General features: G+C 27.9%; 4 protein-coding genes and 2 long non-coding RNA genes across 6 annotated transcripts in view; 2 read left to right on the top strand and 4 right to left on the bottom strand.

Moving 5' to 3' along the window:
• Nucleotides 1–6,189: 6,189 nt before the first annotated feature.
• On the bottom strand, nucleotides 6,190–9,120 carry LOC130976906 (uncharacterized). The gene is made up of 7 exons (XR_009084790.1): nucleotides 8,649–9,120; nucleotides 8,240–8,422; nucleotides 7,478–7,528; nucleotides 7,317–7,380; nucleotides 6,964–7,117; nucleotides 6,783–6,839; nucleotides 6,190–6,416 (listed from the first exon to the last, which is right to left on the bottom strand). It is a non-coding gene; the product is annotated as an uncharacterized LOC130976906 (long non-coding RNA).
• A 3,943-nt stretch (nucleotides 9,121–13,063) lies between these two features.
• LOC130973177 (receptor kinase-like protein Xa21) lies at nucleotides 13,064–18,790 on the bottom strand. The gene is made up of 5 exons (XM_057897616.1): nucleotides 18,058–18,790; nucleotides 16,760–17,122; nucleotides 15,863–16,081; nucleotides 13,680–15,662; nucleotides 13,064–13,537 (listed from the first exon to the last, which is right to left on the bottom strand). The coding sequence occupies exons 1-5, from the start codon at nucleotides 18,758–18,760 to the stop codon at nucleotides 13,194–13,196; spliced, it is 3,612 nt and encodes a 1,203-aa protein (XP_057753599.1). The 5' UTR covers nucleotides 18,761–18,790; the 3' UTR covers nucleotides 13,064–13,193.
• A 14,381-nt stretch (nucleotides 18,791–33,171) lies between these two features.
• Nucleotides 33,172–33,693, bottom strand: LOC130974573 (secreted RxLR effector protein 78-like). The gene has a single exon (XM_057899444.1). The coding sequence runs from the start codon at nucleotides 33,691–33,693 to the stop codon at nucleotides 33,172–33,174; it is 522 nt and encodes a 173-aa protein (XP_057755427.1).
• Nucleotides 33,694–50,509: 16,816 nt separating this feature from the next.
• On the bottom strand, nucleotides 50,510–53,206 carry LOC130976983 (uncharacterized). Its single transcript, XR_009084806.1, has 3 exons — nucleotides 52,750–53,206; nucleotides 51,305–51,422; nucleotides 50,510–50,712 (listed from the first exon to the last, which is right to left on the bottom strand). It is a non-coding gene; the product is annotated as an uncharacterized LOC130976983 (long non-coding RNA).
• Nucleotides 53,207–61,984: 8,778 nt separating this feature from the next.
• On the top strand, nucleotides 61,985–64,143 carry LOC130974572 (protein FAR1-RELATED SEQUENCE 5-like). Its single transcript, XM_057899443.1, has 4 exons — nucleotides 61,985–62,447; nucleotides 62,747–63,444; nucleotides 63,543–63,704; nucleotides 64,039–64,143. The coding sequence occupies exons 1-4, from the start codon at nucleotides 61,985–61,987 to the stop codon at nucleotides 64,141–64,143; spliced, it is 1,428 nt and encodes a 475-aa protein (XP_057755426.1).
• Nucleotides 64,144–71,511: 7,368 nt separating this feature from the next.
• LOC130974571 (uncharacterized) overlaps nucleotides 71,512–72,089 on the top strand; it is a 3,983-nt gene continuing 3,405 nt past the window's right edge. Inside the window, exons 1-2 of the mRNA XM_057899442.1 lie at nucleotides 71,512–71,811; nucleotides 71,914–72,089. The exon at nucleotides 71,914–72,089 is cut by the window's right edge and continues 60 nt beyond it. Coding sequence (XP_057755425.1) covers nucleotides 71,512–71,811; nucleotides 71,914–72,089 — 476 coding nt within the window. The remainder of the gene's footprint in view (nucleotides 71,812–71,913) is intronic.

Raw genomic sequence — 72,089 nt, 5'->3', positions numbered from 1 at the left:
TTGTAGCGGAACTCCAAAGCATTCAAGCCACACTCTGCGAGTTTCACTGTGTTCCGACTCCTCCCACCTCCATACCCTGTGAAACAAGTGGAGTAGGCTATTTATGTACATCGTGTAGGTTTCTTCAGCATGGATCGGGCTATCAAAAGTCAGTAGAGCTTTGTATGCTCCCATTTCCCTGACCTGGATGATATTAGGTATATTTTTCGCGATTGTTTCCTTCAGAGAATCAAGGTGAATAGGTTTTGTCGTACTCCCTATAAGGCTACGCTTCAGCCATGCCAAATTGTCTTTCACCACTGCGACCTCTAATTTCTTCGTTCCGCCATTACCACGCTTGTCCTTTTCGACTTCCGTCATCGGTTTATCTCGTCCAGATGATCCCGCACCATTCATCACTACATCGCTATATGGCTTCCTAACCAGTAGGTTTTGTATTTTCGCGCCTGTCTCTCCACTACCAGTGTTCGTTACTCCCGACGCTCTTCTATACTTTGCTTCACCTACAAAAACAACCTTTTCTCTCAGCCGCAATCGATTCATTTCTGTTATAGCTTTCAAAGCCCCTCCTTTCGTTGTGTATCGAATGAAAGCAAACATGTAGATAGTTTCGCCTTTTCGTTTTCGGGATAGATAGATGTCATTGATGCGCCCCGTCCAGTTGAACAAATGGAACAATTCTCGTTTTGATATGTTTTCAGGAAGATTACTCACAAAAACGGTGAAGGATTCATTCTCCAGTCGTCGATACTCTTCTCGGTTCCAAACCCTGGGATCTTTTCCCTGTTCCCTAGATCTAACCCTCCCAGTGTTTTCCGCCCAGCCTCTCTCTCTCTCTCTCTCACGCTCTTTCTCTCTCATCTTTTTTCCTACTCAGATACTTTGCTAATAATGATCTTATTTTTTTAGAATTTTAATCTTAATTTCATAATTGATTGATATGTAATTATAGAATTAAATTAATCCCTTAAAATATACACATGACTAATTTAATCTTTAAAAAATCAATTTAAAAAATGAGTTACTAGTTTGATTATTATATGATCCTTTTTTCTTTTAAATTTTGTTCAATGTGTTAGTGCATCCTTGTGAGGTGTTTTCATTTCTTTTCAACACATTGAAAGGGTTCGATTAGAATTTGGACCCATTGGTCCAAAATTTCAACACCGTAATCTTTGGTGTGACAAGAGCAATTCCCAGAGTGCATTCATGACATAAGGATTTTTGAAACTCAAGTGTGTCCATACATACATATTAGAAATTTGGATGATGGTGGTTTGATATGAAAATTTGAAGCACAAGCAAAAGGAACGGGACAAGTGTATTCTAATTGACCCCTAAGATACGTCTCAAATGTCTTTTTTAGATGTTTTTTAATAATTAAAATTTAGCACATATAATCGATTAAATCATATTATTTTTGTTAAAATTAGGTTAAACAAATTAATTTGATCGAAAAATAGTGAATCAAATTTTGAATTAATCTAAATTAATATTATTTTTTTATAAAAAATGACTATAATATCCCTATTATAGAAAATGACTAAACTACTCTTATTATATATATTAATTTTGACCATCCTAAATTTTAACCCTTTTCTTTTAGAACTTAGAGTTTTCAATATATATATATATATATATATATATATATATATATATATATATATATATATATATATAATAGGAGTATTTTAGTTATTTTTTATAATAGAAATATTGTAGTAATTTTTTATAAAAAATATTAATTTATACTGGTTTAAAATTTACATTTTAAAAATTTAAAATTTATTAATTTTTTAGTTAACTTTCGGTCTAATTTTAATAAAAATAACACAGTTTAATTAATTATATGTGTTAAATTTTAATTTTTAAAAAATATCTTTAAAAAAAGACGTTTTTTACATCTTTATCTAAGTGACTCCCTTCTAAAAAATATGCATACGACAAATCTTGAATTTCTATATAATTCCGTTCAATTTTAGTTTTGATTTTAAAACAAGTTCCTTTCAATGTTATTTATCATTTATGTATAATGTACACTAACAACCTAAAAGGTTAGTATGGATTAACTATATTTAGTGTTTGCCAATACATTCAATGAATCCAAAACCTTGTGCAATTGTATAATTCATTGCTTTGGTGCAGGTATGAAAATGATTGTTAGCACAAAAATATATAAAATGTAGATTAAAATAAAAGCCACGATTTTGTTTGAAAGTATTATTAGTAAAAAATAGTTTCCTATCAAACTTTCTAAGATCAACCGTCAATTCATTAATCTCTATTGTAGCTGCAGAACATCAAGGATGCTTACGTGTATTGCTGTGTTAGGATAACATAGACAGTTAGACACCATCGTCTCTAAAAGTTAAAATAGCATCGCACATTTTTTTAAAAAAATATGGTATGTATATAAATATATAATAGCCATTACAAAAGTTAAAGCACGTCCTAAAATTAAGGCTTGTTTAGTTTAATTTTGAGAGAGGAATTTTTCTGTACTCTTTTTCTGTTTAAAATAAAATAACTATAACTAGATTTTTTTTGGTGACTATAACTATAACTAGATTAATATCCGAGTTCAATGCCCAAGAAATAAAACGTAATTATAAAAAAATTTAGCCTAAAAAGAATAATTTGTTGCTTTGTTAGAAAAGTTTTTCAAAAATAAAAATAAAAGATAATTATATTTAGTAAATTAAAAAAAATATGTATTTTATATTTTGTATCCAGCTAAAAAAATTCAGCCCAATGTACTATATGGTCTGATTTTATTTTATTTTTTTATTTCCTCTAATTTTATTCAATAGAATTTTAAGTTCGTATGATTAATTAAATATTTGATTTAAAAAAAATTACAAATTAAATTTTTAAATTAAAAAAATTTAAAATTTAAAATACATTTAAAATATGTGCAAAACCTTTTAATATATCAATATAATATTTTAAATAATTTTTGTTGTGTTGATTTTATTTTTATTTTTCTATTTCATACTATTTTATTTAAATAATTTAAAATTTTTAATTTAAAATTTAGATGAATATAATTTAAATTAACAATCTAATTCAATATAATACAAAGTATCAAAATTATGGGAGTTGAACCCAGATGCAACATCTAAGAGGCATCCTCATGTGCATCCTTATCTGATATCTATCTCATCCATCAAGAGTCAATATTTTTTCCTTGTTATTTATTTGCTCCATTAATTAATTATTATTAAAGGATGCATTATTAATCTTTCTCGTCACCACCTCTCCGCCCGCACGCATATAATTAATTAATTTTCTTAATTTCAAGAAAAGAAAAAGAGGGAAAAAGCCGGCTGGTATAATAGTAGGGCTGCATTTACATTTACATAGATCGGATCTGTTGTGCTTTAGTTGTTGGTAGGGACTTGTTCCTTATTTTAATAAAAAGGCCAATTTTTTCTTTATTTTATTACGTGTGTGATTTGATTGGTGGGAGGGGGATCTTATAGTTTGGGTTTTTCTGATCTTAGTTTGGTGAAAACCATGAGGAGGCTATCCATTAGGAGAATACGTGCGACGTTCCTTCTTCGTCTGATGATCTGACGGACAAGCAACAAACCCACTCACTATTTCTATAACGTTCTTTCTATTTGCTTATATATACCCTAGAACATGAGCTTAAACCTCATACCAAATTCAAAATAGAGAACAAATCAAATGAATGGCAAAAGTAATTACAATCCATTCATCATGAACAATCCTTTGGATCCTGAAAAATTCAGGAGCCAAGGCCATATGATAATTGATTTTTTTGCCGACTATTATCACAACATTAGCACCCGCAAAGTCTTAATTTTTTTGCATTTTTTCGATCAAGTGGCAGCACTGTTGGTTTCATGGGCAAGATGCTCTGGACTTAATGTCCTTGGATTCTTATTGTGTGTGCTCATATTTCCTATTCATTGAGTAAAGGGCCGCTTTAGACCCGCAAGGCTTTCATCGGAGCACATCGCTTTCGCTCTCAGTGGACCTTAGTTTCTCAGTGGAAGAGGACCTTAATGTCTTTCTGGCATTGGTTCTGTCAAAATCAAGATGCACGACGTTCGCCAGGTATAGAACCGAAGCACCTCTTGAAGCGCCCCAACCCGCCCCAGCGGCGCCCCTACCTCAACCGGTTATTCTATTATCCCGGAATAAGAACCTCCCCTAATCTCGGACGCATTTCTAATAGATATTCTTCTTTTTAGAAGCAAGCTCCCCCGTTTCTTGAAGGCCTGGGCGGCTCTCAGTTCTTGAGCATGTTGGGAGAGGGGATTAGCTGACCCGAGTAGCATGGGGCACGTGAAATCCCGTGTGAATCAGCAAGGACCACCTTGTAAGGCTAAATACTCTTGGGTGATCGATAGTAAAATAGTACCGTGAGAGAAGGGTGAAAAGAACCGACCACAACCGAGTTCAAGAGCATGGCATAGTCTCCCCTCCTCACTTAGATGTATTCGAATCTCACTCCTTTGAAAAAAAAAATCTAGTATTATTCCATCTAACCACTACCCGCCAGTAGTTTTATTTAGAATTACATTTGCATGCTCTTGCACCACCTTGCAAGCCATAATCACGTGTTCTTCCTGCGTCAAAGTTGCGCCAACAGCACACCGAATCTCAAAGATTCCTTCCACCATAGCATGGTTTATGTACACTCTTCTAGAATCATTGATAGAATCCAACAATTTTCTGTTGATTTGATTTGCATCACCGTTAGCGATCTTCGCAACTGAGGATCTAACTCTAAAGCAAACCATAGCGATGTTTTTAGAAATTACGATCTCAAACTTCTTATCCAACTTCACCAGCTCTTCAAAGGTCTTTGCCATCTCAACATGGCTCCTTAAGAAGTTTTTGAGATTCGAAACGCCATAATTCTGTGTGCTCAAAGTGTGGCTTGTTCTTCGAAGTTAGGACGTTTCGAATCTCAGAAACTTCTTAAGGAGTTATGTTGAGATGGCAAAGACCTTGGAGGAGCTTGTGAAGTTGGATAAGAGGTTTGAGATTGTAGTTTCTAAAAATCTCGCTATAGTTTGCTTTAGAGTTAGACCCCTCAGTTGCGAAGATAGCTAATGGGAATACAAATCAAATCAACAGAAAATTGTTGGATTCGATAAATGATTCTAGAAGAGTGTACATGAGCCATGCTATGGTGGAAGGAATCTTTGAGATTCGGTGTACTGTTGGCGCAACTTTGACCCAGGAAGAACATGTAATTATGGCTTGCAAGGTGGTGCAAGAGCATGCAAATGCAACTCTAAATAAAACTACTAGCGGGTAGTGGCTAGATAGAATAATACTAGATTTTTTTTTTCCAAAGTATAGGAGTGAGGTGAGGAGAGGAGATTATATCATTTGAGTTATAATTCGTCGGCTGGAATAATACTAGATTATTAAGTCTAAATAAAAATTAAGTGAACTTAGATGGTTGTAAGCTAAAGTTTATTTAAAGTTATTTAATTAGTTCAATAAATTATATTTCAATTGTGTTATGTTCGACTTAATTTTGGCAATATATTATTATTATTATTATTATTATTATTATTATTATTATTATTCACAACTAATAATAATGTCATTAAGTTTGGTTGGTGACTCGGTGTGAGCTATTAATTCAAGTTTGATAAGCATTAATTTTGTTAAGTAGAAGTACCTAAAAACTAAATTCATTTATTTTTTAGCAATGCCACCAACAATGATGAAACCAATGGCAGTTTGGAAGAGGCACCAATGATTACGGAGCCTTCAAAGTCCTCCTCAGTGGGTCAACCAGATTATTATTCTCCAACAGTTTTCAAAGTCTAAAGTTTCAGGGCTGTAATTGAGATCAATCATGTTATGTTATGTTAGCCTTGTTTCTATCTTATTTACTTTGCACTTTGATGCTATTTGTGTTATGATAATTTATCTTATGAACTCTTCATAAGCCCAGAAAAATCTGTACTATTAGCTATAAATAAGGGCTGTACTATTAACATTGTGTTACCAGTAACTGCTTGAGTTACATACTCTATGGAATCATGGTGATCATTTCTAAATTTCATGCCATGGTTCCATGTTGTGCAAGATATTTACTTGGTATTGTTATGAATGTGTTTGGTGGTGTGATCATGTTTCAGCTTCAGAAATTAACTACAAATAACAGATGAAATATTTTTGGTAAAAATAGCTTTCCTTCATTAATAATGGATTCTCATGACTAATTTTAGTCCCCTTTGATGAATGAATTTTACTGTTACATAATAAACATTTCATTACTGCTCCTTGAAGAGTTCACGTCCAATAATCATTCTTCTGATCTCATTAGTTCCTGCACCAATCTCATATAGTTTGGCATCTATCAGAAGACGACCAGTTGGATACTCATTCACATATCCATTTCCTCCCAAACATTGTTTTGCCTGCAAATTTTGAAGGCTAATATAAGCACAGTAACACAAGAAGAAAACAACGAAAAAATGGTTGGCGTAAATTACGCCAACCTTCCCTGACTTTAGGCTACTATCCCAAAATTTCTTAATTTGTCATATTGATACTTGCGACGAATAGTATTGTCTGACTTCAAGAGAGGTCAAATGTAATTTACCCAAAATGTTAGGACTAAACCTATGCAGAGTTAATAATTTTCTAAAATCACTTGAGCTCTTACTATACCACTATATTTTATTTGATAATCATGATGATTTCTATACATTTTGGCTGAAAAGTATTACCCCAAAATCTCAAAGAATAGTAGCTGCAACAAATAACCTGTGCGAACAATTTACCTGCAAAGCAACTTGGGTTGCACTCTCAGCTGCAGTAAGTATAATTCCAGCACAATCCTGAAAGTAGTAGCCATTACATCATGTTTTGTAACAGAAGATCGATCAACAATGTAATGTCTAAAAATCACATGCAATAAATGCCAGGATGATTGTAGAAAAACCATTTCTCAACAATATGGACCTGTATAAACTGAAATTGCCGATAGGACGACCAAACTGCTCTCTTTGTCGAACATAAGGAAGGATCACATCAAGACATGCCTGCATGATACCCAGGGGACCAGCTGCCAAAACAAGTCTCTCCAGATCCAACCCAGACATCATGACATAGACTCCTAAAACAAGAAAGGACTGATATTATAAACTATGGTTGGCACGCGTACAACGAATAACACAAGCGGTTTTTTATTAGGATATTACAGAAGACCAATGATGGTCATACAACAAACTTTTGCAGGGTTGAATATACAAAATAACATAAAGATGACTTTATTCTAAAGTTGATAAATATGATCATAGAAACTATTGCAAGACCTTTTCCTACTTCCCCAAGAACATTTCTTCAGGAACGAAGCAATTCTCAAACAAGAGTTCACATCTGCCAACACAAGTCATATTTATTATCAGTAAAAGGAAGGCACATCGACTAAAAATGGATTAAGTATAGAAAAGTTGTCACAAGCATGCATACTTACGTATCACTTCCTCGCATCCCAAGTTTATCCAATTTCTGGGCTGTGCTGAATCTGAAATCAAACAGAAGCAAAATTCATAATTTTAATCTTCCACTCCTAATTTTCCCCATATCCACGTGACTTGTCATTTATGCACTGCCTCAACGTTTTAGCCATTTAATTTTCAGTTACATGACTCTACTTTTGCCCCCTCAATTTTCAGAGAAGGAATTTTGCAAGCTAAGGACTTGGTAATCAAATTTGAACTATAAGACGCGACAAGGAGCCAGTAACCAGCCTTTATATTTGATAAACATTACTGCTCTAATATTTGGTGGAGAGACAGAGACAGAAAGACTGAGACTGAGAGACAGAGACTAAGAGACAGGGATTGAAACAAATCTCAGTATTCTGTTTGGTGAAAAATGAGAGACAGGAATTGAAACAAGAATGAAACTCTAATTTAATTTGTACAAATGGTAAAATTAGAATTAATTAATTGAAATGAAAGTATTTTAGGTATAAAATGTTATTAAAGTTTCAGTCTCTATCTCTAAAAATTTCAGTCCCCTGCGTCCTTACTTTTTGGAGGTACTGAAATACTGAAATTTTAGAGACAGAGACAGAAATTTTAGTACCAGTCTCTGAACTAACAAACACAATACTGAGTCTCAGTCTCTCAGTCTTTGTCTCAGTACCTGAAAACAAACGCTAAGTGAACTGTAAGCTTGATATGCAGAGACTTTAGTACACTTTAAATTTGACTAGGTTCAGTACAAGTACCCCGGCATTCCCTTCTCGATGATGAATGCAGTGATTCCTTTTGACCCAGCTGTTATGTCTGTCTTTGCATAGACAACCTGATTTAAATTTGCTATCCATTCTCAGCATCTGTCTAGACTATTAGTCAAATGTGCTATAATTCTTGTTTCCATTAAGTACGTAGCCACCATCAACACGATCAGCCTGCACGAAAAGACCAATTCGCTCTATGAAATCCTTGGAATATCTTAAAAGATGCAATACACTCCCTATAAATTAATTAAGCATTCAAAGTTACAAGTATGAACCAACAGAGTTCTTAGTTTCCAATGCTTAAAATTCAGACAATCATATGATTAAAATCATGTCCCGTTCGAAGAAATTCCAATTAGTAATGGTATGAGCAAGGCTAAAGCATGCTAACATTTACCAAAATCACAGCCTCAATTTGCGTCCCTGCCACCAACAACCCAAATTTGGAATCACAGAGTCAAAGGAGATAGCGGGGTCGAGCAGTGGTACACGACGGGCTTCGTCTCTTGCAGCTGCAACAGATTTCAACCATGCACAACTAGGAGGAGATGGTGAGCAGCTCTGGCAAAAGAGAGGAAGCAGAAGAGTCCGGCGTCGCCGTCTTCGTCGGATCCAACAGAAACAGTGCTGATTGGAGCTCGGGGGAAAAGGGTTAGGGTTAGCATGTTTGGGGCCGTCACGCATGGGAGGGTTCACCGTGGAAACCTGGCTGAGCAGGGCTTGGGTGTCATCTTCGTCGAAGCAGAAGAGGCCGAGATTCTTGCCGGTAGAGGCTCCGGCAACCAGCAAGAGCTTGTTCTTTTCCAGAGATAAAGAAGAGGATTGAGGAGACGAACACTGGAATCTTAGAGAAAAAATAACAACTTTTTTTATTTTTTTCATTTTTTAGATGCGTTTTTGTTTTAATTTTAAATTATTTAAAATTTAAACATATAAAGTTAAAGTTAGTTAAATTTTAAATTTTGATTATTTGAAAAAAAATAATTTTTGTCTAATATAAAAAATATTTAAATATTTTTATAAAATTTAATAAAATATTTTTATTGTTATTAAATTATAAAAATATTTTAATAAAAATAATAATATAATATATATTTAAAAAATTTAATTATTGGCATGAAAAATATAATTCATATGTCATTTTATTATTTGTTTACATTTTTAACGTACTCATATGTATGAATTTATTATCTTATCAAAATAAACTCCTTAAATAAAACTTAGTTATCTAAAAAAATAGTTAAAATAGACCTTAAACATTTTTTGTTAAATATGAAGTGCAACCCTACTTATTATCAATTTATCAAAATTCAATTCTTTATTTATTATATTTTATATAAATGTCTAAATTTAAAAAATAACCGATTGATTAATTAAATTAATCATTTTTTTATAAGTTTTGAAGTTAAAAATTTATGCACTAAACAAAAGAATTACAGTCATGTAATCGTCAGAATTTCATCGCTTAGCACATCTACAACTAGCAACTTAAGATGAAAAGAAATTTTATCAAACTTATTTAAAGAATGTTAGCCACCATAATCGTCTGACCTTAAAGATGGGATGTCATCTTTGACGAAAGAGACTAAAATAGAGATGAACTAAAAAAACAAAAGAGCAGCATCGTTGTTTCAGACTGAAAAGGAGAAGACACGACCACTGCAAGATTTGATAAAGGAAGATGTCAAAAGACTTTGGGTTGGCATTAATAAAAAAGCACCATCACATTGAAGATGTGCAACTAGTTAGAAAAAGATAAAAGTGTTTAAAGATATCAAATTAGTAACAATAGAATAACGAAGAAGTTTCATCAAATTTTGTTAAATGCTTTGCTGGTATAATTATTAATGCAATTTATTACTTTAGATTTAAAGAAAAAAAACTGTAATTTATTGATAAAAAATATATTTTTTAGTTTAATATTATCTTTTTTCTACCTATTAAATTAATTATATATTGAAACACTTATATTATTTATCTTTTGTTTCCAAAAAATTACAAAAAATGAAACCATCTATAATTGAACATGCCACAAGAATTATAAATTATCATAAAAAATTCTAATTTTACAAAAGTTGTTAGAAGTTAGAACATTGGTTATACTTTAACTTTTTATTTATGTTAGATTAAGCATCAGTCAAAGAAAAGAATTGAGTATATATTTTTTACAATCATATAATTTATATGAATAATAAAAAATAAAGTAATTTTTAAAAAATGTATATTTTAATAAATTTTTTACTAAAAATAAATTATTTTATTATTTATGAAATTTAAAAAAAATAAAAATAAGAAAAGAAATAATTAATCTTTATTTACATAATTTAATATTCATTAAGTAGTACTGCACTTTAATTTATAATTTGATCTCAATTATAATAAAAATATAAATAGATAATTCATTACATATATATAAAAAAATTATTTAATTTATAATATTATTTAATTAGTATATATATATACCATTAATCAATGGATGCATGAAAAGAAATTGGATGAAATTTGTTATCATTTCATCGCTTTCATGTTAAGTTATAACTTTTCATAGAAAAGTTTAAATATGTTAATACTGTTGTTAAAATTTTTTTAAACAAAAATAATCCAAAAGATAGTTAAAATTTAAAATCATTAATAGCCGATATTCAGAATTTTATAAAGAGAAAATTTTAGAAATATATACGAAGAAGAATTGAAGTCATATATGCTAATGCTGTTGAACTATTTTAAAAAAAAAAAAGTTTAGTCTCATTTTTCTCCTTATATTATTATAACATCTTTTAAATATAATTAATAACGCATGACTGCTAATTCTTTCTATTTGTGTTTTAGTATGCATGCATATTAAAATCTGCATGCGGCAGTTAACTTTAACTTTTTATTTATTTAATAAAATAAGTTATTAATAACTAGCGACTCAAACATACAATACATAAACTTCAGCGACTTTTCTCTTTTCTCAATTTTTGTTAGGACTCAAACATGCACTCAAGCCCATCTCTGTTAATTTGCTCCTTTAATTTTAGTCCATTTATTCTTTTTCTTTGAAAAAAAAAATCAAAGCATCTTTGAGAATGAGAATAACGATGGAAACGGGAGTAAAGATATTGGTTCAGTCCTTTTAACCTGGGTATTGAGAATGAGGTGTATGTTGGATAAGAAGCTAGAGCAAGTGGTAGGGTATGACTCATGAATGATATCAAGAGGTTTGAGTCAAAATGGCATTGGTTAGGTTGTGATGTGTTCATCCAAACTAAGGTTGACAATAAAAACTTTTTTAAAATTTAATCCTATCTTATTTATACTTTGAGAATATTTTAATCTTAATTTTAGTCGCACTGTAAAATTTTCAACCGGACTTTATCCGTAATAAAGTCATTTTTTTCAACCAAATGTAAAATTTAATCATTTTATATTTTATAAACACGTTAATAAAACATAAAATACAAAATTAAATTTAAACTATATTAAAATTATTCATAAAAATAAAAAATATTTTAAATATAAATTTTATTTTTATTTTAAATTAAATATGGTTAAAAAAATAAATAAATTTAATAATATTTATAAATAATTAATTTGTAACTTATCTTGATTTTATTATACATAATTTTTTTAATATCTTATTTAATTTAAATTTATAAATTTTATATGTTCTTAAAACTTAAATAACTTATAAATTTTTTATATTTATTATTAAAATTTTTTCTATTCTTAATTTTTAAATTATTTTATTAATTTTATCATTTCAAAAAAAAATGAACCCCTTACAAATAATAAAAAATTGCGGCTGACAAACACGACCATATCGCTAGTTTTTAAATAGTTGAAATAATAAAGCAAAATAAAATTAAATGTATAAAAAAGATAAAATAAAAAGACAATAGATAACAAAATATTAGTTCAATAATAAAGATGTGTCTACAACCATTGCTGAATAATAGTTGAGATTTTCACCGTAAAACCGCATTACAAAATATTATTATCTTAAACCATGTCAAATTAAGTAAGGACTAGGATATATAACTAAAAGGTCTAAAATTTTAGATGTTATTCTTATGTCAAGCCCTTTTAGTAATGGATAAGGACACAAAAATACAATAATTTTATATATAAGATACACATGCCAAAGATTGAGAAATAATAAATTAAACAAACATTTAATTTCAATAGTGGGTAATGGTAATCTCAGAGATAATTATGGATTATTTTTTTTTTGTTTTTTGTTGTTTAGGTTTTTTATTTTTAGTATGTTATTGTTTTACTTTATTATGTTAAACTCTTTTACTTAAAAAATAAATAAATAAACACTATTTGACCCTAATGTATTGTCAATGAATTAATACGCTTTTTTTTTTAGTTTTTTTTTAATTAAAGATAGAAAGATTCGAACTCATGACTTTTTAGATGAATATGAAAAGACTATGTCATTTGAGATGTAATTAATTAACTTTTTCTTTAGTATGTTAATGCATAGAAATCATTTAAATACATAATTAATTAATAATAATTATTATTATATTTTCATAGCCAACAAAGTATAATTTAAATAGCATAATCTCTCACAATAGATTTTCAATTTAAAAGCAAAAACAAAAAAGCCAAAATTTTACGCTCATTCTCTTAGCCATTGATATGCATCAAGTAATATGTTTAACTTAAACGCATATAAAATATTTATTTTTTATTTTAAATATTTTTTTATTAAAAATAATCAAATTTTTCAATTAATTGTAACTTTATAATTTAAAATTTTTATGGTAATGATTTTTTGTATTTTTTAAAAAAAAATAAATACTTTATATATTTCACATATTAACTCGTGCAAGTACAGGTAGATATACTAGTATATATAAATAGAAGTTTAGACAAATAACATAGAGGTCAACAAAAACATAAAATTATAATGGATAGTCTTAACTTCAATTTCTTCCTTGTGTCATCATCATCTCTGCTGAAATGTGGTTTTGATTTTGTTTAGCAGAACAAAGACCTCCTTCATACTAATTCTCTCATTTGGAGAGTCATGAGAGCAATCCAGAGCCAAGTCCATGATTTTTGATAAGGCTACTTCCATGGCAGAAACAACTTGTTCCTCTCCCTCCAACAAATTAGGATCCACAACCTCAGTTATCCCACGTGGCAATGACTGTTGGATCCATGACCTTAAGCTTAGTCCCTCACAAAACATTTCATCAGTTGGTTTCTTTCTTGTGAACACTTCCATTAGCAAAATACCATAGCTGTACACATCTCCCTTTAGGGACACTACTCCTTCCAATCCATACTCTACAATCACAATTGCAAGTCATAAGAATTCTGATACTATAATACTAAATTACTTCTCCCAAAAGACATAAATAATTATGTTCGCGACATGATGAAAAATTTCAAGAACTAATGAAAAATAAGAGCATGCAAGTCATAATACCTGGAGCCATATAACCAAGGGTGGCTAAGGTGTTTGTATGGATTTCAGATTGACCTTCTTCCAATAGTTTAGCAATGTTGAAATCACAAACATGTGCAACCATATCTTTATCCAACAGAACATTACTTGGCTTCAGATCACAATGCACCACAGGTCTAGTGTTACCATGGTGCAGATACTCCAATGCACATGCAACATCTATTACTACATTCAACCTTTGCATGAATGGTAGGCAATAGTTATGAGAATACAACCACTGCTCCAAGTTCCCATTTGCTACAAATTCCATCACCAAGGCCTTGAAATCAATGGAATTTGAGCAACTGCTGATGACTTTAACAAGATTTCTATGGCGAAGATTTCGCATCGCTTCGCATTCTGCATCAAAGCTTCTTGGTGCTTGTTGTATCTCCAAGTTGAATACTTTAACAGCAACCACAGTTCCATTTGAAAGCTCACCTCTAAAAACAGAACCCAAACCCCCTCTTCCAATGAGATTGCTCTCATCAAATTTCTGTGTTGCCTCCATGAGTTCAAAGTAGGAAATTCGACTTGGAAATCGAAACGATGGTAAGTCTTCAGCAACTGAACCCTTTCTTAGTTTTCTTCTGTATATCAGAATAACTGCACATGCAAGAATCATGCATAATACAATTAAGGGTATTGCCAATTTCAGAGCTTTGGATCTCCTACTGTGTTTTGCACCATCATTGGGACATGGTGGGACTCCAAAATTTGGTCTTCCACAGAGTCCATCATTCATCATGAATGATTGAGGTTTGAAATTTATAAACTTGCCACCATAAGGAATCTCACCATATAGCCTATTATAAGACAAGTTTATAAACTTGAGATCAACAATGTTCACAAAGGACTTAGGAATGGTTCCTGATAAAAGATTATGGGAAAAATCAAGAAATTCCAAACTCAACATGTTCCCAATTGAATCAGGAATAGGCCCTTGTAACATGTTATAGGCTAATGAGAGATTCAATATTCTTTGCAAGCTACCAATTCCGGTGGGAATTTTTCCTGAAAGCTTGTTATATGAAATATCCAAATTGATCACAGCATTCATGCTACTTATCTCAGCTGGCAAAGACCCTTCAAGGCCATTGGTGGATAAATTTACCTCCAAGATATCACTGAGGCTCCCAAGTGTGGAAGGTATAGTGGAGTTTAGATTGTTGGAATCTAAGTAAAGTATTCTTAGAGAAGAAAGATGATCCACACATCTTGGAATTGGCCCAAAAATGTTGTTATTGCTAAGAATCAACTGGTTCAAACTCTGAATCCTGCAAATTTGTTCTGGGATAGAGCTATTTAGCCTATTGTTCGAAAGGTCCAATAATTGAAGAAGCTGTAAGTTCCCAATTGTGCTTGGAATCTCTCCAACAAATTGGTTGTTATACATCTTTAAATCATATAGGTTCTTCAAGTTTCCAATCTGTGGAGGAATTTCACCCTTGATGTTACAACTCCTCACATCAAACCTTTGAAGAGATTGTGAAAGATTTCCAATGGCGTTTGGAAGTGTTCCACCAAGGGGATTAAATGCTAAAAGAATCTTTGTCAATTGCCTGCATTGTGTGAGTGAATTGAGGAAACCAAGACCACCAGTGAAGTTGTTTCCCAAGAGATATAGGACCTGGAGATTTCTCAAGTTGCCAAATGAATCAGGTATAGGTCCTGAAAAGGAACTGTTGGCAAGTACTAGCTGAAGTAGCATTGAAGCATTGAAAAGAGGTGTTGGAATTTCTCCACTAAGGTTGGTCCCAGAAATGTAGAGGAATTGGAGATTGGAGAGGGTGTGATGAGCTTGAATTGGAAGATTTCCTGATAGATTGTTGTTTGAGAGTGAGAGGCTTTGTAGTCCTGAGATGTTGAAGATGTTTGGAGGGATTGATCCTGTTAGTTTGTTGCCTTGTAAGTGCAATATCTCAAGATTTCTTAATTTGTCACCTATCTCATAGGGTATTGTACCTGCAACATATCCCCTCAATCATTAAAATTCTTCAAAAACAGAACAATAGAGTAGCACCCTATGCACAATATTTTAATGAAAACAACAACTATCAATTTAAAGAAGGTAAAAAGAAAAAGTAAACTCTTAGAAATAAAATACATACAGAGTTTCAAGGATCAAATTAATTTTTAACTAGGAATGCAAACTAAATGGAAACCTGTGAAAAAGTTTGCTCCGAGATATAAGTTTACTAATGAAGTGCAGTTGCCAATAGACTTTGGAATGGTGCCACCAACATCGTTATTTAATATAGAAATGTGTTGTAAGGAATGAGCTTGATCACACATCTCTTCAGGAAGTTGACCACCAAAGAAGTTGTTCCGAAGGTTTATTAGTCTTAGAGTGGAGATGTTGAAAAGAGACTGAGGAAGTGAACCTGTCACAAAACATCAACTATAATATTAAGAGAAATGTTAAGAGTAATACTTTAGACCAACATTTTATTTTTATTTATACTAAGTTTAATTATTCTATTAGTTCTCATATTTTTATCAAATTTTTAATTAGGTTTTTATATATATTTTTTTTCAATGGGTCCCTATTTCATATCAAATTTTGTAATTAAATCTTTGTGGTGACAAAATAAATATGCCTAACACTTGATTTTAATGTTTAACAGAATATTCAGTTGATTTTAATGATTTTATGATAACTAACGACAGAGACTTAGTTACAAAATTTGATATAGTATAGAGATCTAATTAAAAAAAAATTACAAAAATCTAATTAAAAATTCGATGAAATTATAAGACTGGCAGAATAATTAAATCTTTATACTATCAGAATTTAAAATTTAAAGTTTAGAGATAAAAAATCGAAACTATATTAGATGAGATAATCAACTATATTATTGGTATAGAAAATAATTTTACATTGTCAATATATTCAGATATATAAAATTTGTACAATAAATAACATTGATAAATATCTTTTGCACCTTTCTTTAATATGCGATGCCTTGTTTTGAAAAAAAAAATAAAAACAAATAAATATTTCAAATAATAAACTATATGTTATATATACTTGGATTGAATTATTTGGTGTTTGAACGTACCTGTTAAATTGTTGTTGTTAAGACTTAAGGTTTGAAGCATAGATAAGTTGCCGATATCACTTGGTAGGTGTCCGTAAATTCTATTGTTGTCCATATTCAGAAATTTGAGGTTCCTACATTGATGCAAACTTGATGGAATTTCACCGAAAAATGAATTTCCAGAGAGGTCAAGAAATTCAAGCATTGGGAACGCATGGCACAAATCCCATGGAAGAGAGCCAGTTAGGTTATTGTAAGAGAATCTAATCTGCCCAAGATTTGAGATATTGAAAAAGGATAATGGTACGTTGCCTACAAGATTATTCTTGCTCAAATCTATACTTCTTAATTGTGATAGATTCCCAACATTTTGAGGAATGCTTCCTAAAAGAAAACAAAAGAAAAGAAGAGAAGAGAAGAAAAAAGTTAGTCATAGGTTTGTCTGGGTGAGTTTTTAGAAAAATATAGTCTTTTTTAAGTGATTTTTTTTAATTTTTTAAAAAGTAAAAATAATTTTATATTTAAATATTTTATACAAAAATATTTTTTTATTTAATAATTATGTTTAGGTACAATAATATATAAAGTCAATGAGTTATAACTCAAATTGTATAATTTTCTTATACTCACTTATAAAATGTGGGTTCGATTTTTTCTGTCTTTAAAAAAAAAATACAATAATATAAAAGTACTTTTTATTTATTATGTTGAAAATATATTTTTATTTTTATCAAACACACTAAAAAAATATATTTTTCATTGAAAAATAATATTTTTCTACTAAACAAACACTATATATTTCTAATGATGGTTAGTAAATAGCATGGGTTGAAGAATTGAACTAAACTAAACCGGTCAATCGGTTAATTAAAAATTGACTATTAGACCGATTTGATTAAAAAAAGATTATTTGGCAACAAAGCAATCAAAAATAAAAAAAATCAATAAAAAAACTAATTACCCAATTAAACCAGTATATTTTTTAGTAATTAATTTATTTAAAATAACAAATCATAATTTTTTTAATATTATATATTTTATACATAAATATATTATTTTATTATATTTACTTCAATTCCAATTGAATCTCATTTGAATTTTTTATTTTCTAACTCTACGAATTTGATAACAGGTTCATTGAATAGAATTTTTGTCAATAGAATATTATATGACATGTGAGATAGGAGTTAGTTTTAATTCATGTGATCCATGACTCTCATTCTTGCATATTGACTAATCTATATTAACAAAATGGATCAAAACAAATAAAAAAGAAGTATATGTAAGTGCTTATAGGAGGAATAAATTAAAGTAGTTACCTGACAAAGAATTATAGGCTAAATCAATGACTTGGAGTGTGGAGATATTGAAGATTGAAGAAGGAATATCAGCAGATAACTTATTGTGTGACAAGTCCAAAACACTCAGGTTATGAAGCCTTCCAAGCTCAGGTGGAATGCTTCCACTTATGAGATTAAAGGTCAAATTCAAACTATTCAACTTTGACAAGTTAGATAGTGAAGTAGGGATTGACCCTGAAAAACTATTGTTACAAAGACTCAAACTTTGGAGGCTAGATAACTCACTAATCCATGGTGGAAGTTCACCACCAAAGTTATTTGTGCACAAGTTGAGAACCTCCAATCTGGGTAACAAGGCCAATTCCTTTGGAACAATACCATTAAAGCTATTATTGTGAAGATCAAGGTTTAGAAGATAAGTTAAGTTCCCTAATTGAGAAGGAAGGGTACCATTTAAGTTCATGTTTGTGAGATTTAAGGATGTTACCCTTCTTGTATTTGCATCACAAGTGATACCAAACCAATTGCATAGGGGGGAACTGGTGGACCAATTATTGGACAACATGTGTTGAGGATCCAAATTGATGTGAGATTTTAAGGCTAGAAGTGCTGATTGGTCTTCATTGTTGTTGTTGTTGGATTTGATTGTGTCTGAGGAAGCCATGAAATGATGGCATGATGATAAGATAAGAATGAGAAAGAAGCAAGAAGCTTTCTCCATTATTTGACCAATGCAATTAAGTTGAGTTGAGGAACAATGGAGTGTGTGTAACGAGATATGGTACGGTGTTCTCATTTATAGTTGTAATGTTCGAATATTTCCAAGTTTGTCATTTCTATGTGTGAAAGTGCTTCGAGTTATGTTTCCTTTTATTTTGTTATTTTTTTAGATTTATCCCTTATAATTCTATTAAGAATTCGTTAGATTAGGCTTTGAATGAAACATAAGAAATAAGTACAAAATAAAATATTTGCAACACTTAATTTTTCTTTTAATGAATTGAAACATGAGTGGATGGGACTATGGGAGGTTTACTTAACAATTCACTAAAGGACGCTAGTTTGATAAAAATGTTTAAAACGTCATTTTTTAAAGATATTTTTTTATTAATTAAAATTTAATACATATAATCGATTAAATCATATTATTTTTATTAAAATTAAATTAGATAAATTAATTTAGCCAAAAAATCGGTAAACCAAACCTTAAACCAATCTAAATTAATATTCTTTTTTATAAAAAATAACTACAATAATCTTATTATAGAAAATGACTAAAATATTTTTATTATATATATTTTTTATTTTAAAAACCTTAAATTCTAACTCTATAACGGCACAAAAAAAAAATAAAATGGTTAAAATTTAGGGTTCTCAATATATATATATAATAAGAATATTTTAGTCATTTTTATTATAGGATATTATAATTATTTTTTATAAAAAAATATTAATTTAGACCGATTTAAAGTGTAATTTATCATTTTTTGGCTAAATCAATTTATCTTATCTAATTTTAATAAAAATAACATAATATAATGAATTATAAGTATTGAATTTTAATTATTTAAAAATACTTTAAAAAAACGTTTTAAACGTCTTTATTTAAGTGACTCATTTCACTAAATATTTATGGCTTTACTATTTAAAATTCACGTAAGAAAACTAAATTGCTAAAAGGATAGAAAATTTTCTAAATAATTCATTAAGTATTAAAATAATAATTAAAGATTTAGATCTATTAGTGATTATAATTGTTAGAATATAATTAGGATCAATTAGGATCAATTAGTATTATTTAGTATATCTGAATATTTATTATAGGAGATTACATTTTTATTATTATGATTCTCTTAGTACCTTCTTTTCCTTTTGTCACTCCTTTGATTGTTTTTTACCTCACCGACTAGCCTATTTTCTCTGACTTATTTTTTTCGAGTTGAATGATCAAACATTGTCATGTTTACCTATTCTCATGAAAAAGTTATATAGTTTTTGCTCTCTTTCGGCTTCTCTCGTGGCAGTTCCATATGTGTTCTCTCGTGGTAGTTTCGTCTGTGTACTCTCGTGGCAGTTCCATCTGCGTTTTATCGTGGCAATTCTGTCTGCGTTTCGTCTGTGTTTTCTTGTGGCAATTCCGTGTGCGTTTTTTTCTGGCAGTTCCATCTGCACTTCCTTTAGATAGCGACAGTTCTATCTGCACTTCCTTCAGATAGCGGCAGTTCTGTCTGCGCTTCCTTCAGACTAGCGGCAGTTCCGTCTGCACTTCCTTCCGGCAGTTCCGTCTGCACCCGTTTTATCAGTTTATGCAATTTTTTTCTCTTTATTTTGTTGTTTTAAATAAGTTTCAAACTCAAGTTGTCACTTGAGTTTGAGGGGGATGTTAGAACATAATTAGGATCAATTAGTATTATTTAGTATATTTGAATATTTATTATAGGAGATTACATCTTTATTATTACAATTCTTTTAGTACTTATAAATACATTTTTATATTATATCATTCTAAACAACTTAAATAGACAACTTGAATAGACAACATAAATACACTTAATAATACATAAATCTTTTCCCAATCTAATCTCTTTTTTCTAACAATAATAACTTAAAATCTCTTAGATATTAAAATTAAGAGAAATTTTACGTGGCCATCAGTTTTTATAATTTTGACCATTATTTAACTATTATAAATATTAAATTATTATTTATATATATAAATTCTAAAAAATATAAATATAAATTATATTAATTTATATATATAAATTTTAATAAATATAAATATAAATTATATATTTTTATATTTAAATATTTATAAATATAGATATAAATTATTGCTGTCAAGTATCAACCTAGAATTGTGTGTGTAAATTTTATAAAATATAAATATAAATTATATTAATTTATGCATACAAATTCTGTAAATATATGTGTAATTTGTATTAATTCTTGTATATAAATACCTATAAATATAAGTATAAATTATTATTAATTAAATAATAATTAAAAATAATAAATTTTAATAATTCTTTCACAATTTTTTTCTAAAACTAATTTAAAAGGATAACCTAAAATCTTTTGAAATATGCAATAAACAACCTATACGAACTAATCATTATCTCATTATCCTAGCTATAGCCGCCGTTTCCGAGAGTTGGTAGCAGCCATGGATAGCATAGAACTATAATGGGGTAGTTATAGTGACCATGACAGGAGTAATTGTGTTAGATGAAGGAGAGTAATGATGTAGATTGAGTTGTATCGAGTGGTTGGAAGTTGTGAGAGCCCTCTGCTATCATCAATGAGAGTCTTTACTTAGCTCTATTTAAAAAAGAGATAGGGATTTAGAGACAAAAACGAAACTAAATTTATGTATTATATTCGAGTTAATTATTTTTTATATGATGGATGAAATGGTATAATATGATAGTATGAGTTAAAATGGGTGTATTTTACAAATATGATGTATAATACAAATCGTTATTTACGATTTGTGTAACAAAAGAAATTGTTATTTTCGATTTCATAAATCACTTTTTTTTTAAATTAAAAAATTAAAATCGTGACTCACGATTTCTTATTATTTTTGTCTTACTTGAAATCGTAATTCACAATTTCTATTAATTTTTTTTAAATTTTTTTTGTCTTATTTGATATCGTTACTCATGATTTCTTCTTATCCCATATCACTACATTACACTAAAATATTATAATATTAATAAAAACACCAATAACAACTCAATATAAAAAAAATTAGCCTTTCAATATAAAATATATTAAATTAGGTTATGTTTAAATATTATATTTAATTAAAATAAATATAAAAATTAAAATAAATTTAAAATTTAAAAAGTTAAATAATTTTTTTTTAAAAAATTATTAAAATTTTAATTTTCAATCTTAAAAATTTTAGTCATTTTTGTTTCTATTTTTTAAAAATACTAAAAGAACTAAAATTTTATATCTCAAAATTAACATTTTAATTATAACTTCTCACCATCAAATATAATACTATATTCTAATTTTTCATCTAATTTATCTAAAAACAAATATTACATTACTGTTCGATCTGAGTCAGACGTGTGCGATCCATATCATGCCCCAAAAGAAATGGAAAGGAGGAGGCTTATACAAAAGATTTTTATTTGTCTAAAATATGATGATATTGAATCTTGGTGTAGTAAGATTGTGACCACCGAGACACTAATCTATTAAGAGAAGATAAACAAAAAAGAAACTGTCCCTAATTATAATTCTCTTGATGGCAATACACAAGAGAGAATCTTGGAGAACCTTCTCTTGTTTAGCTAGATTTTATGGTGAAAATATAGAACAGTTAAAATAGATTAAATCTATCATACCATTCTATTTATCTATTCAAATGCGCGGGTTTTATTTCTAAAAATAATTTCAGTTAAATTTCGAGTTAAACGGATTAAGTTTGATTAACAAAAAAAATGATAGATTAAACGGGCTAGTTCACGGACTAAACGGATGACCCGTTTATTTTCTTTATATTTTTTCAAAAAAGTAATACTTTCGGTTAATATTTTTCAAATCCGACCCAAAAATTTGACCCATCAATTAAAAAAATATTATATTTTAATGGTTTTTTACTTAAAAGTAGTATTTTTTGTCAAAATATTTTTCAAAAAATAAAATAAAAGAATAAACGAGCTGACTCGTTTAATCTATCAAACTGACCATAAACGGTTCAGACTAAAAAATTATGGCCCGCGAATAAAGCGAATTTAAACGGGACAGCCCATTTAACTTGCGGGCTTAACGGGACGGGCCTAAACAGGCCGGCCTAGCCTGTTTGACAGTCCTATCAAGATATGACACTCTAAAAATTCGATGATGGATCAGTTTGGTTTCATCAACTATAAATAGGGATGCCAAATGGATTAGTCCATCTCGTTTCGAAAAAAGTTTGCTATTTGCTTGACGGGTTGATTCGCCTCGCCCTGCCTATTGAGGCGGTCCCGAATTCCTCTTCCACCTCGTTTAACGATGGATTAGCGAATTGGCGAACTAAGTCCACCTTTTTTTTAATTATTTTTTATTAATAAACTATTAAATATTAAACAATATATATAATTTTACAATCATTTCAATAAATTATCATTTCTAAAAATATAAAAAAATTATAATTTTTAAATTCACAAATATTAAAATATTTATAATTCTAAATATGGAATAAATATAATCATCAACTAAGTTTTTTAAAACAAAATAATAAGATCAACATTGTAAAAAATAAAATAAATATTGTCCAAAACATATAATTAAACATCTTCAAATCTCTAATCAATCAAACATAGAACATAATTCAAATTATAACTTAGAACATCTTCAATTATGAAAAAAAAAAAACAGCCCCTGCCTTACTAAAACCTGCGGATTAGACGATGAATATTAGACAAACTTTTAAATATGGTGGTTTTAAATTTTTAACCTAACTCGCTCTTTTTAGTAGGTTACGCGGAATCAACTTAGCATATTTCGACCAGTTCGTTTGTCATTTCTAATTATAAATAATTTTTTACTTTCAATTTTACACTTTATTTTGTTGCTTAAGTATTGTGTTCCAGATTCAATCTTTAGAGACGTATATTTAATTGATGTTATGACCTATTTTTTGTTTACTAATAGATGAAATTTGATTAAATTAGAGATTATTAGTAATTGATTTATAGGTGATAAACAATCAAAGATATTAAAATTCATAAAAAATAGTTACCTAATTTTTTTAAGTGAACATATAAATTTTTAATAACTATTAATGTGAGAAAAATATTAAGAGATCATCATAATTTATTATTTTTAGTCATTATTTAGTTATTAATTTAATTTTTTTAATTTAGTTCTTTTAATTTAGTCTAATAATTTAATAATATAATTTTGTCTCATAATATTTTTAAATATTAATAATTAATTTATAGTATAAAATAAAAAATTCTGATGATCATCTAATATTTCTTTTAATGTTATACTTTGAATTTGATCAACTCAATGCATACAACCTATTTAATGTTACAATGCAGCATGTTTTTGGCAATTATATTTTCTAACTGCGTTTTCAATGCTAGTTTTAAGTTCATTTTTATTTTGAATCATATAAAATGATATTAATATTTGTGAGACATATATTATAAATAATAATTTAAAATTAAAAATAAAATTTATCACTTTAATATTTAATCTCAATTCAATTAAAATTTAAATTATTTTAAATTATTCTATCAAGATATAAATATATAATTGGTAAAATTTTATTTTTATTTCATTAAAATAATATTATCTCTTTAGAATAAGACTAATTTAATTTTATCTATTAATTTTAATATAAATTTTAATTTATATTCATTTATTTCTTAAAAATAATAAAAATAATAATCCAAAAATATTCTATTAGAATTAGACTTAGTTTGGTAAAGCTTTTGCTTTTTAAAAGTAGCTTATGAAAACTGTTTTTTAAAAGACAGCTTTTTAAAAGCTGCAGCACTTACGTTTGGTAAAATCAAATTAAAAATGGCTTTTAATAAGTACAAGCACCATAATTGTGTTTGGTAAAACAGCTTTTAAAAGTTGAAAAAATTATAATAAACATGTTTATAACAAAAAAATAATTTTTTTTCAAATTCTTTAAAATTTTATATAATATTTTAAAATAAAATAATGTTAAAATAAAAAATTCATAATAAACATAAATATAATAAATAAATTCTTCTATTTTTTAACTTTAAAATTTTATATAAGTATCATAAAATTTGTATGTAATTCAATGTTAGTACTGGGTACGTCCATTACCCACCTATGTATATTGGCTCACCTTTACAGATCATAAAAAATGGAACACATATCTCAAATAAACTACTCTTATGATTATATATCTATATTTACATATGTATATACATGTTGTTATTATAATTTGGACTCATGCTCATGCAAAAAAAATTTTATGATTGGTTTTCATCAACCTCTTCCCGTTTCAAAGAACAGAAAAAAACAAACAAAGATAATAGATCTACTGAAAAAATACAAAATTAACGCAAAAAAAATAATATAAATAGATAGAAGTTCATACCTAATATGTGATAGAGATGTATTTGTGTTGAAATTTGTGAAGATTAGGTTGAAAAATAAAAAATATATGAAGATTGTGTTAGATTTTATGAAGGTTAGGAAGAGAAGTTAGAAATATATGAAGATTTTAATGGCAATATAATAGCGGGAAATATGTGCGGGAAAATGAAAAAAATTTGGTAAGCATAAGCCAGCTTTGAAAAGCTCCCTCCTAGGTGCTTTCAAAAGCACCCCTAACTTTTAAAAGCCGCAAGCACAAGCACTTGAGCTTTTTAATTTACCAAACGCAAAATGACGTGTTTGTGCTTTTTAAAAGCACAAACACCTCCTGAAAAAGCTTTACCAAACCCAGCCTTAGTCTAAGAATAAAGGTTGATGAAGTCAATCACTTCTTACCAAATGATCCAAATGGGGCTCTAGAGAAGTGAATCACTACTTAGCAAACTAGCAATATCTAAATGTGCTTAGACTTGGTAAAGACTCTGTCAACTCTATCTATATACATGTTGAAGAGAGATACAACCTATCCAAATTTATTACTTGCATGTCGCTTTATTAATTAGTCTATTGCTTGTGCTGCTATAAATACTTTGTAAAGTAGATAGTCCAACACACTTTGAAATTTAATCACTTAAAACATATACTATATATGATTGTAGAACAAAAACAAAGACAGAGAAAAATTAATATTATTAGAAACAAGCGATTAAACTGGAGAAAAAATTTATATATTATTGAGTGTATTCAAATTGTCTATTTAAGTTGTCTGAAATGATAAAATATAAAAGGGTATTTATAGGTACTAAGAGAATCGTAATAATAAAGACGTAATCTTCTATAATAAATATTCAAATATACTAAATAATACTAATTAATCCTAATTGATTCTAATTATATTCTAACATCCCCCTCAAACTCAAGTGACAACTTGAGTTTGAAAATTATTTATAACATCGAAATAAAGAGAAAAAAACTGCATGAACTGATAAAACGGATGCAGACAGAACTGTCGGAAGGAAGCGCAGATGGAACTGCCGCTGGTCTGAAGGAAGCGCAAATGGAACTGCCGCTAGTCTGAAGGAAGCGCAGACGAAACTACTGCTTTTCTGAAGGAAGCGCAGACGGAACTGCCACTTGTCTAAAGGAAGCGCAGGGACTTTCGGTCACGGAACTATTGCTTGTCTGAAAAAAGCGCGGAACTGCCGGAAAAAAATGCACACAGAACTGCCACAAAGAAACACAAACGAAACGCAAACGGAACTTCCACGAGAGAACGCAAACGGAACTGACACGAGAGAACGTAGACCGATGACAGAATAGGCTAGTCGGTGAGGTGAAAAAGTATCAACGGAGTGACAAAAGGAAGAATGGCATAGAAAAAAATACAAAAAACTATAGTGATTTCACCGCAAGGAAAACAACTTATCCTCTTTAGAAGATACCATGGCTCTGATACTATGTTAGAAACGAGAGACTAAACAGGATTTATGTATTATTGAGTGTATCCAAATTGTCTACTCAAGTTGTCAAGAATGATACAATATAAAAGGGTATTTATAGGTATTAAAAGAATCGTAATAATAAAGAGGTAATCTCCTACAATAAATATTCAAATATACTAAATAATACTAATTGATCCTAATTATATTCTAACAAATATTATTAAACTATATTAAATGCAACTAACTTGAGTTGGTCGAGTGGTTAGTTCATTAGTCCATTTAAACGGCCCAATCCTTAAATAAAAATTAAATCCTGACAGATTAATCTCTAATCTGTCGGACTGAAAAATACCGTGATTTAAATACATATTTATAGATATATGTAATTAGAGAAATTTTAAGTAATTAATATTAAATAATTTTTTCTTGTATTTATTTGATATTTGAGTTAATATTAGTTATTTTTTATTTTTTTATTAAAAATATTAATTCTAGCATTCTCTAATAATTATTTCTGTATCACTATCTGAAATTTTAAAAATAATATAGTTTCATGATATATAATATCAGAAATTATAAGACAAAAAATACCGAATTTGACCTTTTTTTTAACCTCCTTTCTTTTTAAAAAAAAATTTACAAAAATAAACCTACATATAATTTATGTTTTAAGAAAATTTTTTGTGTATACGAATAAAAACACTAAAACAGCGTATTTATGGGAATGAATATTTTAAAAAAATTATTTGAAAGAGCTAGTAAAGTATATTTTTTTATTATTAATTTTATAAATAAGACAAAAAAATATAAAAAAATATTAAAAAATTAAAAATCATATTTTATTTCTTTAGTTAAAGAAAAAAATGAAGAGAATCTATTTTTATATATTATAAGATAAAAAATAATGTGGTCATGAATTAGTTAAATTTAGTTAAGCTGCGGCCGACTTACTTTAACGTTTTTAGTATTTGATGTTAAAAAATATGGAAAGTATAAAGAGTCAATAAAATATTTGTATAATATGTATAATAAAGATTTATGAAGTATTAGAAATATAATTATTAGTGTTATATTCTTTCTTCAGTTAAAATTTTTGGGATAAATGATATCATAACATGATATTAAAATGCTAAATTTAAAAAATCAAAAATTCAAATCTTACTTAATAATCCATTATACATATTATATAAATAGTTCATTATCTTTCTAGCAAAACCTTAAAAAATATTTTTAATGGCTGCTAAACTCGGTGTTACGTGCCTGGTGTTCTGATGCTGTTTGGTTCAATTAATTAAAGCAAAATTGATGACGCTTTTATTCGTAAAAGTTTGATAATCGTGATGATGAATTGATGATGCAAGTGTGAAAGTGAAACCATTTTTTCTTAGCTTTTTCAAGTTAAACTAAATATTATGTTCATATATATAAAAGTTAGTTATTAATTAAATTAATAAATTAATTATCATATATTTATGTATAAATACATAAATATATATTATTTAATTTATTTTTAATATATATTTTATATAATTTATTAATTTAATTATTGTTTTTTTATGTACATTTAACATAATTTTTTAAAAATATTATTTGTATCCTAAACAGAGTTTAAAAAAGATATTGCAAATAAATTTACATAGATAATTTATTATCTTTAATTAATAATTAATTATTAATATCTATAAGTATTAATTAAAAATATCATACAGAATCAACATATATAATTTGTTATTTTTGGCCAACAGCTAATTACCAATATCTAAAAGTATTGACTAAAAATATAATATTAGACTAATAGATTAAAATTATTGTACTATTAACAAAAAATATTAACTAATATAAATTAAATAAAATTGTTGTCCAAATTTTTTTCATGAATTTATATTAAGAGAGTATACATCATTATTCAAACTCTTACTTTTTCACTTTTTATATCAAATTAAATTACGAGCCTTCTAAGTACTGCTAACATCCAATTTCAGGTGTGAAAACAACAGAATTATAAATCAATAATATCCATTGTGTTGTTGATTGGTTGAAGATATCTTGCAATTTGATTCCCTAAACTGAAGAATTCATTGGTATGTAGAGGCTAAAACGTGTACGCGAAGATAATCATATATATATATATATATATATATATATATAGACACACATTCAACTCTATATGAACATTCATAAAACACAACTGGAATTTGTGGTTTATTCCCACGATGCACAATAAGTTGATGAAGATCAGTTTCAGGTTGATTTTGTATCCACTAATTAATGGCATTGTTGTATAAGAAGAATAGTGGAAAAATTAAACTAATAAAAGATACAAAATCTTAAAAGATATCAAATTATATGAGGAATAAGTAGACTTTTGATTTTTGAGAGTTGACATTTTTTGAAAGATTTTTGTCATTAATCGTTTGTCCTATTCAACTTTGAATTCCAATCTTGATGATCTATCAATTTTGGTCATATCAAAATTTATATATGGTTAAAAATTTTAGTTTTTTTTTTATCTATGATATATTTTTAACATTTAAAAGTGATACTACGTATACAAATTTTTGTTGGAAAACACAAAAACTTACTCATATATCACACAAATTTTTAAAATATAACACATAAAATTTTATAAATAACATAAACTTATTGATATAGCATACAAATTTTTATGCATAGTACACATATTTTTGCACATACCATGTAAATTTTTGCATATATCACAAATTTTTCATGTATTTTGTTAGTTGAGTGAATCTGGATATGTAGTCCTCAAAAAAATGTTATGTTAGGCAAAAAGATTTTTGTATTGTTCACAAAAATTTATGTGTTGTATATTTCATTGGTTGAGTATCAATGTTAAAAACTTTTATATTGTATACTAAAATTTGTATGTTGTGTACTAAAATTTATGTATTGTGTATCAAAATTTATGTGCTCTATTTTTCGAAAATTTATAAGAGAAGAAGAGGATGAAGATGGTGACGATGATGATGATAATAATAATAATAAAAGAAAATGAGAAAAAAATTAAACAATAATATATAAAAAAAAATTAAACATCATCAATATTAAAAAGAAATAAAAGAGTGATAGTGACAACAACGATTATGACAGTGACAATAGTGACGATGACGATAATAATGTAAAAGAAGGAAGAAGGAATATAAGATATATAAGATAAAGAAGCAGCAGCCATAATATTTAAAGAAAAGAGAAGTGACACACGAATAAATTTTTATTTTTAAATAATTTAGTTAAATATAAATTATTTAAAAGACTTCGATACCTGACATTTTTTATTTAAAAAATCACTGGAATTTGTCGTTTCTACGCCTGTACCTAATGCCGTCGTAAGAAGAATGAAAAATCCTAATTGCGTTGACCAAAATCTTTATTTTTATCTTTAAGAGGAATAAGGAGACATTTGAGAGTTGACATTTTGCTGTAGATTTTAGTCTTTTAAAATCTTTATTTTCATTTTCATTTTCTTTCTCTCAGTTCAACTCTCAAACTACCGAATCAACTTTAAATTTTTATGAGTTCATGAGGAGTTTAATTTTTGGTATATATTGTTGTCTTATCTCTTATGTTTAGTTTTTCTTTTAAGATTAAATTTTAAATATTTTAGTTATAAAATAAAGTTTTGATATTATATTAAAATTATTTATTCAATTCTAAAAACTTAAATTATAAGAGGAGATATATAAATTATTGTATATCTACCATATATTATCACGAGAACAAATTAACTTAGCTTGTATATTAAATAAAATTTAATTAAAGTCAAGTAGACTCGATAAATTTGTATAAGTATCAAGATATCTAATTTTATATAGGAAACACATTTTCATTAGACTTTCTAAAAAATATTATTTAAATTTAATATATTTTAAGTTCTGAAATCATAAATTTATAAATCTTTTCTTCAAATATTTAATTTATTTAGTAATCTATATTATTTAATAATTTTTTCTTTTATTTACTTTGTTAACATGCAAATGATTTTTCGACATAATATCTTTTGTCATGGATTTATTTTATTAGAATTAATTTTATAGGAACTTTTGATCCCATTTCTGATAAAAAGAATAAATATGTTTCAATAGAAACAATATTGGTACAAGAGACACCCGCGACCTTCGAATTATTAATTTTAACTAATAAACTTTTAAGAAAATATATATTAGTTATTATAATAACGCTGGTATTAAAATAATTGCTGTTATAAAAGTGTATATATATAGTAAAATTGATTATATTTTATAATCACTTGTATCATTATTCGTAAATAAGTAATATCTCATATGGATTTACAAATTAAGTTTACAATTTAAATTTATTTAAGCTGCACGAGTTTAGACAAATGATAGAATTTGATAAAAAAGAAAAAAGGGTTAATTTTTATAGATTATTAGTAAAATAATTTTACACATATATTTAATTATATAATATTATTGTCATGAAACCACTTATTTCAAAATTTTAAACTGATAAAAAGATACCACATAAATAGTTATATTTTTAACATTCATCCTCAAACAAAGTCTCTTTTAAATTTGCTTATGATACTAGTTAATTAGAGATTATTTGAAATATGTCTTAGAATATTAGTCACTCATTTAATTAAGTATAAAAAATTTTAAGTTTTATTTTGTAAATATAACAATTTATTGGACAATAACAAATTTAAATAGAGTTTAGATCAACGATAAATTAATCATTAATCTATTATATTAGAGTATACTATAAAAATAAAATAAAATAAAATGTCTATATATAAATTTTACTTTATATATTTTTGTCCTATTGCTAAATTTTTTTGGATTGGTCCTGGTTGGAAGAAGAATTTTTCAAAAATAAAACAAACTAGAAGTATTATAAAAGTAGAAAAGTGTTACTGCTGTATTAGATTCTTTGCACTTAATAAATATGTAAGTACTCTGCTATGTTAGAAAAGTGTTATGGCTGTGTTAGACTCTTTTTTTTTTTTAAGGAAAAAGCTCAACACAATAAGGTGGAGCATATAAAATAATAAAGAATAATCCGACAACTCTAGTCATGACAACCCCTAGTTATCTTTGGCATTGCCATCAACAACCATAGGGTTCATCACCACTCCACTCATCGAAGAGCAAGAAGGATCTACTAATAATATCCACCACACGTGAGCTTTGATTCCTGAAAATTCTATCATTCCGTTCTAGCCAAACTGTTTAGATAACAGCAAAGAAGCCAATCACCCACCTCCTCCTCTCACCTCTTCTTGCTGCAGCATTCATCCAACTTTCAAAGTGTTATTTGAGTGTATCAGGCATGGACCATTTTCTTCCAAGAGCGAATAGCCAAGCACACCATACCTGCCAGAAAATCTCACAACCAGCAAACAAATGAAAAGCAGAATCCACAGACTTACCACATAAGACACATGTACGATCATTTGGGTTAATTACACCTAGTCTACACAGTCTGTCCTTAGTATTCACCCTCCCCACCAACACAAACAAAGAGAATAACTCGATCCTTGGTGGAACGAAACCCTTCCAAATTGCACTTGTGAAGCTATAGCTTGTTATTTCCTCCGGGAGAACCGCTTCCTGCAACACCTGCACAAATGAGTTAGTCGAATAAATACCAGATCTATCAAATTTACAGACCACTCTTTCCTCCCTCTCAGATGTTAGCTGAACAGACTGTAAAACCTGATGGAGTTGGTTTACTAGTGCCAACTCCCACTGAAAAAACTCTCTCCTCCATTGAAAATTCCATATCCACTCTAGCCCATCCCAAAACTCGCAATCTCTAATAACAGAACCTTTGAGGTTTGAGACCGAGAAAAGCCTTGGAAACAACTATTTAAGAACACCATGAGGTAACCAGATATCCTCCCAAAACCGTACTGTTCTACCATTTCCTACATCCATATACACACCCCTGATCATTTTTTCTCTCACATATGGCTCACTGATTTGTAACTAGCAAATATCCTTCCAAGGAGCCCCCTTATAGGTACAGGTTGACCACACAGCATCTCATTCGAATTCAAGTAATTACAGGAGTAGACGACTTTCTTCTACAGGGGACAATCCTCTTTCGAGAACCTCCACCACCACTTAAAGAACAAAGCTATATTTCAAATAACTGCGTCTCCAATTCCCAGACCACCTGTCTTTTTTGGAGCCATCACCACTTCCCATTTTACTAGTGGTATCCCATTTCTCTCATTCTCTTTACTCCACAAGAAGCGCCTTTGGAGTGAGATCAACTTCTCCGCTACCGCCTTCGGCATCTTGTATAGGCTAAGATAGTAGATAGGTAAACTATTCAGAACAGACTTAATAAGAACCAGCTTACCTGCTTTGTTTAGGGTATTTGCTTTCCACAGACTTAACTTGTCTTCCACCTTATCAATCACCAGTTTTCAAGTCTACACAAGCCTCGAGTTTGCTCCAAGAGAAATGCCAAGATATCGGACCGGTAGAAACTCCTCCTTGCATCCTAGCAACTGACACATCTTACGTGCCCAATGCCGATCACTGTTAACCGGAATGAAGCTAGACTTCTCAAAATTGATACTTAACCCCGACATTAGCTCAAAGCAACGTAACAATCACTTGTAGTTCATGATAGTCTCTTCCTCAGTAGGACAGAAGAGAATGGTATCATCTGCAAATTGTAAGAGCGACAGCTCAATGTTATCCCTTCCAACAAAAAGTGGATAGATGCGGTCATTCCTTACTGCCTCCCTGATCATCCTATGTAGCACATCAACAACTAGCACAAACAGAAACGGCGATAAAGGGTCTCCTTGTCGTAGTCCCCTTTCCATCTTAAAAGGCTTAGTGGGGGACCCATTTATCAGAACCGACATAGACGCAGAGCAGACACACTCCTTAATCCACCCCCTCCATATATGGTCGAAACCCATCTTCTGCAAAACAATATCCACAAAGCTCCATTTGACCCGGTCGTATGCCTTTTGAAAAGCAAGTTTAATAATCGCGGCACTCTTCTTCCTAGCCTTCAGCCACTGCACAGTCTCACACGCTATCAATGCCCCATCATGAATTTTCCTGCCCTTCACAAATGTACTCTGTGTCTCTCCTACCAACCCTGGTATGACCTTCCTCATTCTCCGAACCAATACCTTAGATATGACCTTAAACACACAACCCACCATACTAATCGGCTTGAGGTCTTTTATTTCTTTAGCCCCAACAAACTTCGGCGCCAGCGCCACCCAAGTGATATTCGAATCTCTAGGTAACTTAGAAGACCAAAAAAAATCCAAGACTGCTCCAGTAAATTCCTGCCCAACTTCTTCTCAACACTTCTTGATGAAATTCATATTATATCCGTCACTTCCTGGTGCTTTTGTTGACTCGCAATTCCATAATGTGTTAGACTCCTTGGTCATACTACTTATTATGTCCAAATAATTTTTTATATTACTTCACAATTTGTTAAAAAATATAATACTAAAAAGGGTAATTTACATAATTAAATTGTTTGGCTTCTAAAATTACACAATTACAACCTTATAAATTAGGAGATATAAATACATTTTTTCATATCTCTATAGAAACTGCTACTAACAATAGCGATTTACAGAGATACGTAATCCGTTACAAACAGCCGCGGATTACGTGGACGAACGACAACACAGAAACTGCTAGAGGCTGTCGCAGTTTCTATTGAAGTTGGCTTGGGCATAAATCGCTACTGGCAGTAACGATTTAATAGCGGTTTACGTGAAAGTTTGGGTGCTTATATAAACCGTGGTAGGCAGCAATTTACGCACGCATCGCCATACACATAAACCGCTACTACCAGTAGCGGTTTATGCCCAAGCCAACTTCAACAAAAACCGCGACTGCCTCTAGCGATTTCTGTGTTGCCGTTCGTCCACGTAATCCGTGACTGTCTGTAGCAGATTACGTAGTAACGATTTCTATAGAGATATGAAAAAATGTATTTACGTCTCCTAGTTTGTAAAGTTATAATTGTGTAATTTTGGAGGCCAAACAATTTAATTATGTAAATTGCCCTACAAAAAATGTATCATATATTATTTAGTTTTTAATGATTATTAGGTTAACGTTGTGCAGTGACCCAACATCAACACTTATAAAATTTAGTGATGGACTCAAAAAATTTATGTTGGGAAGACAAAAATAATATATATTATTATCAAAAAATATATTAACCTAAATTTAAAAAAAAAAAGTGCACATTAATTATTTAAATAAAAAAACAAAAAATTATAAATAATAAAATAGAACGAAAGATATTTTTAAAAGTTTTTTATTACAATTTTTAAAAATAAAAAATATATATTCTAAATTAGTAAATTAATCAATTGATTTTAAAAATTTAAATGCAACATAATTACATATAATAAAATAAAATAAAAGATAAAAAAATAAATAATAAAGATCACTAAATTGAGAATAAAATAAAATATATAAATTCATGAAGAGAATAAAAAATTAGATTAATACCTAAATTATGTTGGAATTAAAATTTGTAATTGAAAATATCAAAAAGAGAAATAATAAAATTAAAAGATACATAGAGTTATAGAGAGTTATATATAAAAAATAGAGAATTTAAAATTTACTTTTTGATAAAAAAAAGATGACCACTAAAAAATAAATAAATAAAAAGGTTAAAAATATGAATTTAAAAAAATAAAACAATAATAGCAGTTAAAATTTGAGGATGTTAGAAAATTAAATTTAATTAAATTAACTAATTATCAAAATAATAAAAAGATAAAATAAATTTAAAATTTTAAATAATTAGACTAAATTTATTTATAGTGAAATCATTTAAAATTTTAAATAAAAATATTTATATATGTATATATTTTTTTAAAAAATATTAAAATAAGAGTGGCGGCAAGCGCCCCCCATTGCACTATGTATAGATTTTGTTTTTGATGTTGAAGTAACAACGGTATTTTTTCAAAATGTGTTTTTTAAAATGTGGGTTGATGGAGTGTTATTTTCAAATGTGAAACCGTTTAATTAGATAAATAAAAATCGGACCGTTTGATTTGTGAGAAGCACGGACTAAGAGATTTCTGAAAATACTGAAATTAGACGGAGGAATTTCTATTAAAAAAATTAAAAAATTTGAAGTATAGAAATTAGATCTTTTAATTTATGTATCTTTTGTACTTTTAAAAAATACCAAAAATTATAATATTAAAATATATTAGTTAGGTTCCTATCAATTATCACTTATGGCTCCACACCAATAACGTTTTGAAAGTATCAATATTAGATAGTTATTTTGGTACAGCGACAAATTAATATCAGTTATATTAATTTTGTTTACTTGTATTATAAATAAAATCTGATTGAATTTTAAAAAGACTAATCTTTCTTTTTTTAGTTAATTTTAAAAATACTAAAAATACTCTTTTTATGATTAAGGACCTTTTGATTGAATTAGAAGCAAAATACTAGAATTTGATTATTAAAGGACTAAAAAGATCATTTTAGTGTATTTTAAACTTGTAAAGTTTAATGCAATTTTTTTTAATGTTTTAAAATAAAATATTCTATTTCTATTTCTTAATTCATTTAAACAACATTACTTTAAAAGGGTATTTAGCCTTTTAAAATAGGATAATTTACTCAATTAAAATGGGTGTGAAGATTCTTTATTCAAATGTAACATTTTCAATTCGTTTACGTGAGTGTCCTTTTTGGTTATTATGTAAATTTCAATTTGTGCATAAACCGTAAGAGGTTAGTACGGTTTACACTGAAGAAACGATGTACATAAGTCGCGCTGATTATGAAGGAAAATGCTACTAGAAATCGTGGTTGGTCACCACGGTTTATAAAGAAAAGCTGTGAGCATAAAATTTTGTTGGCTACAATCTTGTTGGCTACTACGATTTATGCTTAGAGTAGTATAAATACATAATCCACCTTAAGTGTTTTAAGTATAAATTTGCCTTGTGAGTACATGTGAGTATACAGCAAATTCATTGGTTAAATATCAAATCCTTAAATAAAATTCAGATCCATGCTTGATCCGTCATACTCGAATGTACTAAAATATATGTAAGAAATAAATAAAAATACTAAATTCTAAATTCTTAAAAAAATAAGTTTAAAAAATAATTTAATAGTCAAAATAATTGTAAAATGTTATTTAATTAAACATTGGTTCTTTCTTACTAATTAAATATTTTAAATTTAACTATTTAATTTTATTAATGAAACTTTGTTTTTTAAAATATATTGCTAGAATTTTTTCTAACAGCTATATTTATTATTACTTTTAATAGAAGTCAATTTAATTTTTGTATGTTAGTCAAAATAGCTTTCAATTGTAGAGCTACTAATAAGGTTTATTTAATCTAATAGTTACAGTTAAAATCATAACATTGCAGTTGACATCAAATGGTGTTTAAACTTTTTTAAAATCCTTCTGCTCATTGCTATTTAATTTGTTGAACATTAATAATTTTGCTCATAAATGGTGTTCAAGTTTTTTCAAAACCCTTCTGCTCATCACTATTTAATTTGTTGAACATTAATAATTTTGCTCATCAAATGGTGTTGAACCTTTTTCTCATTCATTTGGTGTCAAATACAATGCTATGATTTAACTGTAACTATTAGATTGAATAAACCTTATTAGTAACGCAATAATTTAAAGTTATTTTGACTAGCATACAAAAATTAAATTGACTTCAATTAAAAGTAATAATAAATATAGCTGTTAGAAAAATTTTAACAATATATTTTAAAAAATAAAGTTTCATTAATAAAACTAAATAGTTAAATTTACAATATTTAATTAGTAAGGAAGAACCAATGTTTAATTAAATAATATTTTACAATTATTTTGACTGTCAAATTATTTTTTAAACTTATTTTTTTAAGAATTTAGAATTTAGTATTTTTATTTATTTCTTACATATGTTTTAGTACATTCGAGTACGACGGATCAAGCATGGATCTGAATTTTATTTAAGAATTTGATATTAACCTACACTTAGAACACTTAACGCGAATTATGTATTGATACTACTCTAAGCATAAACCGTGGTAACCAACAAGGTTTTATGCTCACAACTTTTCTTCGTCACCACGGTTTCTAGTAGCATTTTTTCTTCATATTCTGTGGTAAGCAGTCGCGGTTTATGTACAACGTTTCCTAAGTGTAAATCGTGCCAACCTCCCATGGTTTATGCACAAATTGAAAACCGTAGTTACCTACCACGGTTTACATAATAACTAAAAAGGACACTCATGTAAACGAATTGAAAATGTTGCACTTGAGTAAAGAATCTTCACACCCATTTTAATTGAGTAAATTGTCCTTTAAAATAAATCTTAAAAAAAATATTTTAATCTTTTTAATATTAACTAAACTAATAATTTATTCATTTTAAATTCAAATTCAAATTTCTAACTATATTAAGACAATTAAAACACAAAAGATCATTTTTCTCTATTTAAAATTTAAATGAAAAAGTATTTTAATATTTTAAAATTAAATTAAAATATCAAATTTCTAATAAAAATTAAATAACCTTTATTCTAAAAGATCATTTTAGTCTTTTTATAAATGATTCTAAAAAATTTTTGTCTTTTAAATATTAACAAAAAAATGTTTTTTTTTTAAGTCAGATAATTCCATTCATAAAAGGAAAGAAACATATAGGTGTTTATATATGGGATAAATAAAAAAAAATAAGGCACTCTCAACGCTCTACTATAGAGATAACATCATATAGTACTCTAATAAGAGAGATAAAAAATAAAATGCTCATCAATTAGGAAGTGAAAATTTGTTGAAACTCTTTCTATAGCTTCAAAACCAACGTCATTATCTCTTCCCCACTAGTTGATAATTATCAAAGATGAACCTGTTTCTAACCTTCCATAAGGACCAGCTCAAAATCACCATCATCATTCTCTGAGAGGAGCTATTGGGTTGGGTATGCAAGACTCCCATTCTCAAGTTCTACTCAACATAGAAATTAGAGTTTTCGGTGCTCCTTCTAGTAGCTGGTAAGCCCATTTTGGACCAAATTTTCTTTGATTTTACACAATGAAAGATGAAATGATTGATTGTTTTTGAAAATTGTAGCATTTTCGGCAGATAGGTTGAATCGATGAGATGCGATGATGAAGCTTTTGCAGCACTGGAAGCTTTTCATGGAAGCACCTCTAGAGAAAAATCTTAATCTTCCCTGTGATTTTCAACTTCCACAATTCTTGCCACAAATTTTGTTGTCTCATAATCTCTGAGCAAAATTCAATGGAAGGATGCGAGAACCCATACGGAAAGTATTAAGTCATTGACCATTGTAGATTGGAAGTTTGAGATTAAGAAACAACATAAGGATGTGGAGGAGCAAGCCAAAGATCACTGAAGATTTGGATATTGGACCCATCACCAACTTGCCAAATTAGCCCCTTTTCAACAACCTTACGCCCTTCCAATCAGTGGCGAAGTTTGAAACAAAATTTTGGGAGGACAAAAATTTAATAATAATATTTATATTAAAATAAAATTTATAAATATAATTATTTTTTAAGTTTGTATCATAAGAAGTAGTTAAATTAGGAATAGAATATTATGTTTCTCACAGAATGATTTCATATTTTTATTTTATTTGATGTGTTGGGAAAGCTAACAAAGGCTCACTCAGTTCAGTCCAAATCCAACATATTTTTAAATTGAATCTGAGTGCTTTAAGTCATAATAAATTATTTGAGCCAATTAAACTATTTTTTATTTTTTGAAGAAGTACTACTAAGTTTTTTATAAAAAATTTGGGAGACTATGACCCCCATTGTCTTAACTAAACTCCACCCCTGCTTCCAATATCCTACGCCACCCACGAAGGTACTATTCTAATCTCTGCATTCATTATAAAATTGTATCAAAAATATTTACTTTTGATGAGTCTGGATAGGAGTGATTGTGGCTGAGAGACAACTTTCTAACATTGTTTTGCTAATAGCGCCAAATTCTGAGCCCTTAAGTCCTTAAAACCTAGTCCACCTTCCAATTTCGGTCTTGTCATAGTATCCCAACTAACCCATGTCATTTTTCGCTCTGTACCTTTTTTACCCCACCAAAATTGGGAGAGTATGTTATGAATCTCCCTAATTAAAGTGTCAGAAAAACGGAAACACGATAATGAATAAATTAAAATAGCCTCCCCAATAGAATTGATTAGAACATGCCTGCCTGTAAATGAGAAAAGTTTTCTTTTCCACCCTTGAACTCGCTTCCTCACCTTGTCCTTGATTTCTCTGAAGGTGACATTTTTTTATTTTTGAACTGTAGATAGAAGACCCAAATATTTATGTTGTGCACCAATATGAACAATTTCCAATTTCGAGCCAGTGGTAATCGAGCAGTGGGAGGAGTATTATTACTAAAGAATAGAGTTGATTTATGCAAATTAACTTTTTGGCCACTAAACCCCTCATATGATTAAAGAAGATTGAGGATATTTTCACAACTGTTTGTTGACGCTTTGCAAAAAAGGATTGAGTCATTTGTAAACAATAAATGATTAATAGTAGGAAACTGTAGTCACCACCTCCTGTATCCAACCAATCCACTTAGATTCAAATTTCAACATCTCCAAAATGAACAAAAAAAATGCCACTTAACACGATCATAAGCTTTACTCATATCCAATTTAACAACCATTTTACTCGATAGGCCCCTCTTCTTTATCTTTAGATAGTGAATACATTAATGAGCGACCAGGACATTGTTTGAAATCAATCTATCCTTAATGAAGGCACTTTGATTAGGGCTGATCAGGGAAGTCATAAATTTCTGCAGTCGATGGGTTAGTACTTTAGAAATAATCTTATACATAACCGAGAAAAGGTTGATGGGTCTAATCTGTGTCATATCTTTTGCATCAGGAATATTAGGAATGAGACAGATTTGTGCATGGTTGAAACTCTTTAGTAGTCTACCACTGACAAAGAAACTACGGACAGCCTTAAAGTTCTTTTTTCCAGGTTTGTTTGCATATAAATTCTTGCAAAAACTTTCTTAGATTTCTCCAAACACAATTTATTGTGACACCATTAGTTATTTTCTCAGCTATCCCATTGTTGATCTACATTGGTATTGCATATGCATTGATTAAGAAGACATGTTTGGGTTTTATTGGTGCACCTATTTCAGCTTCTATTTTACTATGGATAGCTATTGTTTTGTTGGCTTTGTATGTTTTGTATAGAAAGAAGTTCAAGTTGGCATGGAAAGGATTAGAAACCCTAAACCCTAAACCCTAATCCTTTCCATGTCAACTTGAACTTCTTTCTATACAAAACATACAAAGCCAACAAAACAATAGCTATCATAGTAAAATAGAAGCTGAAATAGGTGCACCAACAAAACCCAAACCTGTCTTCTTAACCAATGCATATGCAATGCCAATGTGAATTAGCAATGGAATAGCTGAGAAAATAGCCAATAGTGTCACAACATATTGTTTTGGAAAAATCTAAGAATGTTTTGCAAGAAACAATATGCAAACAAGCTTGAAAAAAAGAACTTTAAGTAAAGTGCTGTTTTTTTTTTCTGTTTTGGGATTGGTGAAGTGGTACTAATTAAGATGTGTTGTGTGTAGAATCAAATTATAAATATGATGATAGAAAAAATAAGGGATACTATGCATGAAGAGTGGAGATAAATTTCCAGCATTTAGTATTCTTTTGCACCAAATCCTTGCCCACATAGTATTTCTAGTGCCCCACTTAATCTACCCTAAGATAAGAACAGGGGAAATAAAATTAGAGTTTAACGCCACATTTAACAAAGTGTGTTACTAATAATTTTAGCTGTGTATTTAAAATGAATGTTGTTACTCTAGGTAAGTTTTCAAACAAATAAAATAAGAAAGAGTTGTATGGTTAACATGAGAGCCAAAAACACCAATGGCACTGAACCATGAGTTAGCAAGAGCAGAACCAGCAAACTGAAGTTTACCAAGTTGGCCAGCAAACATTAAAGAAACCAAAGTGATTAAGTAATAGAATAAGTTCGTAAGAATCATGGGCAGTGAAAACAATAGTTGATGCTTTATCTCATTCCACCAATCTTTCATGTTGTTGTTGTGCAACTCCTCTTCCTTCTCTATTACCTAATAAGAGAGGTGTTATTGTTGTTGCTAGTGTGCCATGGGAATTGTTGTTATTATTTGCCAACATTATTAATTTTTTTTGAATGAGTTCTATTGTTCACGTTTTTTTTATCTGTTTTACTCAACTTGCTTTTTATTTTTTCTTTAATTTATATGTTCACTTCTTTTAATTTTTTATCTCTTTAGTTTACCAATATGTCTCCTTGAATTTAAGACCAATTTACAATTCAAGGTAAGCTTTTAAAAAATAAGCACATATTGATCTTTTACTTGTGTTTGTTATTCATTACTTAAAGAAAAAATTAGTAATTACACTGCATTATCCTTAGTTTTAATAAAATTCATTTAAATCACTCCTCTATTTGTTTAAATGATATTTAATCTTTGTCCATTTAGCACAAAAAATTAAGTTATATTTATAGAAGTATTTAATGTTATATTTTTTTAAATATAAAGGTGTATTTAGTTTGTATTGTATTTTTTATTTTTATTTTAAAATTTTATTAAAAAAATAATATAATTATTTTTCTATTTTTTTTCTGTATTTTTTTCTTTTTTTATAAATTCTAAAATATAAAAATAATTCAAAAATAAAAAATATAAATACAAATCAAACATACATTACAATATCAAATTTATTATTATCTAAATCTTGGACGAAATTCATGTTAATTTAATTTTTAATGTTGTTGAATCATTATAAATTTTCTTTTTTAAAATTTATGTTGTTTTTTTTCTTTGGCCAGAAAATTTATATTGTTTGAATCTATTGTACCTAGACGTACGGTCTACTTAGTGTAATTTGTTAATTTTTGTAATCTACTCGCTTTGATTCCGAAGCTTTGTTACGGAAATACAAAGGTTTGTTGAGAGCAATTTGATCAAAGAATTTGGATCTTTAGCCCAAAGGCAATAAGAATCCAAATTCTTTAGAAATTATTTACGAGCGTTAAAACTAAAAGAATACTCATCTTTAACACTCTCAATCATATGTCTGAACTCTGGTGTGGACAATGCATGCATTACCTATATATGCCGCATCCACGTGTATCTACACCTGGTAATCTTTTGTCATGTGTCACAACGCTCCAACTAAATTGATGGCTCTTGTGGAAGTCGTTCCAACGGTTAGACACGTAGCATAGAACTAATCTAATATGGAAATCCTTCTGAATGATTTTCAACATGGATGGTGTAAAATCCTGAAAATTAATAAATACTTAATTAATAAATTAATTATAATTTTAAAAATAAAAAATTAAATTTAATAATTTAGAATAGTAGAAATAATTAAAATAAAATTTTAAACACTAATTTTAAAAAAATTAACACAAGATAGGATCAATATATAAAACCAACAACTCATCTTCCCTCCTTCAAACATAAGGGAATCATGCTGAAACTTTGGGAAAAGGGAAAAAAACAAGAACTCTTACCCACGCTTGATTTCAATCGTTAATATCTTTCAATTTGGAGTGTCGATCGCCGCACTATTTGTGGCCACGCGATCACCGCGTCGAGTTCTACAAAACCCACCAAATAAAGTGGTAAGTACCTTATTATTTCTTACTCAGCCTTCCTCCTTGCAATTTCGAAAATTTGGATTTTGATTTTGAGAGATTATGTGATTTTGATATTTTAGGATTTAATTAGCTTTGAGAATTTGCTGGGTCTTGTCCCAAATGATAGTGGATAAGGTAAAAAACCACTAACTCTTGTGAATAATTGATAATTATGAACCCCATGTTGATTTTGAGTGATATTATTTGGTATTATATTAAATTGTATATGTTGGGATCAAATTGATTGTATTGGAGGCATGGAATTGAACATTGGAAGCGGAGTTAGTGATTGGTGAGAAATTAGAGTTTTGAAACTTGTGGAATGGAGGAATTTTGAGGTGTCCGAGCATTAGGGAGGAATTGGCCTAGGTATTGTTTTAGTTTCTCGTATATAATGTATAATGTAATGTGAAAATGTAGGCTAGTTGATCGTAACTTAGGTTGAATTATGTGAACTTGTTAAGATTTAATGGTTTTTGGTAAAAATGTTGAATTTGTTATGAGCTTGTGATGATGATAGATGAGGATGATGATTATGAGTTGTGATGTTGATATATACATGAATTGTGGTGTGTTGATTGTGGATTGTTTGGAATAAAACGAATAAAATTGAGATTTGTATATTGTGGAAGAGATGGAATGGATATGTAATTGTTTTGAACATATTTACTATTGTATTTGGGGTGTGAAACCTTAGTTTGAATTGAGGCTTTGGTAAAAATAGAGGTTTAGTGATTTTGATAAAAACAAAATTTTTGACTAACTTCGATGAGTCATAACTTGGCTTTCGAACCCTCAAATTTTATCAAACTTATTTCAAATAAAAATTAAATCCGTGAAGTTTATACCATTCGAAGAATAGATTAAAAATTATTTTTAGCAAAAAGGTTATGCGCATTTGAAGTTTGGTGTGCAAAGTTGTTTTCTGGTTCTGCAGACTTAGCAGCTTTTCTGAAAAATTTAGGGCATGCGTAGGCGGACACATGCATGCGTACACGAGAATTCTCTCTGTTTCAACACATTCGCATACACATGGGGTGGACGCGTACGGGAGTTTGAAAATTTTGAAATTATGCGTACGCAGAGATGTGGGCGCGTACGCATGCCTCCCCCTCTAGTTGGAAAAGCCGCGTACGTGGAGGTGCTCGCGTAGGCAAGTTTTTCAAAAATTACATTAATGCGTGCGCATGACAGCCTTATTTTGAAAAAATTGTATTTTGTGATTTAAAACATGTTTTCTACCTTCTAAACCTTTATAGTTAAGTTCTAAAGTCTCAAAATTTGTTCCTAACCATAGGTAAAGGGTTAAACCTAAAGAGGGGAGTAACTTGGTAATGAAGGAAGATGATGAAGTGATAATTTATGTTTGAAAAGTGCGAAAATGTTGAATATGTAATGAATGAGAGTTGTACTGATGATTGACTGATATTAAATTATGGAGTTGTGAAATTGTTGCCGGTCTTATGAATTGTTTGATCTTGAGTTTATTAGAGATGAGCATATTGATTGTGTGCAATCTGTCCCGTTTTGGATGCATCATTTTCTCTCTGTTTGTAAAGTGTGACGGGCACTATATTCCATGAGTGTGACGGACACTATATCCCAAGAGTGTTAAACACTTTATCCCGAAAAAATGCAGCGGGCATTATATTCCATGAGTGTGACGGACACTATATTTCAAGAGTGTGGATGCATATCAGAGAGACGATATCTAGATTAGCTATCGGATGTGTCGGGTTCTGGCAAAGTAACCAACAAGTGAGCTCACGGCCAGTAGGAAAGGCTTTCATCATCTGCATTTGTATATTTTGTATGAGTGTGTATTTGTTTTGGCTTGCCTAACTAATCATATGTGATTAACTGCTATCTGATCTGTTTGTGGTAACTGTTAGCTAAACTTGTGTTTTTCTTGAATGTATTGTATGCCTTTGCAACTGAGAGATCCCTCATACTAGTAGAGGTGACGCTGAGGGTGATTCCACCGGCGTTTGGAGGGTTGAAGGAGGCAGAAGGTAGAGTGTAGAGTTAAAGTTAGGCTTAGAGTTTGAATACCTTAGACAACCTCCTTAATTTCTGGTATAGTTTACTCCTTTAAATTATATTTGAGTGTCAGAGTTCTAGGATTGCCTCTGTCTTTTTCGGAACCTTATATATTATGTACGTTGGCACCTTTACCATGCTAAAAACTCCCGGTTCTCATTCCATACATATATTGTTATTTTTTAGATACAGGTCGAGAGCACCTCGCTGAACGTCTGGAGTATCCTGTACAAGCGAAGCTTGGTCCTTGGGATGCTATATTTTGTATTTATGTTATGTATATATGTATATAGATTTCTCCTCTGTATGTATTTTATGTTTTATCTCTCTTAGAGGTGACTTGGAGAAACAGGTTGTTAGTTTTTTGTTTTGGGATATATTTTGGGATGTATATATGTATGCATATATATGTTTATAACTTTTCTTTCAATCTTGCTTATCAATCTTGCTTATCCATCTATGCTTATCTTTCGTGAGTGATGCGCCTTTGTGTTGGTGTTTTGTTCAGCTTATTTTTTTCAAGGTTCGTAATTACAATTTCTTTCAACTATATATATATAGAGGTCGTAGTGTCTCACCACCTCTGATTTGCGTCTTAGGCGTAAAGTTTTGTGTGGTAGGGTATTACAGATTATGGTAACAACGAGAACGAACTCGATCTCGAAATCTTAGTGGCTCTGAAGTTGTTTGAATCAAACCCTGCAATATGAGCGGCTTTTTGAACCATACAGAGCTTTCCAATCTTGTCTCTTCATATCTGATTTAGCATTCTGTCTCTAGCCGCCACGAGTGTTGCCAATATTTTCTCGCATGTTGTGCCTAACGTCATGCTACCACGTGACCCAGGAAGAGAAATTTTTTTTTTTGGTAGCCTGAGTTCTTAGCCAAGCCCTGGTGCTCACAAGCTCGATTGCTGCCATAAAAGAGAGCCAATTGAAACAACGATGTTGAGTCTAGTTCTGAGCATCTCGCCCATGAAGTCAGCAGTGCTGTCACTTGATGGGAAGAATGCAAAGAAATTAGGACTTTGTCACCGTATGATTCTAGAAATTATGCATTATTTTATGTCATAAATGATGGTTTTAATGAACTCAGAGCCAACAGAGCATGAGATGGAAGTTGTTTTTCAAGATATCGGAGTTTAACTTGATTTAGAAACGGATAGTTCCTAATGTCATTATAAAAATTGACAAGAAAATTAACTATAATGTGGCCTTGCCGCCTGAATTTTTTAACATCCAAAGGGTTGTTCATGGTGAATGAGTTATAATTACTCTTGTTATTTATTTGAGTTGTTCTGGTGTGTTCTTTGATTTGAAATAGCTATGTGAAGTTTAAATGTGTTAGTTCTTTATTTTGGAATGGCTATGTAAGGTTTGTAGAGTATATATAGATACAAATAAAAAAGAATATTCTATCTATTTTTTTGTGACTGAACTATATATTAAACTCGCTATGTGGTTACTTTAATTTTTTTCTTATTTTTTATTTTTTGTTCCCTTCTCGTACAGAGGTTATTTTCTGTTATAGAAATTAAAAAGACCAATCAATCTAATCTCGGATTCTTTTATTAGAAATTTAGAATCACCAACTCAATTCTCTAAATGTGATTTTTGTTAGTTTTTGAATAAATTTTGTCTTACAATCATTATTAAAATAACATATTTTTTTTAGTTTTAAAAAAATAAAAATACTAGCCAATGAGTTATAACTCAAATGGCATAGTCTTTTCATACTCACCTAAGAGGTCTTCAGTTCAAGTCTCCTTATCTTAAAATACTAGCCAATAAGTTATAACTCAAATGGCATAGTCTCTCCATACTCAACTAAGAGATCATGGGTTCGAGTCTCCTTATTTTTGGTAAAAAAAAATAAAAAATAAAAATACTCTTTCAAAATCATTTATTAAAAAAAAAACTAAAATACTCTTTTACAATTAAGGTTGTATAATTTTTGTTAGGAATTAGATATTTTAATTTAATTTTAAAAATACTTAAATATTCTTTTTTTTATTTTAGATAGACAAAAATATCTTTTATTTTTTAATTGTCTTAATATGGTTAGAAATTTGAATTTAATTTTAAATGAATAAACTATTAGTTTAGTTAATTTTACAAAGACTAAAGTATCCTTTTTAAAATTCATTTTAAAAGACTAAAATACCTCTCTAAATTAATGTTGTTTAAATGAATTAAAAAATAAAAAATTAAATTTGATTTTAACACACTAAAATTCTTTTGTAGTGAATTTTATTACAAGTCTAAATAAAATACACTAAAAGGTTAATTTAGTTCTTTGATAATCAAACTCTAGTGCTTTAATTCAATATTGCTGAATCAATTTCTCCTGTAGGATATGTTTGGGTTGGTTCATTTATTTTCAATTTTAAATATTGAAAATATCAGTTTAGGTTATATTTCTAAAAAGATTCAACATACTCTTTATATATATTTCTACCACAGAGAAATAAAAAGTGCAAGTATAAATTCTTTAATTAGACTTTTTTTTTAACTTCAATATTATTGGTTTTGAGGGGTACTATTAAAATAGAAGTTCAAAATTGAAGGAAACTTTATTTTCTTCCATTAAAATGGATCCGAGATTAAGTTGAAGGGATGATAAATATGAAAATCCGGGTCTCTAAGATAATCAAAGATCCTTAATCCTATAGGGTATTTTAGCATTTTTAACATTAAATCCATGTTTTATTTATAATACAAGTAAACAACATTAATATGTCCTAAAATATTATTTTATTTTTTTTGAAATTAGTCCTTAAAGAAATATTCTATTCTTTTAAAATTAAGTTTTAAAAGGGTATTTTAGACTTAGAATTAAATAAAAGAGTATTTTAATTATTTTAAAGTTAAACAAAATTAAAATCTAAAAAATCATCTTAGTCATTTAAAAATTCATTCAAAAAGGTATTTTTGTATTTTTACAAAATTAATCAAAAGAATGTTTCAATAATTTCGTTATTAATGTCAACAGCACGTTAGTATAAGAAATTATATAATATAGTTTTTGAAAAATAAGTAAAAAATAAATACTGACACTGATAATATAATCTACATATATGTCACTTGCTTATTCATTCATGTTTTCAATTTATTATTAATACATACTAATTTGTCGTCATACTAAAATAATTATCTAATATTTTTTGTGATGAAGTATCTTATTTCTAAATTTATGTAGGAATATAAAATCTATAATATTTTATAGATACTTCAATACTAAAAAAAAATTTAATACTAAAATCTGTAACTTAAGAGAAAAAAAAGTATAGTTTGCTTAAAAATGATAAGTGCAATTTATAATTTTATCAAATATACCCATGTTTAAAAACGTAACAACACGTTTTCTTTTATACATCGGCATTACACATATATATCTCGTGTTATTTATGGAGTTTTTCTATGAAAATTTATCTATTCCATTGTAAAAAAAAAAGATATATTGAAAAAAAAAAGATACGTTCAAAAAAATTATTGCTGTGTCGGTACAGCCATAACACTTTATTTAATAGGCTAGCTAGTAGCGACTAGCCTGGATGCGCCTTTTTTTATTTATATAAATATTAAAAAATATTTAATTTTCTAAATACATTCGGTGTAAAAGTATTGTCAAATTTCGCATAGCCAAATAGCCAATTCACATTCTCCAGATGACGCATCATAGAATTGGCCAATAGAAATAGCTTTGATATGCTTAGGAATAGTTTTACATTGTGCGTATTTAAGAAATTAAAACATTTTTAATATTTATATAAATAAAAAAGCGCCTCACGTGAATGGTTAACTATTGAAAACTGATAATATAACACATTTTTAGTATTATGTTTTTTGAAAATGTAGTTACATATTTAGGTTTGTAAAACTTTTATTTTCTTAAGAATAATTTGTAAAAGCTAAGCTTTTTAAAAATTATAATATCTATATTAATTAAAAATGATTTCAAATTTTCAATAAACACAAATAATAATTGGGTTCCATAAAATAATTTTTCAAATTTTAAAAATTTTATAATAAACATAAGAGTTAAATTTAAAAATTAAGTAATATATAAGTTATATTAGATTTTACAAATTTTTACGAATTTATAATATATTGTATTTTCGAATCACCATATAATTTAGGAGTACTATAAAAATTTGTAATATATAGTTGACTTAGGACATTAAAAAAATACTCTACATAGTCAATAATAATTTAGATCTTAAAAAAAAATATTTTTATCATGTATTTACCTAAACCCTTAGAATATTACAAACTTTTATAATACTCATAACATCTTTTAAGCCATTTTTTTAAAATTATTTTGTATTAGAATAAAATATATTTTTTAATTATTTTGTATGGAATAAAATATTTTCTTTCATTTCTAAATTATTATTGACTATGTAGAGTATTTTATTTAAAATTTGAATACATGCATGTATTTACCCAAGTTATTAGAACATTACAAATTTTTATAGTACTTCTAACATTTTTTAAGCTATTTTTTTTTAAATTGTTTTGCATAGGATAAAATATTTTTTGTAGTATAATTTAAAAAAATTTATTAAAAAATATTTATGAGCTATTAAAAATGAACAAAAGAGTATTGTATGGAATTCAAATTGATAGATTACAAATATTTTAAAGAAGACTAGTAATTAAATATTTTGTTAGCTTTTTTTTAATGTATGAAATAAAATATATATTTTTTAATTTTTTAATTATTAATTTTTTTAATAATTTTTTTAATAAATTTTTTTTAATAAATTATTAATTTTTTAACAGCATAGGAATTACTGTGTGTAATTCGAACCCAGTTGGTTCGAATTAGTGTGTGCGTGTGTTTAAGTATAATTCGAATACAGCTGGTTCGAATTAGTGTGTGCGTATAATTCGAACCCACCTTGTTCGAATTATGTAGAAATGGAGTTTGAATTTAGCTGGTTCGAACTACATATAAACGTGCATTGGTGGATTTATGAACGTTTTGACTAATTCGTGTAAAATTTTGCTCCCCTTGGTTTATTATTGTGATTTGCCCTAAAACTTAGATTAGAATAATGCTATTCATAATTAATTTTTATTAATGTTAAACCAATTTAGTTAAACTTAATTAATAAAAGACATGAATATATAGTATTACTCATATTAATATACTAAGAAAATTTTAACTATGCAAAATCAATATATCAGAATTTTTTTTTTTATTTTGGTGATAGAATGTATCAGATACACCTATAGTATTATTCAATAGTAGGCCATGGCCATATGTAGGACACTTGTGAATCCCACCCCACTTGTGGGGGTGTATGAGTTACTCTTTAAGTGCGAGAACAATCTTTACAATACAAAGCATTCTTTTAATTATTAAATTTTTCTTCTTGTTCTTCTTATTCCTGCAAGATTTAATCTTTTGGCTGTTACAACCATTTTTACATGGTATTAAGAGATAGAATCATGAAGATGATATCATAAAAAACAAAGCTCTACCACAATTCGAAATTTAAAATGCAAGTACCATATCCACCATCAAGTATTTAAAATGTTTTCAACAGTACTACAATCTCAGTCATGACTCTTGCCTTGATTGATGCTTCTTTCAAAAACCGTAAATAGTAAAATGTTCTTCTGCTTTGTAAAATTGACAACGATTGCAAATGTATTTTGCTAAACTAACTACATAACAGATTTGGCAACTTAGAATTTTAAGAATAATAATAATGTCAGATAACTAATTTTTTTCAAGTAACATCAGTCACTTAAAAAAAAAATTTATCTTAGATCTAACATTAAAAACTTCTGTAAACATAACTTCATTTTTCGTCCTAGATCGACGGAAATTATATGTCATTTAAACAAATAGAAAAGTGATTTAAATAAATTTTACTAAAACTAAGGAAAATGCAGTGTAATTATTAATTTACCCTTTAAGTAATGAATAAGAAACACAAGTAAAAGACCAATATGTGCTTATTTTTCAAAACTTACCTTGAATTGCGTATTGGTCTTAAATCCAAGGAGACATGATATTGGTAATCAATGAGATAAAAGGTTGCAAGGTTGACATATGCAGCCAAGTGCTGCCTACCACATCCTCTAATCACTCCTGCATATATATTCAAATCGATCAATTTTTCTAATTAATAATTGGTGAACACTTAAATTGTTTTTATATAAAGTTGATAGTTGATAATTATTAGATGATTTGACAAATTTCACTAAAGTACCATCTAATAATTCTCAACTATACATCAATTTTATATGAAATATCATCAACCAGAGTACTATAATCTTATCAAAATAAAAACTCAAGTTAAATAACAACAAGAAATATGCTAATTTACAAAGAATAAATATGCTAATAATCCCATATCCTAGAGAGATGTCCACCAACATACATAAGAATTAATTTACAAAGATAAATATGCTAATAATCATATTCTATTTGATCTACACAATTTCATTGATGCATGTGTTTTGCAGTAAGAAGGCAATAATAATCCATCATATGTAAGACCAAACAAGCAGCAAATCAAAAGAGTAGAAAAATGAAAGAAATATAAAAGAAGCAAGTATATATACCTCAAAAAACCCCTCATGTAAACAATGGGAACCATGTTTTTTCACGATGAGTTGCTTGCAAGAAATTAAAATGTGCAGATACACAGATAGAGTAGGTAGAAAGAGATATAGAGAGTATACTAAAAGAGTCTAATTTGGTGATTAAACTGCAGCCTTCAACAAAGTAGCAAGACCTCTTCTGCAATTAAGCTCAACCTAATCACTGAGCCAAACCTTCTCAAAACATAACAATTATCAAAATTTATCACAATCTATACTCATATCTAACAAACAGCTCAAAACTTCAGGCCATCAACAAACACCAACACAGGCAACAAAGATCAAACAAATCATCAAATTGCTGTGTGTAATAATAACAATGCATGTTGCAATTGCTCAGGTACATTCTTTTAACTTTAACAAAAACTTCATTCAACCCAAGAGAGGGATAATAAATCTTGAATCTTCCTCAGCAAATCCAAATCAGCCATAATACTAAATTGTACCTTCTGATTTGGCAACTAATAAAATATAACAGAGAAATAAAATCTGAAAAAATCATAATTAAAGAAATAAATCAGCAACGTAACAAATAAATTAGAAAAAATTCATTGAATGAGTCAAAAGCATAGAATCAATCCTAAACAAGAATTAATAAAAAAAAAACAGAACAAAAAATTCAAAGTAAAAAAAAAATAGAATTAACAATCCAACCAAAGAATCAATAACAACCCAACCAAAGAACAAATCAGAATCAACAATGGGGAGGACGACGGAAGAATAAAAATAAATCAGAATCAAACCAACAATCAGAATAAAAAAGTTTAGAATCAAAACAAATCAGAATCAAAATCAAACAGAGGCTCCATTACCGTTTCAAATGCAAAGAAGGATGGCGGCGCTGGAAACGGAGAGCTGGCGACGGAGGCAGGAACAGAGATGGCGCCGGCGAAGGTGGAACAAAGCTTCGCGACGGAGGCAGGAGGCGAGCCCGGCGACTATGCTTCCACTGCTGAGAGTCTGAGACGTTAGCTGAGTGAGGGACCGAGTGAGCTTCGAAGCTGCAACCGGCGACGGCGTCAGGAGTAGTCCGGCGGCTGAACGAAAGGGAGGGACTGAGCTCGCCGGCGTTGAGAGGAATGGTTAGCTCGAGGGTGATGGGAGGGACGAGGGAGGGTGTGCTGCTGCGCCGTTGGAGAGTTGTAGTGAGTTAGGGTTGGTAACTGGTAAGGGTTGGGGGAAGGGGGGTTACTGAATGCTAACCTTAAAAAGGTTGAAAGCAAGATTCCAAATATTTATTGGCATCGTTTGATCTTCCATTGCTTTCACAAAAAATAGACCGTTTCCTTTTTCTTCTTTTCTGTTGAGTAGAGGGAAAAAGGTTGAAAACAAGCATTAACATTTTTATCACAATGAATGCCTTTGCTTTTTTCTCTCTTTACTTTTTCTTTCTTCCATTGCCGATCTTGCATTTGCATAATGGGACAACTGCTCATTCATGGTTTGGAAAGTGTTGCACTGCATTTTAAAAAAAAAAAAAAAAACACTAGACTCTCTTATAAAAAACTTGATTATCTTCTGAAAATCAAATGTAAATATCAATAAACATATTATATCCACACCAAAAATTAATTACTGTGTATTAATATATTTATATATAAATATATATGTTATTTATTTTATTTTTAATATATATTTATATTTTAATATATATTTTATACTAATAATTAATTTTATATCTAATTTTAATATAATTTAGTATTATTATTATTTATATAATTATTTACTTATTAATTATAAAAAATAATTATTTTTATTAATATAACAATATCTAATTATATATACATAAAATTTTTTAATATTTATATATTTTTGTCTTATTCTATATAATTTAAAAGTTACACAATTATTTAATTATGTTATTTTTTAAATAATCATTATAAAATATAATTATTTTTTTAACGTGACGTTATATAAATAAATCCACATATATTTTTACTTGTTGTACCTCAAAAATAACTTTCATATTATATAGTTCTGCCAAGATTTTGGACAAAAATTATGAAGACTATCAAATAAAAAATAAAATTAAAATATTAATTTAGATATTTTTGTTGTGACAAAATCTAATAATAATAATAATAATAATGATGAAAAGTAGCTAGGAAGCAAGAAACCGAAGAAGGAAAAAAGGGCTGTGTGTATATACAAATAACTTTGATAATTAATATGTTACTTATATAACAATAAGAGAAATGTGTAGATGATTATAGATATATAATAAAATAATAATTTTATAAAACGTGGTATAAATTGATATTGTATTTGAAGAGGTGTGAGAATGCAATTAGGAGTGGTGTTTAATGGCGGGGCCTGGATGATTTACTAAAATAAGTGAAGTGGTCTAAAATCTAATACAGATCTTTCCGCCAACAGTAATATTATGTTTGGTTTAAGGGAAAACAAGAGGAAAGAAAAGTGCTGGAAGGAAAATGAGTAAAAAATTTCTTTTTTTTTTTTGTTTACATCTCAAAAAAAAATGAGAAAGAAAGAAAATTTTAGTGTGGATTTCACAAAAAAAATTTTCTATCTATTAGAAACATGAAAATAAGAAAGAAAATGTTATTTTTGGTGTATTTACAATACCCTTAATTCTATTATTAATAATAATTATTAATATAAATTTAATTTTAATAGTTTTAATATATTATTATAATAAATATTTACACTTAAACATTATATATGTATTAGACAAATAATTTATAAAATTATAATATTTTATAATATTCATAAAATGTAATAAAACATAAATAAATAAAAATATTTATACTTTATTTTATTATAAGGGTATTAATATAATTTTATACTATTATGATTTTATTTTTTTTCATTTTTCTTCTCATTCAAACAAAAAAAAAATATTTTTATTTTCTTTTCATATATTTTCTCTTTATCCAAACAACACATAAATAACTCTACTTTTCTTTTTATTTTTTTCTTCCATTTTTCTTTCTCTTATTTTCTTTCCTTCTATTTTCTTTCCTATATCTAAACAAAGCCTAAGAGATATAAGGATAATAACTTTGGAAAATTATCAGATATACCGCTGTATAGAAGTGGAACTTTGATGTTTCATGTACAATCAATTTCTCGATAAAATATTGTCGTGTAGTTAGTAATTTATGGACAAATTTAACCTTATGTAAAGCATAAAATGTCCAGAATGACCAGCTTAAAAAGGAAAGGAAAAGCGTGCTTTGCAATTTATATGTAATATTTCAAATAATTATTATTTCAAAAAAAAAACCAAGCAATTCAAAGTTTCAAACTATTAATTTCCTTACTACTTGATCCTTAATTGTTGGTGTAATTAAATTCTTTTTTTCAGTTGCCATTTATTATAAATGTTTATTTGCATATTTATTTTTAAAATAATCTATCTATTATATAAAAAGAGAATTTAAAATAATTTTATAACAAGTGAACCACACATAAATTTTTTAATTTCATATAAAATTATTATATCATTCATAAATTTAATTTATAACAATATAAAAAAACATTTATTTTCGAATTATATTTATGCTGTTATAGAAAATAACATTTATATAATCAATTTAGTATTAATTTTATAATTTTACAAATTAAATTATCTAATTATTTTTAAAAAATAATAGTATAAAAAAATGTTAACTCATATCAATTATTTGAATTTTAATATTGCATATCATATTTAGAGAATAAATTTTATTTTATATATGAAAATTTTTTTGTTTATTTATCTATATATCAATTTATTTTTAAAAAGTTAATAATGACACAATAAACTTTTAATATATTAGATAGTGTTGAGTTAAGAAATTAACTAAATTAATTAGTAATGACAAACATTATTTTTGGGCAAAATAAATAATTAGTGTTAAGTATCAATAATTATATGTTGCTAATTATTTATTATATGTTGCAGGCCAAAACTTAGTTCAGCAGCCCAAATTAGTATGAAAATAATATAGCAAGGCTGGTGAGTAAATAAATAAACAAAGCCCATGAGGAAACAAGACTGAAAAATCAAAACGGGCAAAAAGAAGTAATCCGATCCAAGCCCGTGTCCATCAATTCAAGTTGATCCAAGCTTCTCATACAAGATTGAAGTCCTCATTCCCTCTCACTTGCTTTTACCAAAACAACGTTCTTCTCCTCTCTAATCAAGTCAAATCAACTTCAGAAAAAGTAAGAAAGAGAGAGAGCTTCTTCACTAAGCTGTAACCAAAGAAGCAAGAGAGAGAGAGCGTTGAAACTTGAAGCACAGAAGCTAAAATAGAAATTCCAAACCAAATCAAGCTTAAGAAAGGTAATCCATCTCGTCTTACATGCATCAGATCTTCATCCCTTCTTCCCAACTCTCTGCTCTATCCGAAAATGGCATTCAAGAGAAAAGTTGATCTCTGCTCTTCACTGCTACAAATCCACGGTCACAAGAGATTCTTGGGGACCAAGTTGCATCTCTATGGTTCAGATTTGGTTGACCATTGGAAAACAATTTCGGTTACTCCTTCATAGCTTTCGGTCAAGTTTGAAAAGTCAGAAGCAAATGTTCTACTTTGATGTTTGAGAAGAAAAAGTGAGCTTGTGGGTTGGTGAAGCTCAAGGCTCAAGGTGTTGATCTTGGAAGAAGAACCAAGGAACATGAAAGGAGATAAAAAGAAGCTTGCTGTTCATTCAAAGGCAAGGAGAGAAAACTAGAGTTTGAAAGTTGTGTTCTGTGAAGTATTCCCTGTGAAGTTCCTCTACTTGGATAATGTTTTCTATCAAAGAAACATTCGGCCAATACTGAAGAACTAAATCTGTGGTTTGCAAAGCTGGTTTTTCATATAGCTAAGAGGTTGTTGATGAAGTCAATCTCCTTCATGTTTTACTGATTGTAATGTACTTTTCTAAGTTTATCTTTCTGTAATTTCTTGTGAGAAAAGGCATTGTGAGAAAGCTTGAGAAAAAGCCAAGAGTTGAAAAAGGCTGAGAGATACACTTGAGAGAAAAGCCTAGAGTTGTTTTCTGATTTCTTTAGGTGTGATTGTGTCTTGTATCTTGTACATGTAAGGTATCCCTTTCTTAGTTGGGTTAGCACTAAGAGGTATAGTTAGGTATTAGCATAGCCAATGTCAAGTTAGGTTAGAACTAGAGTGTGAAAGGATTGGGTCAATCATGTGTTATTGGTGTATGTAATATTGTTAACTATAGTGAAATTCTTCCATAGTTGTGGAGGAGACTGGATGTAGGTTGCATAGCACAAGGCAACCGAACCAGGATACTTGCTGGTGTTAGCTTTTCTCTTCTCTGCTGTGTTCTGTTTTATGATTTTCATGAGACAAAAATAAATTGTCTCATAAATTTTCGCTGCTCAGATCAAACAAAATCAAAATAGCAAAGGTATTTCAAAAGGGTAACAACAACAATTAAAAGGAAGGCATAGATTCAACCCCCTTCTCTAAGCCTACCACAACCTTCAAATAGCTTCTAATATTGTTAATTTATCACATAAATATTTTAGTAAAATGATCATTTTATAATTTTTCTAGGAATTTTGATTCTCCAAATTTGGGATTTTAATTTACTTTAGAGGATAAAGTGTGATCGTTCATAATTTATTTTGTAAGTGGGACCAAGAGAAAACATAAGAGGGCGAGAGATCACACTTTACCCTCTAAGATAAAAATACAAAATTTAAAAGATCCAAATTCTTTTTCTATTATCACATCACTTTTTTTAATTTATTATTCTTCTTATATAGTGTTTAGCCTTATCTTTTTATTTCTTTTATTCCTTATATCTATATAGATTATTTTATGTTTTTAATAGTAATATTTTTTTAATAAATATAAATTAATTAATAAAACACAATTCATTATTTTTTTTATTCTCACTTCTAATCATGTTTAATTTACTACATAAACTAAAATTTACTCCATATATCTTCTTTATCTTCTTTCACATAATTTTATATTTCTTACTCTGTCTCTTCTATTATTGTTAATTTTTATACAATTATTTAAAAAGTTTGGATGATGACCACATTATTTTATTTTAGTTTGTTGTACAATTAGCTCAGCATATGTTGAGTGATGAACTCCTAAAATACTCTATATATAATGTCCTTACAATTTTTTTAATTTCTTTTCTATCTTTGATTTAATTATGTTTATTAATTATATATTATTTTTGTCACTTACATATCATATTTTTTATTTCCTTTCAGTAATATAATTTACATTTTTTATATTGTAACAGTTTTAACAGTTACGATTTATAAAAGCGAGAAATATCTAAAAAACATTGTGATTTACTTGTAATAACTATTTTTAAATCTACAATAATAATTTTACACACCTTAAAATTATGTAATTATGAGTAAAATTAACATTGACAATACCTATTAAAATCCAATTTGAAGGGTAATTATTAAATTTTTATTTTTCCTATATAATATATAGAAATACTGGCCTTTTTATTTTTCTAATTATTTTAAGAAAAAATGTTTTGAATAAAAAAGTAAAAAGAATAAAAAATACGTATATCTTTTATAAAAAAAGAAAAAAGAAAACATCGCTAAATATTCAATCAAACAAAATTATCCATAAATTTCGTAAATTTTAAATAATTAAAATTTTATTAATCAAATTATATTTAATTATTTTATCACAACATATAACCTCAAAAACATAATTATTTATTGTCATTAACATAATTTAATTATATTTAATAAATTATAATTAATTACCGAAATGATAAAATAAAATTATAATTAATTATAATTTTAATAACACTATATTGTCGTTAATTAATTAACGCTCACACACTAATAACTGCTATTCTTACATGCAATGCACGGCTAATATAACTAATATAGTAATATTATTATTATTATAATAGTAATTAATGACTTAAATAACTAATTAATTATATATCCAAAAATTAAAAACTATATAATATTCAACAACAATAATATTTATTTATTAATTAACACTACGGCTAACTAATATTTAATAGGCTAAATATTTCTACACATTAACACATAACTAACATAATTATAACAAAATTAACTCATTAATTATTTAAAATAGGTTAAATTTTTTTAGGAAAAAATCTCACAATTAATTTTATAATTATTAGTAATGTCTATTGTATTTTATATTTATTATAGTTTATCAATACTCTTCTTTTATAATAACTTTTAATTTATATTTAATAAAATTAAATTATTTATAAAAATATGACATATTTAATAAGTATAAAATTGTTGTACTTTTTAGACATATGAAACAAAGGACGAGCCAATTTCCTGTACATCTGTACACAAAAGACATTTCCCATCTGTATGTACTTTATAACTTCTTAACAAATTGCGTGACCTCCATAAACTTTTTTTTTATTGTTTTCACTCAATGAAGACTTCCATATATCTCTACCGTATGAATAATTTATAATAAATCTTAATAGCTAGATTGAATGGAACAACAAAGTTCTGCTTCGGTACGGCGGAATACCAGAACCGCTTCCAATAACTTTTTATCTTCTTGATACTTATATAAAGCACAATATATTTTAGCCTTTTTTTAGATCCACCACAATGTGTACGGTCTGTGGATACTAACAGTTTTTGGCGTCATCGGTCATCTGATCTGAGGACCCCACTCACTCTCTTCATTTATTAAGGTCTCCCACCTTCACATTTGATTAAATGTCTTTACCAACTGCTCAAATCATTTTCCCTTTCCTCCTTTTTTCTTTATTCTTTATTCTTTTTTCTTTTATTTAGCTACCTTTTAATTCATTTTGATTCCCTTGTACTGCTATATATCTATCAGTACAACTTCAAATATAGGTTAAATTACTCTATTATCTTTTTATAATTTTATTAAATTTATAATAAAATTTCTATAATTTAAAAGTTTTTAATTCAATTTTGATCTCATTTTAAATTTTGTAATTATTTTTTTAAATAAAAAATATTAAAATTAATAGAATATTTTTAACATGATAAAATGTTTAACTAAAACATATTATTTTGTTTGAGATAATATTCTATATATACAACTTAACGTTTTAATTTGAATTGTTATCCGTCTTAACAATTAATAATATTTGATGATATATATACTAGATTTGTTTGCTAAATTTAATATAAGTTTAATAGTGTCATACTAACATTAAAAAGAATTTTATGTGGATTTTGGAACAGTTTTTGGATTTTGGATCTATCAAGAAGAAAAAAATAACAATTGGTTCTAACATGTGATTAAAAGCAATTTTTGGTTACAATACAATCTAACTTTCGACTCTGTTTTGGGATGTAGACACAAGGCCCCAAAACCCAAATTCTGTTAGTTTCAAAGGCCCTACCAATGATAACTTGTTGAATTGACCTTATACTAGCAGCTAATTATCAAAAGGCAATTAATAGCAATATTCTCGATCCCAAACTACTTCATTTCACCCCAAAGTTCTTCTTTACATTCTTTCATACTGCAAACAATCATCCTCTAAACTAAAATACCAAGAACCTTTAAATCAAAAGATTTTATACCTCAAAATTTAAAATGAAATAAAATATATAGTGATAAATTATAGGTTTAATTACTCTATTAGTCTCTATAATTTTATCATATTTTTAATTAGATCTTTATATTTTTTTTTTAATTGGATCTCTATATTATTTGTTATTTTATAATCAAATTCTTCTTAGTATAAAAAATGTTAGAGTTAATTGAATATTTTTTAACAAATTAAAGGTATTCATAATTAAAAATCTAATTAGATTTTCGATTGCATATATTTTAGGAGAAATATTCGATCGGTTAATTTTAACATTTTTTATATAAAAATAATCTAATTATAAAATTAAAAATAATATAAAAATTTAATTAAAAATAAAAAAATTTAATTAAAAATTTAGTAAAACTATAAGAATTAACAAAATAAGTAAACCTAAATTATGAGAGCGATAAACGAAGTATATATATATGTTCCTCTTAAAAGTAAAAACATTTAGACAAAATAGCGAGAATACGTGTTATTTGTGATTGCAATGCCAGAATAGAGTTTTTTCATATGTCCAATTATCTTTTTATCTGAGGAGGGCTTCTAAAGAGTTATTAACATCAATATTCTATAAAATATTAGCAAATTAGTCAGATTGTATGGTGTACCTTATTGCTAGTAACATATTCTTTTAATAAATAATTAAGTATATATTCAGTGCAATAAATAGGATTTGGCTCCTCTGAAGTTGTTCATTTACTTTAGAGAGAAAAATAACGCAATCTAAGCCATTGATAACATAAACGGTTTTGATCATTTTAAATAAATAAATACATTAAAAGAACCAAAACATTCACTATTAAAAAACTAAAAAGAAAAAAACGCGCCACTTTACAAAGATAGCGCGCAGAATTAAATTTCTGCAAAACTGAATGCCTGTAACAATAAAATTTGTATCGAGTAAAAAATGAAGAGAAACATACAAACATTGAAGACGCTAGTAGATACTGAACAAAAAAAACGATAATTACATAGATGACGGAATTATTAAGTGAAACAAGTATGCTGGTTCCATCTATGGACACTACGATGATGGTGTCTCCAATAGAGACGAGCAAGCCAAACATGGAGGTGTTACTTCCTGAAACTAAAACGGTAGATTTATCAGAAGAAACAAATGAGTTGATGATCACAATGATACCACCATGAAAAGGTAATTTTTTTATTGAATAATTTTAAATTTCACCGCAATATATTTGATAATATTTTACTCAATATATTATTTTTTTTTATATTTGCAGAAGATTGTCAATTGATTTCTCAAAACATAGAAAAAACCCAAATTGCACAACACAATTCTACATTAATTACTTTTTTCAGGTATGTTTATAACAATTATATTTGTACTCTTATTTTAGTACTCTTATTTTTGTATGTTTATAACAATTATATTTAGAATTTTATTACTTATTTTTATTCAGGCCAATTATAGCAAAAAAAATACCAAAATTAGGCATGGAATTTGACACCATACTAGAAGCTAAAGACTTCTGAAAAAGTTATGGTGGAATGATGGGTTTTGATGTTCGACAATTGTATGCAAATAAATGCAAGCTTGATAATTCTGTAAGTAGTTTTAGACTTGTTTGTGCAAAGAAAGGCCAACGAAAACCAGATAAACGGGATCATTTAACAAAGCAACCTCGCGCCGAGACTAGAACAAGTTGCCAAGTAAGAATGTCACTCAAGTTTGCTCGAGATATAAAAAAATATGTGATTTGTGATCTTGAGTTAAATCACAATCATATTTTGCAAATTCCGGAAACCAGTCATATGATGCCATCACAAAGAAAGATTTCAGAAGTACAAGCATTGCAAATAGATTTGGCAGATGAAGCTGGCATAAGACCAAAGAAAACACATGAACTAACAAGTTTACAAGCTGGTGGTAAAGATGTCCTTGGATATACCAAACAAGACCAAAAGAACTATCTTCGAAGCAAACGAAAGCGAGACTTGGCCTATGGTGAAGCAGGTAGTTTATTAAAGTATTTTCATCGGCAACTACTTGATAATCCCTCATTTCAATATGCTATACAGTTAGATAACGAAGAGAAAATAACAAATATTTTTTGGGCTGATGCGTTATTAATTATGCTATCTTTGGTGATGTAATCATATTTGGCACTACATACTGCACAAACAAAGAAAATAGACCATTGGGTATTTTTTGTGGATTCAATCACCATCGAGAAATAGTAATATTTGGCGCTGCTCTTTTGTATGACGAATCAAAAGAATCTTTTATGTGGTTATTTGAATCATTTTTGGAAGCTCACATGCAAAAAAAGCCTAAAACTATTTTCACTGATCAAGATCCTGCTATGGCAAGTGCTTTGGTAGAAAAATTGCCTGAAACATATCATGGATTATGTGTCTGGCATATTATGCAAAATGCTATTCGACATTTAGGGAATAAGTTGAAAGATGGTTCTTTTATCTTGAGAGATTTCAAAGCTTGTATGTATAATTCTGAAGATCAGTTTCAATTTCAAGAGACATGGGATGCATTGCTTCAAAGATACAAAGTGGAAGACAATTCTTGGTTAAAGAGTATTTATAAAGTGAAGGAAAAATGGGCTCATTGCTATATGAAGAAGGTGTATACTATTGGAATGCGAAGTACTCAACTTAGTGAAAGTTTTAACAGTGATTTGAAAGATTTTATGCGGTCAAATTTAGACATAATACATTTTCTCAAACAGTTTGAGCGAGCTGTTGGTGGCAAGCGATACAAAGAGCTACAAGCTGAATACAATGCAAGACAAAAGCTTCCTAGACTTAAGATGATTCATTCGCCGTTATTGAAGCATGCTGCACAGGTATATACTCCTAATGCATTTGATTTATTTCAAAATGAGTTTGATTGGAGTTCTGCTGCATATATTGTTTCTCGTACAGAGAACAATCAAATGTCTGAATATCAAGTTGCTATTTTTGATAAAGATGGAGAATACACTGTATCCGGCAATGTGAAAATATGATTATTTCTTGTAGTTGTGGAATGTTTGAAACAATGAGATTCTTATGTTGTCATAGTTTAAAAGTTTTAAATGTTTGGGATGTGAAGCAAATTCGGACTCAGATGATTGTTCAAAGTGATACTAGAGCGGATGCTACAGCACGGTATAAGAATATATGTTTCAAAGCAATCAAATTGGCTGCTCGATCATCAGATTTTGAAGTAACATCTAATTTTGTTGAGCAAGTTATAGAAGAGGCATATAAGAAGGTAGATTCTTTTCGTAGACACAATCAAGATGATGATGTTTCAAATATTTTGAATGCAAAAGAAATCGTTAATAGCTGTTCTGGAGATGCGTTAGAAAGATTACTTGAAAATGTGAAAGGATTGAAAAAAAAAAAGGACGAAAAGGTAGAAAAAGATTCAAGAGTTGGGTTGAAAAATAATCAAACAAGAGAATGGCGTCAACAAAAAAAAATTCCACCCAAAATTGTGAGGTTTGTAATATTTTTCATTTTTTATTATATTTTTTTAATATTTTTAAAACTTATTGAAGTTCCTCTGTATTATTATTTTTCTTATAATAGTGTTTATATTGCAGGCTGAAATTTTCACTTCAAATATTGAAAATCAAACTATTTTGCCACTTCAATCATGGAATCAAGTTACAACACCAAATGGAGTGAAGTTACAACACCAAATTTAGATAACTAAATGATAGAATGAAAAACTATTTATTTAAACTTTGTAATTTTTCTCTTTGAATTTATAAGGAATGACTTTAAGAAATTTGAGATGATTGTTTTGTTTATATTTTTTATTATTTGTCTATTCCGATGATAATATATTTTTTTAACTAGTCATACATTTAAATTTAAACTACAACATTAGACATAAAACAAGCATCATAAATACATAAAAACACATAAAAATATAAATAAATTAATTTAATGTATATCAATATAAATTTAGTAAAGATCTATTAAACCAACAATACATCATTAGTTATTCTAAACACTTTTTAGTTTGTTCTCAATTAGATTCTTATTTTAAATGTAAATTATAAAAGACAAAAATAAAAAAGAAGAAGATAACCAAAATAACAACAATATCATGGAAAAATATGATAATAAAACATAAAAAGAGAATTAAATATTGTGAAAAAATAGAACCGAAAATAATTTTTTTTGTTGAAGAAAAAGAAATAAAAAATTAAATAAAATAGAAAGAAGATGAAATAAAAAGAAAAAATCACGCGGTCTTGGAAGCTGCTGCTTGCACGATTTTCAAGGTTCTTTTAATGTATTTATTTATTATTTATTTATTTAAGATGATCAAAATCGTTTATGTTATCAATGGCTTAAATTGCGTTACTTTTCTCTCTAAAGTAAATAAACAACTTCAGAGGAGCCAAATCCAAAAGTTATAAGGCCTGCTACACATACAAGTCTTTTTGGTTTACAAGTCTTACAAGTTGGCACAAGTCCAACAAAAAACACGCATTACACACCCATATTCAAGAGTAAATAAATAAACGTATGTTATTCAACCACGTCCTGTTTCCAAAGCGCGCTACTCACCATGCATTATAAACGACTCTTCTTCTTCTTCCTCCATGAAAACGAGTTTCTTGCCAAATTTGAAGATAATGGAACTTCAAAAATACACCCAAATGATTACAGAAATACACTCAAATGATTACAGAAATACACACAAAAGATTACAGAAATACACCCAAAGGATTACAGAACTACACCCAAAGGATCTAAGAAATACACCCAACATTCGTTGAAGTACACTTTATGCATAATTCAGAACTCTTTCTCTTTCTCCTCCTCATCTTCTGCTGCTTCTTCTTCTTCAAAAATGATTTCAGAGCTTGATGTCAAAAAATAATGGAAATCGAGAATAACGAAGAAAGAAAACAGAGAGAAAAGCACGTAAATGAAGAAGGAAAAAGAGAAGGCAAGAAACGAAAGAAAAGAAGAAGAAGAAGAAAAAGAGGAAGAGGAAGAAGAACGTGCAGCAAGAAGAAGAAGAAGGTGCAGTGAAAACGTACAGTAACGGTTGAAGAAGGAGAAAGAGAAGGCAAGAAACGAAAGAAAAGAAGAAGATTAGGAAGAGGAAGAAGAACGTGCAGTAAGAAGAAGAAGAAGAACGTGCAACGAAAACGTGCAGTAACGGTTGAAGAAGGAAAAAAAGAAGGCAAGAAACGAAAGAAAAGAAGAAGAAGAGGAAGAGGAAGAAGAACATGCAGGAAAAAAGAAGAAGGAGGTGCACTTGTAAAGACTTATATAAAAAAACGCTTATATGTGGAGAATTTCTCAAAAGTTATTTATAATCAAAATAGTCTTTAAAAGTTCGGATATAAGTCATTTTCATTTCTAAAATTTTAAAAATTAATTAAATTAGTTTTTATATAATTTTTTTATTTTTTTCATAATATTAAATTTAAAATAGTTTTTATAGTACTAATTTTAATATTATTTTTTAGACCTTAATAAACAAAATTCTCTTTACATAAAATAATAAAAATAATTAAATTATTATAAAGTTATTTTGTCATTTGTATTTTAAAATTTTATATTTTTAAATTATAATTTTTTAATAGTAAAATTTTTTATTTAAACGAGTTTATCAAATTATTGTTGATTATATATTTAAAAATTTAATATTTTAAATTTCACTAAATAATATAGTAATTATTTAAAAATTTAAATCTTTTAAATTTTTCAAAATTATAATTTTTATTATTATTTAATTTATATGATAAAACTCAATAATTGAAAAACCAATTTGTAAGATTACTTGTTGAATTTTAATATTTTAATATAATTTTTTTAAAATAACTACTATATTTATTTATAAAATTAATTACAAAATAAAATACTTTAGTTAATAAATAAAGTGGTAAGGTATAACATATAGTCGAATTTTTTAAACAAATCTATTATTTAGAGTGACAAAAATGATTTGAACGAACATGAAAAAAATCTAAATAATTCTATTGATGAATAATTTGAATGAAAAATATTAATTAGATGTGCTGATTTATCATATATGTATTTACAGTAATATTTGATAATAAAAAAATAATAAAAAATAATTTGAATTTATTTTATTTAATATTTAATAATTATTTATTTTATTTAATATTTATTAATTATTGTAATAATTAATGAAGGTTAAAAAGGCAAATTTTAGCTTTTTTTTCCCCTCCCTGTCATTACTTATGTATTAAAAGTATCATCATTACAAGGGCCATGCACCTTTTTTTTCCTTCACAAAAATAGTATAATTAAGATGGGTTGAAAAATACAATGTTGAGTATTGATTTATACTGTCACCAGACCTGTAGCATATTTTGGTCAAGCATGTAATATTAGCAGATAATACTTCTAAGCAGTTGATTAAGCGAAAAAAAAAAAAAGCAGTTGATTAAGCTACCGCATAAATCTAAATGTTGTTCAAGTAGAAGCAATAGTATATTATTATGAAACATCATTTATTTAATTCAGTTGTCATGAAAATTTATCGTGAAAATTGTATTATTAAACTCATTTATTGTATTATTAAATTCATTTTATTTGTTTCCGTAAATAGCACGGATTTATTCACTAGTAGTATTAAAGTTTTTTTTTTTTGGACATTTACTAGTAGTATCTATTTTCTATTTTATTATATAAAAATCGGATGTCTATATTTAATGACGAAATTGACGTGGCATATTTCAAAAAGTATTTTTCGATTTAATTATTTTAACTCATTCAATACAATTTATTGTACTGACTTAATTATATCAATTAATTGATTTGATTAGATATTTAAATTTTAATATAATTAATATAATTTATTATAATTTATATTACTTAATTAATTATACAACATTAATTATAATTCGTTATATGAGTGAATTAGTTTTTTCATTTATAGAGTCTAAAATAAATTAAATAAATTGTTATTTATTATAATTAAATTTATTTATATACTATATATGAATTAACATTAATTTATAAAACATAGAACTTGTGGATTGTGATAAAAATGCAAATAAAAAAAAATGCATACAATTATAGAAGGATTAAATCTATCCTCTTTATTTATTTTTAACCATCATTTTAGATTTTAATTTTTTTAAAAATCAGTGATAGTGGAATTTTATTGATGCTAGATAAAATTATAAAAGAATCTACGAAGCAGTATAAATTGTTGCTCTTTCAATCAAATCATACCGTATACAAAAATAAATTAAATTAAATAAATCGAATTTGCATTTATATATAAATCGAATTGAATAAATTCGATTTAGGTAAATACGTAGTAAATTGAATTCATATGGTTCGAATTATATGCAACTTTTAAATAATTATAATGATATGGGTATTTTATATAAAAATTAATACAAAAATAATTTAAATTTCGTACAATATTTTTTTTATATTTATGAGCTATTAAAAATGAACAAAAATTATTATATGAAATTTAAATTTTTTTTATATGGACTGTTATATAAAATACTAATATCATTATAATTATTTATTTTAAAACTATGTACAACTAAGATTTTATTAACAATTTTAAATAAAATATTTTTATAAAATTTTAAAATTTTTTATTATGAGCATATTTTGTAATTATTATAAATAATTTTATAAAATTTAAAAATGGCCTAAAAGATGTTATGAGTAAACTGTCTGACAAAAATACTGATTGTAAAACCGGTTAAATATGTGATTAATCGATGAACCGTTAAAATTGGTCAGTTTTTTTTAAAGAATTTTCGGTTTATTAATAACTCCTCGAAACGGTACCGTTTTAACTAAAAAAAAAACTGAATCCCCAATGATTTTTTTATGTAAGTTTCATTTTTTTATCAGATAGATTAAAATTTGTTAATTTAGATACTAATTTTTATTATTCACTTAACCTAATTATCCAAAAAAATTATTTTATTATTTATAAAATAAATTTAAAAATTACATATCATGGAGAACATTCAGTACTACCTTTTAAAAGTATATTATTATTATTATTGAAACATACCACAAAGTTGTATTTAATTTTTAATATGTAATCCAATTTTTAATATTTAAATTTTAAATGACTAAAATTATTATATGTGAAATATTTTGTCCTTAACTAATTTTTTTTGTTATACATTGATTAAAAAAATGTGCATGAGTGTGTATTTTTAATTAATTATTTAATAATATATAATATAAAATTATTTTGCTTAAAACAACTATATTTATATATATATATATATATATATATATATATATATATATATATATATATATATATATATATATATATACTCCTTTTAATTAGATTATTAATTTGTGAATTAAAAGTCACTGTTAATATATCTTTACATATTTAAAAATTAAGTTTTTTACTTTTTAAGTAAAAAATAATACCTTATAAATTAATCAATAAATAATCAATATTATAAGTTAATGGATATTTAAAATTTAACTTTAAGATAAGTATTAAAATTTGAAAATTTGTAATCGTAGTTTATTATTGCGGGAGAAGTACATTGTAGATAAGTGACTTAACAACGATAAAGTATCCCACTTCAATCACACAATCCAAGGTTGTAAGGTTAAGACGAAGGATAATTTTGACAAGAAAACGAAAAAAACTTGATGATAATGAGTCTGCTTTTTTTTTTTGTGCTTCTCGTACGTGTTTTTGTAAAACTTTTTTTAATTTTTATTTTTTTTATGAGAAATACAGTTTAAACTATCATCATTGTTGAGAATATTAGCGAAATAGTTTATACTATACATAATTTTTTAAATATTTTAATTTAGTGATTGAAAAATTGTAAATAATTATTCATCTTTATATTTTTTTAATTCATATTTAATAAGCTATAAATTACATAAAAACTATATGCAATCTTCAAATCTTTATGTACTATTTAGGTTAATTAATTATTTAAGATATATTTTGTCATAATTTAAAATAATATACTATTTAATCTAAATTAATACATAAAATTCTATACTAATTGAGAAAATATAAAATTTGATGCTTTTGTGTAGATCTATTTAACTCGATTAAATAAATTAAAATTTTAAAATTATATTTAAATTTAGAGTTTTATTTATTATTTAAATTGAATTGTATTTATTTTTAAGTCATGATTGGGTATATTTTAAATAATATGATATAGATACTCATTGATTTAGTTTAATAATTTAAAAAATAATTCAATAAAACTAAACCAATACAATTTTTTTTAACTACGAAAGTATACTACTAAAATTGTATAAAATAAAATATGAGATTAGTTAATTGAATAATTATTATTTATGTTTCATTTATTTTTATTGACTTAACAGTGTCGAAAAACAATAATAACACAAATTTTGACGTACATAAAAATGTGCATCATATTACTACAAGTCAAAAAATAGTGTGTCGAGAAACTAGTACCTCATCTAATATTCTCAGTTTACAATCCAGTGAAGATAAAGGTGACATTTTTCTCACTGTAATTGACTCATATTTATCTAAATTAAATTTATATCAGTTTAATAACGAAAATTTTCTATATATTTCTCATTACTCATTCATAGGGAAGCAACTATCTATGTATGGTGTACACTGTGCCTCGCATGGAATTGGACAGGAAAATACTCCTCCTAATTATGTAAGACCTTCTACATCAGAGATAAGATCTAAATCTTTAACTCTATGGTCGAATCCCTCATTTACAAGAACTCCACTGTCCATGTTAACAAATAGTACGTATAATTAATGATTGCCAAATGATCCATATACCAATATTATATTTAACAAAAAATATACTTCATCGAAAATCATTTATATAACATAGATTTATTACAATTCTAGCATACTCCAGTGTACAAGGACCCGCCAATGATCTAACAGAAGTCATTCCGCAAAATCAGCTTCCATCACACTGCGATTTTCATAGATCGTGCCTAACAGAAAGGTAATTTAAAAAAGATGATCATCATTATTATATTCTTTTCTTTTTTATAGTGTCTAACGTTTAATTGAATAAAATTGAACTTTTTGTAAAGAAGTTCTACTATATTTGGGGTGCAAAAAAGACAATCTTCCTCTATTAGTTGTTGCTTCGGTGACTATTAATTTGGCACAACTTTATGAAGATGTAAATTTATTGACTGTTAAGACGCACCCACCAAGCAGTGACACACAAAGTGGCCAAAATGTTGACCCTTTTGTTGATGGTGAAGGTAATTTCTCATTATATCAAGAATTTAAGTTTGTAGTTTGCAAGAGATATGAATTATTAGTAATACATCGACATATATGTTTGCATTTTTTATAATAGTTTTGGATGGGATATGGAAGATAATTTTATACCATTCTCAGAAACCTTAGACAGTATGTAAAAATTTTATCTGTATGTTTATTTGCATCTTTGTGTACATCATGGACTAAATTGCATCGGTATGACAACTGAGTATCTAAAGAGAGTTCAATCGGTAGATGTCTGGGATATAAAAAATCCTATTTATCAATGTCAACACTGTAGAGCATGGATGTGGTCTGGAGAAAGGCTTGCTAAATCCAAACAGTCACCCCAACCAAAGTTTTCATTATATTGTATGGAAAGAAAGATCGGGCTTTCTCTACTTTTTGTGCCTCCTGATGAGTTCATTCAGCTTTATACTGGAGAAGATCAAAGAAGTATTCATTTCCTAAAAAATATAAGGACATTTAATTCAATATTTTGTTTTACATCAATGGCCGGAAAAATTGACCGTGAGGTGAACAATGGGACTGCTCCTCTAATTTTTAAGCTTGGGGGGTCAAAACTACCATAGTATTGGTAGCTTACTTCCTCCTGATAGTTTGCGACCAACATTTGCCCAACTATATATCTATGACACAGAAAATGAGATTGATAATCGAATAGGCACACTTCGGTAATTTTTATGCAACCAGTCAAACTTTTTAGTCATTTCTTATCTGTGAGAGAAAATAGCATAAATTTTATTGTTTTTTTTTGCAGTTCCAATGAAGCTATAAATGAGTGGGTAGAAAAATTGTGGCAATATTAAGAAACATGCTAGACAAATATAATAGTTTGGCAAAGAATTTTTGCTATGCAAGAGATAGGTACCAACAGAAAAATTATACAACCATAAAGCTTAAGTTAATTAGTAAAAGGACTACAGATGGAAGGACATACAACTTGTCATCTGCATCTGAAATGGTTGCGTTGATTGTTGGTGATGTCGAACAACTTAGCAAAGATAGAGATATTGTTATAGAGAGTCAATCTAGAAAGCTCCAGCGAATTGATATTTTTCATCCATCTTATTTAGCCTTGCAATATCCATTGTTGTTTCCGTATGGGAAGGATGTATTTCGTTTGGGTATTGCAACATCAGATTCTATCTCTGCTAGGCCTACAAAGAAAAACAAAACAATCACTTTGCGATAATTCTTTGCTTTTCAACTACAGAAAAAGATGGGTGAATCTCCGTTAATTCTGAGATCAAAGAGATTATTCCAACAGTTTCTGGTAGATGCCTACACAATGGTAGAATCAGAGAGGTTAAAATTATTTGGGTGTAAACAACCACAGTTGAGGGTTGATAAATACAAATGTCTGCATGAAAGTCTTATAAACAGGGATGT

Source organism: Arachis stenosperma, chromosome 4 (genome assembly GCF_014773155.1).
Source record: "Arachis stenosperma cultivar V10309 chromosome 4, arast.V10309.gnm1.PFL2, whole genome shotgun sequence".
Taxonomy (NCBI): domain Eukaryota; kingdom Viridiplantae; phylum Streptophyta; class Magnoliopsida; order Fabales; family Fabaceae; genus Arachis; species Arachis stenosperma.
The sequence above is the reverse complement of the archived record's forward strand: the minus strand, read 5'-3'. Positions and strand labels throughout refer to the sequence as shown.

Coding starts and splice junctions, on each gene's coding strand:
- LOC130973177 (XM_057897616.1), bottom strand. CDS start 18,760: ATGGAGAAAGCTTCTTGCTTCTTTCTCATTCTTATCTTATCATCATGC. Junction 17,123..18,057: donor AGCCTATAATTCTTTGTCAG/GTAACTACTTTA, acceptor GTTTTCTTTTAG/GAAGCATTCCTCAAAATGTT. Junction 16,082..16,759: donor TAACAACAACAATTTAACAG/GTACGTTCAAAC, acceptor GTTTTGTGACAG/GTTCACTTCCTCAGTCTCTT.
- LOC130974572 (XM_057899443.1), top strand. CDS start 61,985: ATGGGTTTTGATGTTCGACAATTGTATGCAAATAAATGCAAGCTTGAT. Junction 63,445..63,542: donor AATACACTGTATCCGGCAAT/GTGAAAATATGA, acceptor TGGGATGTGAAG/CAAATTCGGACTCAGATGAT. Junction 63,705..64,038: donor TAGAAGAGGCATATAAGAAG/GTAGATTCTTTT, acceptor TTTATATTGCAG/GCTGAAATTTTCACTTCAAA.
- LOC130974573 (XM_057899444.1), bottom strand. CDS start 33,693: ATGAGGAAGGTCATACCAGGGTTGGTAGGAGAGACACAGAGTACATTT.